Source organism: Moschus berezovskii, chromosome 3 (assembly GCF_049115385.1).
Source record: "Moschus berezovskii isolate FMDL1 chromosome 3, NW_MosBer_1.0, whole genome shotgun sequence".
NCBI lineage: Eukaryota > Metazoa > Chordata > Mammalia > Artiodactyla > Moschidae > Moschus > Moschus berezovskii.
The window spans coordinates 92,288,149-92,360,237 of record NC_142462.1 but is presented as its reverse complement, the minus strand read 5'-3'; the positions used below and the strand labels follow the sequence as shown (position 1 = coordinate 92,360,237).

General features: G+C 40.2%; 1 protein-coding gene across 5 annotated transcripts; it reads right to left on the bottom strand.

Annotated features, from left to right (window-relative positions):
* Positions 1 to 40,364: 40,364 nt before the first annotated feature.
* LOC129552092 (T-cell receptor gamma chain C region C10.5) lies at positions 40,365 to 68,224 on the bottom strand. 5 transcript variants are annotated; one of them, XM_088834641.1, is made up of 6 exons: positions 67,950 to 68,224; positions 67,524 to 67,840; positions 55,719 to 55,779; positions 48,039 to 48,368; positions 42,464 to 42,499; positions 40,365 to 40,892 (listed from the first exon to the last, which is right to left on the bottom strand). In XM_088834641.1, exons 1-6 carry the CDS (start codon positions 67,990 to 67,992, stop codon positions 40,750 to 40,752), a joined length of 930 nt encoding a protein of 309 aa, XP_088690767.1. In that variant the 5' UTR covers positions 67,993 to 68,224; the 3' UTR covers positions 40,365 to 40,749. The 5 variants fall into 5 exon arrangements, with proteins under 5 accessions (XP_088690767.1, XP_055276237.2, XP_088690769.1 ...); XM_055420262.2 differs by lacking the exon at positions 55,719 to 55,779 and adding an exon at positions 51,142 to 51,191 and having other exon boundaries at positions 67,525 to 67,840; XM_088834643.1 differs by lacking the exon at positions 55,719 to 55,779 and adding an exon at positions 51,142 to 51,191 and having other exon boundaries at positions 67,528 to 67,840.
* Between the last annotated feature and the right edge of the window lie 3,865 nt (positions 68,225 to 72,089).

The following is a 72,089-nucleotide window of genomic DNA, read 5'->3' as shown; positions in this document are numbered from 1 at the left end:
ACTATTACACCAATTAGGAAGAGAAATAAGCTCGTCAATTCAAGAACTCCTGCCTCTGAGCTACACACCATAGAACATGGGTCCCAACGAAGCCAGAATCTAGAAAGCTTTCCTAGAGTTGAAGCTGTTTGAGCATTAGGACTTGTTCTATCTGTGTCTTGTTTACCCTTTATCTCAGCAGCCAGCACAGAAAATGTCCTCAATAAATATTTGCTGAGAGAATAAGCAAATGAGGATGCCCAACCATGCAGACCCTTTTCATGGACTTTGGAGCTGAGATGGCTCATTGAGCTCACAAATTCCATGAAACTGGTCCATATCCAGGCAATGAAACCAGATATGTGACTGCAGGAATTTCTACTGATCTCAGGCTCTCTCCAAGAAGTTAAGTGGAATTTATCAATATCTATAGTCATTTACTGTATGAATTTTTATGCACTGATTTTAGGGATGAGATGAAAACCAATAATATAGGTTTTAAAGATTGTTGTGAGATAGGAGCAAAGTGCTTTATTTCAAACTCTAGAGGACAAATAATTAAGAAAAGTGTTTCTCACTTAATATGCTGTCTATAAGGAAAGGAACTTGAACCAATAACTTTTACCAACATAATGATATAGTATATTAAAAGTGTAAGAATATTGAAACAGAAATGAAACGATAAAGCATACATGGTCCTCAAAATGTTTTACTATCTAATTTTAGTCTAGTGTGTGTATGTGTGTATTTTAAAAGGAGGATTTCAGTCTACATCCAAGCAGAGAATATATTAGTTGCAAAGTAATTTAGTCTTCCTACACAATGACCAGTAGCTGCAGAATTGTTATTCTTAAGTTGAGGCCAAGAATGTGACAGTCAGATAAAATGAATATTCATTTAAAAAAAAAATCTGTCAGTCTTTTATAACCAAGGTAAAAGTAGAAAAAAAAAGTTACTTACAAGGGGGAGCTACTATGAGCTCAATCACTTTTCCAAATATTTTCTTCCTTCCTGGACTGCCACACTGATTAAAGCTCCTACAAAAATCCCAGTCTTCTCCTAAGCTTCAGGCTGTGACAGCAGTTTGTCCTGGCAATTTGGTCTTGTGGATTGTTTTGGAAGTCCTTAAACATAGGTTAGGGTTAGGGTTAGGATTAGAGGTACAGCATTTGATGTTTTACAAGTTTTCCTCACCTAAATTGACACAAATGTTTGTTTTCCTTGGAGGAGAAATCATTGAAAATACTGATAATAGATGAAAGAAATAAAAAGAGAAAAAGAGTTTGGTACCAACTGGTTAGCCACCTACTTTTCTACAGTTCCAGGAAAAGGATTCAAAGAATTAAACCTTTTTTTTTTCATTTCCAGATGTTCAACTCTGTTGAAACTGCTCAGAAAATGCATCAGATAAAGTCTCTTCTATTCTCACAATGACCAGGGCCAGTCTGTTAGAAATTTGGGAATATATTTCTGAAAGGAGGAATCTCTTCAGTAACTGAAAATGAAAATATACCATCACAAGTGTATTTGTGAAATGTGAGCAAAGTTCTCCATTTATCAGGCAACAAGATCCTTTATCATGCCAACACAAGGTGAGAAAATAAGTCCTGTGATAACTTATTTTTCCTAGGATAAAGAAAGTAATTTACAGAACTCTTTCTCCTTTGAAATAATAAATTCTTTATTGAAACTAAAACTTGAAAATAATACCCATTTCTCTGATATGTTGAAAGTAGTCTCTTGGAGGCTGTTGTGTAATCTTAAACCATTCATCCTAGATCATGGGAAAAGAAGTTGCCAGAAGCATCTGAGTGATCCTTTGAGCACAGATGAGCTGACCATCTGCCAGACCCCAGAGAGGACAGGCCCTGACTATTCCCATGTCCTCGCTAGATCCACCTGGTCCAATCTTTAGTCCAGGGACCAGTTATTGCTTCTGCCCTGAGGATGAAAGTAAGAAGACACGGTGGGAAACTGCTCATTCACAGCAGCTCACATCCCTCAACATAATAGCAGAGGAAGAGAGACCTGGATGAATATTTTGTTTAAAACATTTTTTTTGTTCTATACATCTGTGTCTCTTTTGCTGTCTCGTATACAGGGTTACCATTTGCATCTTTCTAAATTCCATATATATGCGTTAGTATATTGTATTGGTGTTTTTCTTTCTGGATTACTTCACTCTGTATAATAGGCTCTAGTTTCATCCACCTCATTAGAACTGGTTCAAATGCATTCTTTTTAATGGCTGAGTAACTCTGTGGGAGAGGGTGAGGGTGGGATGGTTTGGGAGAATGGCATTGAAACATGTATATTATCATATGTGAAATGAATTGCCAGTTCAGGGTCGATGCATGTTACAGGATGCTCGGGGCTGGTATGTGGGAATGACCCAGAGGGAGGATAAGGGGAGGAGGGAGGTGGGAGGGGGGTTCGGGAGGGGGAACTCATGTACACCCAGGGCGGATTCATGTCAGTGTATGGCAAAACCAAACAATATAATATTGTAAAATAATTAGCCTCCAATAAAAATAAAAATAAAAAAAACCATTTTTTTGTAATTAAAAATTAAGTTATTAGTGCTTTCAGTTGTCAAATACTCTTTGCACCTATGTAAATTTGAATGATACCTACTCGGTACCTCTCTGATACCTTGTGATCTGTTTTTTCTTATTCTAAGACCATGAGTTGAATTGTCAGGAACTTTAGGAGTTGTATATATTTCAAAATTTATAAAAGTTTTGAATAATAAAATGTAAAATACAAGTACGGAGTTAATCAATTTAATCGTTTATTAACTTTTAAGGAAATACAAGAACTATAAGAAGAAAGAGTATTAGATTTTAGTTAAGGACATTACAATTAAACCTGAATAAATGAAAGACATAGTTGTGAAAGAAAAACTCTAAGTCATAAAGATGCTAATCTTTCCTAAATTCATGTATATGCTTATAATTCCATTCAGAATTAACAAAATATTTTGTTTTTGTTCTATGGTATAAGCATTGGGGAGTAAGCTAGTTAAGTTATATAAATATGAAATAATTAAAAAATTATTTTTTAAGAATAACAATGAATAGACATTTGACATAGCAGACCTCATCTGCTATTGCAAATAATATGATAATGATATAGGAATATTGAGACATAAATGAAACAGAAATCTTCCAGCCAATACTCCAAGTAATACTGAAATAAAGCTACTACAAAAGCATGTTTAAATGTTGGAGAAATGATAGATTATTTTAAAACTAGACTTGAACTATTGGTTATTTGTTATGAAAACAAAAATAGCTGTCTATCAAACACCATCTGTTAGATTTATATTCAAAAGCATCTAGATGTGTGAACTAGAAATAACAAACAAGAAACTAATTGGGTCCTAGGGTAGAGAACCTTGGAATAGAAAGATGACAAGAGAACAGGAGACATACTTAATTTTTAAGAAAGAAGAATGTAGGCAATCCTTCTACAGCATTTCCAAGTCAGTATTTTTTTAAAAGAATTCATTACCAGAAGATACTGAAGATTGTAGAGAGGAGAGTGACATGATCAGCTCTGAGCTTTAGGAAGATAAAATGCAGGAAGGTGAGTTGGCCAGGGGAGCAATCCCAGGGAAGCAGACATGTTTCAGAGAAGGTCGTCATAAGCCACTGAGAGGCGTCTGAGGACCCAGGTTACTGCAGTGACAGTGAGGATGGACAGAAGGGCTGGTACAATAAATATTAACATGTTTGTCAGAATTTTTAAGGTATTCACATGGGAAAATTCAAATGATTAACAATGCTGAAAGTAAAGAAAAAGATATTTTAATATCCGATACACACTCTGTGTGGTGGAGTTTCATGGTCAAGGTTGTAGGGAGCATCCTATCCAAGTCTTTCAGTAAGATTTCAATCACCTCACAGTAAACCAGGGTAAAGAGCAATCTGGGTGCAAATATTCTAATTTTTCTTGTGCCAAGGAGATACAGGAAGTTTGAAACTTTGGGATGTTCTTCTGCAAAGACCTATTCTTTCAGTATAGAAAACGATTCCAGAAGCTGTTCCCTGTTACTGGTTCAACCATGCCAAGTGTGATAAAGGCAGACCCTCTCATTTTCTTATTTAGTGAAGTGAAATCACTCAGTTGTGTCCGACTTTTTGTGACCTCCATGGACTGTAGTCCATGGGATTCTCCAGGCCAAAAAACTGGAGTGGGTAGACTTTCCCTTCTTTGGGGGATCTTCCCAACCCAGGGATCTAACCCAAGTATCCCACATTGCAGGCGGATTCTTTACCAGCTGATCTACCAGGGACGCACTTTCTTATTCAGCTACATATTAATTTAAATCTTCTAGCTCCACTAAGACTTCTGGCACCTCCTTGGTGCTCAGCCCTTGCCGAATGCTTTTGGCAGCAGAGAGTAAGCAGAGGGTAATGGGCCTGTCCCAGCCAAGGCTGTGGTTTTGTCTTTCAACTATGTGGGCTCCAAGTGGCTCCTGGGAGGAAAGCTCATTGTGGAGGACTCCTGTCTGTCTCACTAATACCCTCTTTACTCAGGGCTGAGGCCACAGATAACAATGATAAGCACTAATGGTTATTAGTGTGTGATAGGCACAGGTCTAAGTTCTCTACATGTGTTGACCCAATAAATCTTCCAGCAATCCTATAACATGGGAACACTTATTACATCCTTTTAATAATGGAGAGTCTGAAGCTGAGAACATTGAACAAGGTTGCTGTATGTCGTGTGGGTACCTATATATATTAGAAAAAAGGGGTGTCATAGGTGGAAAGGGACAAGCTTCAACAGTTATTGAACTGCACACAGTAAGTCAATTAACACTCTATACAGCTGCTTCCAAAAATCCTTGATTCACTTTTGAATTTTTTCAATATGGTAGCCACCTACTCCATGAACTTGTCCTCTCCCAGCTTAGGCACAATGACCTCTTAGTCACACCATACACCTTAATGCTCAGGTTCTTATCACAAAGGGTTTTCCATTTCTGAGCAGCTCTCAAGTTGTTACCTGTGAGGTCAGGAGTGTGTCCAAAAGAATTTCAGTGAAGAATTTTAGCAAAGAAAGTGGTCCAACCAACCTATCAATTCAGTGCCCATGAATGAGCTGGAAGTCCTCTACTCTCTTTTCCTGCCACCTTTGGAGAATATTTCTGTCCTTCCCAGCAGGGTGAAATGGAGCGGTGCAGCACCAAACGTGATAATCAAGGGCAAGTCTTTGTGTTCCATCCTGATACTTTTCTTTGACTCGATAGAGTTGTTATGCCTATTTTTTCTCATAAAAAATTCTTAGAACTCAGATGTCAGGAAAAATTTGTTGTATATTTTCTGCAAAGAGTTCTCTACATTACCCCCACACCCAAAATTTGAATTCAAAGCAGATCAAGGAAATAAATACGCAGAACAGAATCTAAACAACATTGGAAAAATATAAATGACAATAAGTTTATGCTTCAGGCTTTCTGAAGTTGCAAAGTAGTTAAAATACATGGTCCCTGGTCCAGAGAAGCAAGTTCAAATTGGTTCCTTTACTATCCAATCCCTTCTTCTCTGCAGTCACAGAAGTGAGAAGGACCTGAAACCCTGACTTGTGGTTGTGGGATTCTCATGGAGAAGTGTGGTGACCAGGGAGAGCAGCAGCATCCAGGGTGCAACAGAACAGGAGGGATTTGGGGTTGGGGTTAAGCCCATGAGCAATATTCTAGAATGCTTTCCTGTGTCAGGCTGGGAATCAGCCCATTTCAGAGGGAGACAAGTCACTTTATCTGTTACTGCTAGTACAGCAGTTCTTATAAATCAACTTGAATAAGAATCAGTTATGGAGCTTAAGAATCCGCCTTCAATGCGGGAGACCTGTGTTGGGTCCCTGAGTTGAGAAGATCCTCTGGAGAAGGGAAAGGCTACCCACTCGAGTATTCTGACCTGGAGAATTCCATGGACTGTAAAGTCCATGGGGTCGCAAAGAGTCAGACATGACTGAGCAACTTTCACTTTCATGTGGAGTTTACTGAAGCTTCATTTCCAGCTGTCAGTCCAAGATTTGTGTTCATGGTGTTGAATGCCACCCAGAATGTGCAGTTTTACTCAAATCCAGATATTTCTGATGCAGGTGGTCCATGGACTACAGTTTAAGAAACACTGTTCTGATAGAAATTTGAAGGATCCAGTACAAAAGAGACATATACATACGAATCTGGCATTTCTGTACTTCAGTATTAATTTATCTTCTTAAGTGAAAGTGAAGTCTGTCAGTCGTGTCTGACTCTTTGTGACCCCATGGACTGTAGCCTACCATTCTCTTCTGTCCGTGGGATTTTCCAGGCAAGGGTACTGGAGTGGGTTGCCATTTCCTTCTCCAACCTAACCCAATAAGAAAGCCTCACCCCTTTCTTAATTGACCTTTCAGTTGAAATAGATACCACTCATTATCTGGTTGTTGACCCAAATTGTTTTTTCAATGAATTATTGAGAAAAATATAATCTGATAAGTCTCATTCCAGTTTAGGATTTGGTCATATCGAAGTAGGAGGTGGGGGTAGAAAGAATCTCTAGCTTTGCTTGTTTAAAACAGAACAGTTCTGGCTGTGGGTTGAACAGAAGGTGTAAGCAGACTACAACGGTTAGCCCAACTACAGAAAACACCTTTGTCCTACACTTGCCCTTTGTCGGCCATGCCCTGGTTGGTGATGTAAGGAAAATATCAGTTTGTTCAAAATATAAGTCAGATGCCAGCTTGAGGTTCAGAGAGTCCAAGTTTTCATTCCATCTTTTCTCATTCTTCATAATCCTGAATAATGAAAATGTTTCATTCCCTGCCATCTGCTCTGAATAATGATTAGATAAATGATTCACTATAGCTAATCATTTCATTCTATTCTCCTAAATATCTCCAGGAACAGATCAATCCTAGGTGCCCTGTGTGTCCTAAAAAGAAGGTGAAATAGACTCCACTAGCTGCTAGGGAAGCTGCCTGCCTGAGGCCTAAAGGTGGGGACCTATTTTTAGAAAAAATGTGGCTTCTGAGAGGAGGGGTGAGTAATAATTGAATATAAATGTTGGGGAATAGGCATTGAACTCAGGATTTCTCTTCCTTCTGAGTAAAGAGAATTGAGGGCAGTAAGTGAGGCAAGGGCTGGTCTATACTGTATACCATGGCTGTGCTTGGCCGTGACAAGCAAAATTTCCAGTGCAGTGTAAAGGAAGTCTAAACCAACGTGCTTCTCCCAGGCAGCACAGTAGTACATTCCAGAATCACTTTCTTGCAGGTTTGAGATTGCAAAAGTATAGCTCTTCTCTTTATAAACTTTGTACTTCCCTTCACTGACTCCTGATTCCAACACAACCTTTGAGTAGGAGATGTCGTAGTAAAGAAGGCGTCGGGGAGCTGTGCCCTCCTGGTACTTGTACCAATGGATATATTTGAGGGTTTGGGTAATAAGATCACAAATGATTTCAACAGACGACCCAGACCCAGTTGCCTTAGTGATTGACATCTTCTCCCCTTCCGTGTTGGAAGACACCTGAGTGACTGAAATTGGAAAAGCAAAAAATAATAAGGACGAGGAAACACCATTTCTTAATATGACCACCCCCCCAACACACATACACCGTTGCCACAAAACGCAGAACAATCCCAAAAGCAACAAAAAATAATAAGGATGAGGAAACACCATTTCTTAATATGACCACCCCACCCAACACACATACACCGTTGCCACAAAACGCAGAACAATCCCCCCAGTATTCAGGCAACACACTTACCAGGAGCCAGGAAAACCAGAAGCAGCACTGGGACCCGCATCATGCCTGGGACAGTGAGCTAGACTAGGCTCCCAGATAAGTGACAGGCAGGTCGGTCAGCGAGTATCTCTCTTAAAGACCACCAGGCCGAGCCCAGAGTGGGTGGCAGCTGTTTGAGACCTGGGGAGGAGCCCCACCTCTCTGTACCAACGCCTTTCTGGAGGGCCCCCCTGTGGCAGGCTGAGAGCAACCACCTCCTCTGCAGGAGAAGAGAAGCCTGAGCTCTGAGAGCTCAGAACTGCAAGCAGAGGGATCAGGTCAGGGGGGCAGGCAGAGAAACGTGGACAAGCTTGCCTGTGGCCTAGTGGAGTGAGCACAGCTGAATTGGGTTAAGTTCCCATCACTGTTTCAGTGTTAATGTTGATGCCATGGTCTTGTCCCGTGATTAAACGTCTTTATATTCTTTCCCTGAACTATCATTCCTTTTATACCTGTAAGCAAACTCTGAGGCAACAACTCGCAAACCTAGTAAGAATTAAATCTGCCTTATTATAAGAAATTAAGATCAGTTATGTTGGTCTACATTTGACTTTCCTTAAAAGTAGATGGATGTGTGTTTGTGTGCATGTCTTATAAATCAGTTTGATGGAGGATTTATGTTCATTCTCAAGTAAAAGGCTGCCTCATATAGTTTCCAGATTTCATTTTTAAAAAAGGAGCTTCACAGTATTTTGAATGAACTGAAACTAAAAAAAAAAAAAAAAAAAAAACAGTTTTCATTTATTTGAAATTCAGGGAAATGCAAATCAAAGCATCAATGAGGTATCACCTCATCCCTGTCAGAACGGCTATTACAAACAAGGCTGGAAATAACAAGTGTTGAAGATGTGGAGGAAAGAGAAGCCTTGTGCACTGTTGGGAATGTGAACTGGTGTGGTGCTATGGCAAACAGTATGGAGTTCCTCCATGAGTTAGAAGCGGAACTACCACATGATCCAGCAATCTCACTTCTGAGTGTTTATCCGTAGAAAACAAAAACACTAAAATATATCTAAATGCCTATGTTCATTGTTTATAACAGCCAAGACTTAGAAACAAGTTAAGTACCCCAGCCTCCCAGAGAGCCTCTGTCTGCACTTCTGTCCTGTCGCTCATTCTTAAACCAAGCATGGGTGGAGTTGATTAGATCCACACAAATGACTAGTTTCCACCCAAACCAACACCATTTTCATCACACAGAGTTGAATTTTTCTTGAATGACACAAGTGAATAATGAAAAGAAACTGATAGACATGCTGCCTTTCCATGTACCGCTCTTTATGTCCCTCCGTTGGTCCACATCTTTGTCCACAGATCTTTTCCTTTTCCTATTGCAACCCCACCATGGCTCCTTCTCTGTCTCTCTTTTTTTTTTTTCCAGATCTGACCTCTTCCCTTTCCCTCTTTCTCTTTATCTCTCCTCTGTCTTACAATTTCCTTCCTCATCTCTATTTCTGTCACTTTCTCTCTGTCTACTTGTCTGTCTCTAACACCTGTCTTTCCTTTTCTATTTCTCCATTATGACTCTTAGGGATTTTACCTCTCTGTCTCTACCTTTCTTTCCATTTCCTCCCATGCTCACCGTAGCAACTTTAATTTCTTTGTTAATCCAACATCTGCAATATCTCAGGATTGGCATCTGTTAATTTACCTTTCCATATTAAGATGCTGAGATTTTCTGCGTCCCCTGTAAGTTGAGTAATTGGGGATTGTATCCCGCACATTTTGTATATTAGGTTATGGGCTCTAGGCAGTATTTTTAAATACTATGGCAAGTGCTGAGTTTTCTGTTAGCCAAGAATTGACCTAGTTATGGAATGTAAGTTCCTACCTGCTCTTGAAGGGCAGGTCCAAATACTGCAGTTTTTGAGGACTTTGCATTGCTATTCACACTGCATCGTGTGTACCGCCGAGAGTAGTTTCAAAGTAAAATGTATAGAATATGGTTGTCATTCTATAACCACACCTTTCATAATGTAGATTTTTATAAACATTTTTCTTAGAGGTGTAAATTTGTGAATATTGAAAAATACCTCAGCGTCCCAATAACCTAAATAATGATGATTTAATTCATTTTGTTGACTGAACCAGAATATCTTTGTGTCAGACATTAACTACAAACCCTAACTTCTGCAGGCAGCAAGGGCAGCAGTCCTGGGAGGATGGTACTGTCCTTGCCTCCACTTACACGGAGACAGGTAAAACTGATGGTGAGTGACTGGTCCAGGGTCCCACAACTGACAGAGGCAGAGCCAGGACTCAGGTTCCCCATCTGGTACCAGGATCTGCTCTGGTCCTGAGCAGGATGGATGTTTCTGGAGTGTACAGGAGCTTCTGAGATGACAGACATGGTTCAGTCACAACAGTTGGGCTCCATGTGCCTCCAGGTCGGAGCACATTGTTCAGTCCCTTCAAATCGTCAAAGGAAACCTTTGTTCTCATAAATTTGAGCAAATAAATATACAGTCAATTGTAAAAGCAGTAACTCTGTTTAAATATTTAACCAAAAAAGGAAAGAGTAGATCTTAAAACTTCATCTTAGAAGAAAAAAAATAATCTGTAACTATATACAGTGAGGGATGTTGACTTAGTATGGTGACCATTTCAGTATATATACAAATATCAAATCCCTATGTTGCATGACACAGACTAATGTAACATTTTATATCAATTATATCTCCACTGAAAAATAATAAAAATTTTTTTGAAAGAAGGGAAAAGCAGTGGACTGAATGGAGTAGCTGGGAAGTTGGCATAGGGGCAAGTGAACTGGCAGAGGCAGCCACAGTCACAGCAAACAGAAGCTCTGCCCTGCATCTGTGGTTCTCAACACATTTCAACCTCTCATTTCCACAACAGTGTTCAGACATAAAGCAAAAATGTGGGCATATAAAGAATAGATCCTTTTCTAAAATGCTTTAAAACAAATTCTTGGGTGGCCTCAACCACGGTCTACACAGTGTCTATGTCATGGCTTATGTTTGGTACATGAAATTTGTTATAAAAATACAGGGTAAAAAACAGATTTTTGTCTTTTCATGTTACATTTCAAGTATATTTTGTGTTCTGTCCTTTTCTGTATGAAAAAAAAACAAACCTTTCATTGAAAGTCATCAGAAGAGAAAAAATTCTTGAAGATGGAGTTTCCTTTTAAAAAGTTGAAATGAGGACACCCACTGCTGATGTTAGTGAATGGCTAGTAGAGAGTTAATTAACTGTAATTACCTCACAAACATGGTACCATATCCACATACATTTAATCACCTGCCTGTGGCTAGTAAGATACTGTCATGGTCCACCCTATATTCAGAAAGACTAAGTCTGATCCTTTAATGTAAAGTTGGAGAAAAGGCTTGTGGTGTGTTCCTAATCAAAAGATCTCTTAATATGCTTGAGTAGCATTTCTTTGTAAGTAAAATCTCTTTTTATTTTGGTTTGCAGAATGGAATTTTTTGTTTCATGTCTCAGATTTCTTTGGTATTTTTCAACACCCTACATTTCTTTTCTGTTATTTAGCTCATGCATATTCACTATTTGTACAACTGTAAAAAATAATAAAACTAAACATATCAAAATGATTAGTTTTGTTTTTCTTGTTTTGTATTGCATATTTGGCCTAAAGTCTTGGAATCACAACAAGAAGACATGATGGATGGTGAATACATATAAAAAGTAATAGACGTTTTGTATTATGTATCATGAAATAGTAGCTTTCTTATACATGTATTCCCTGAAATAGTCTGACTACTCTTATTTTGAACCCACTCTATGAAATCATTTTCCCTTGTGTTTAGCTAATTTGAATTCAAATGAACTCAATTATATTGTGAGTTGTTTTTGTAAAACAAATATTCAATGCAATGCTTCATGGGAAGGCAGTGTGTCTGTCAATTTCCTTTCATTATTCACCATCATTCAAGTAAAATCCAACTGTACGATGGAAATGGTCTGGCTTGTGTGGAAACTGGTCATTTATGCAGATCTCATCAACTCCATACATGCTTGGTCTAAGAATGAGCCACAGGACAAAAGGGCAGTTGGAGGCTCCCTGGGAGGCTGGGGTCCAAGCAGGGGGAGTTCCTTACATGGAGAACATGGGGGAGGGCGAGCACCAGGGCCTGGCCTTGGACTGAAACCTCAGGAATTCTGTGGTATCATCACAATGAGAACGTCCTGTGTCAGGAGTGGACCCACGTCTACAGCACGACCATAGATGGGGCCTGAGCTGGACGTCAAGGTGTAACTTTAACCTGAGAAGGGACTCCACCCCCACACACTGACTGCACCAGTTAGATGAAACCAGTCCTCCGAAGAAGGCAAGGCCCGATATGTTGGCTCTCAGAGGAGAGACCAAGAGGAATGAAGGATGTGACTTGAATGTGCCCTGAGGTCAGAATGTGAGAGCTGAAGCCGTGACCTCAGCAGTGGAGCCCTGCTTCGCTCTGAGACTGGACAATGGAATCCAGGGCATCGACTCCCATCCTGGGCCTGCTGGGTGGGGAGAGGGTGGGTCACCTGCTCTTGAAGCTCATGTGTCTGTGCTGCCGCTGCTGCTAAGTCACTTCAGTCGTGTCCGACTCTGTGTGACCCCACAGATGGAAGCCCACCAGGCTCCCCTATCCCTGGAAGAGTGCAGTTCTCTGCTATTCACCCATCACATTGTCATATGATCTTTGTGCCCCAGTAAGCCTTGTTCAAGTTAACTCCGTAGTCATTTTGTCCCTTTTGGGGAATTTACATGACTTAGTATATGACACTCAATTGCACAAGTGAGAGAGCAAAGCCTTGGAACCTCTGCTCCTATGAGGAAAAAACCACTTCACATCTGTCCATGCAACTTGGTTCGGGGATCAGGTCTTGTGTCACCCTGTTTACACTGAGAAAACGAAACCAAGGAGTAACAGCCTCAGTAAGTCACAGATCATGGAAGAGCTCAGTTGGTTGGTGGAAAGTCAGGGATGATTTTAGGGCTGCAAAGAAGCCCTGTCTGCTCCTTACTTCAGGGTCCAGAACATGGAAGAGGAGCAGCATCTGAACATCCTATGTGTAAGTTTCCCAACGTATATAGGAGCTGATAGGAGGAACTTTATATGTGGGACTACATATGTGGGAACTATATAATGGGGAACCTGGACCCATAGCCTAGAGCGTTTTGATAATAATCACAATAATGCAAGTGTAGAAGGATATTTTCTTCCATTAGCTGTGACCCTTTCTTTGAAAGTGAGCAAAGTTGGCCATGGTTTAACTGTTCTCATTTCCTTGTGACACCCCAGCTACCCGTTACACAGCCTCAACCAGTAGGGGCCAGTTTGACTTTGAGCATTTTCCAAGAATCAACCATATTAAGCAGTGAGTGTAAACAAAAGAAGCCTGAGAAAATGAAACTCTATCAGCATATCAGTCCCCTCCAGCTGCCATTCAGGCTGTCACTCCCACCCCATCTGCCCTCCCCTATCCGCACCTCCCAGGCCAGGGCAGCACAGGGCAATTTGGGGCAGGAGGTTACTGAGACATTGGAAACCACTGGAGGGCCAGCAGGGCCCGGTCTGTAAAATCAGCTGCATAAAACTTTCAGTGATTTGCACGTTTCCCTCTTGCCTCCTACACTTAATACACTGCTTTTTTACAATGAAGAAATAGTTCCCGGTCTCGAAGACCAGGGCCACATATTTTGTCTAGAGAGATCTGATCAAATTCCTAACAACCAAGGAATTGATCTAAATTAGATTTCATCCACCTTGTATCTGATTGGTCTTTTGTGTTTTGGAATGGGAACCTCTATGTGGTTTTTCCACTGATTTATTTCACAGTGAAGCTGATTGTATGCAAAGAAACAATATGAAGGTTCCTTGATGCCTGAAATCTGAGCTGGTAGTGCTGGAACTGTCACCTTCTGGCTCAACCTGGCTGCACATTAAAATTACTGAAGGAGCGTTTTTAAAGTCTGATGCCAGGTCTGTGATGAAGTCTGGATCTCAGTGACTTTTCTTTTTATTTACTTACCAATCTGTTTCTCTAATCTTTTATTTACAGTTATAATAAGAGGGCCACTTATATATTGAAAAAAAAATGCAGCCTGTTTTAAGTCAGGCTGACCTGGCCCACATAGAACCCAGCACCGCTCTGTGTTTAAATTTGAGCATACTTCTTAGTCTCTCTGGTACCTTGTTTTCTTGTGAGTGAACTAGACACACTAGATAACAAAATACAGGGTCTGAGATCAGAGAGATTCATTTCTAAATGACTGTTACTGTTGTGATGAGCAGATAACTCTGCCTCTTCCATCTGTGAACTGTGAACTATAACTGTACCCTCCTTTAAGGGTTCTTAGAGAGTTCATGAGATTACCTGGTGAATAATAGCAACTTTCTGGCTTTCCTGGTAGCTCAGAGGGTAAAGCATCTGCCTGCAATGCGGGAGACCCGGGTACAATCCCTGGGTCAGGAAGATTCCTTGGAGATGGAAATGGCAACCCACTGCAGTATTCTTGCCTGGAGAATCTCATGGATGGAGGAGCCTGATAGGCTACAGTCCACGGGGTGCAAAGAGTCAGACAGGACTGAGCGAGTTCACTTTCACTTTCACTAAAAACTGAGTCCCTGTTCCATCCACATCTAACCTATCTGTGGGGAATTTGGTTAGAGATGGTTTTCAGGGCTTTTGTGTATGTATGGAATCTATTGATTTTACAGTAGAGCTATGACAGTAGAAACTAATGTTCAAGACTTGCGTGGATTAAGGAGAAGGAAATGGCAACCCACTCCAATGTTCTTGCCTGGAGAATCCCAGGGATGGGGGAGTCTGGTGGGCTTCCATCTATGGGGTCACACAGAGTCGGACACGACTGAAGTGACTTAGCAACAGCAGTAGCAGCAGCAGCCCATCTAGTCCTCACGCTCCAGGAAACAGGGCGTTGTAACTTCATTACATAGAAGAAGAGTCAATAGCATAGAGTGTTCCAATACTGCCTGAGGTCACACAGATTCTAATACAGACTCAGGGTTCAAACCCTCATCCTCAGGGGTCAGAATCTACGTGCTTAACCCCCCACCTGACACCCCTCTGGTTGGTGCAGTTTTCATGGGGTTAATGTGAGAATCAGGAGTCGATGCTTTGTGAGACACTAGTACAATCTGAGCACATGCAGTGCAAGTCATGCTGGATGTCACACTGTCACCATAGGAATGTCTCAAGCCAATGAGTCCGAATCTGGCAACTTTGAAAGAGAAGAATCCCAGCACCTTAGTTTGGCTGTGGCAACACGCTCCAGCATTCTTGTCTGGAAAATTCTGCGGAGAGAGGAGCCTGGGATGCTACAGTCCATGGGATCTGTAGCAGACCAGACATGACTGAGTCACACACACACACACACACACACACACCCATTGGAGCCAGTGGCCCCAAAGAAAGTACCATAATCATGTTACACATAGAAATGTGTTAATAACCATTATTACAGTCAATGCTGAATTTGATAGCTCAGTTGTCATGCTGTTTCTAACCTTCATTATATTTCATGAAACTAAAGTACTCAAAGAAAAATGTAAGACTTTTTGTCCCAGCGATGGTCTGTGTGGAGGAGCTGAAGGAGAAGAAGACAGGGAGCTGGCCACTGTGCGTGCTCAGGAGGTACAAGGACTCAAGGACTGGAGGAGCTGATGAGGTTGTGGGGATAGTCGTGGGAGAGGTTCCCCTAGACCAGCCCTGGACCCTGCCCCTGATTAATGGCAGAATTCCTTGATACAGAGTCAAACTGTCTGCCCAAAGATTTGAAAAACTCTTACAAAATAAAGAGAGAATAGAAAAATACCATGTGAATAGAAATAACCTAAATGCAGAAAGGAAGCCAGGCTAGATCTTCAGCAGACACTTTTTGAAAGAATAGATGATGCAGGAACATTGACTGCTTTGGGGCCCCTCTGTCATGAGCTCTTCCCGTTGTTACTGACACCTGTTCTCTTGTACATGCAGAAGGCAATGATGACAAAGTAGACTGCACTCTTGAGGAAGAGGAGGAGGTAAGTGTAATGGCAGAGGTGTTCATGAGCTGAAGCTGCAGGGTATCTAGAAGAACTCCTTTGGTTACCCGTTCTTTTGAAAGTTCAGGGAATAATGATGGGAGAAGGTCACAATTAGTTATTTCTGATGACCTGCTATAAAGTGACACCCCAGTACCACCAGTCCCCAAGGTAAACAAGGACCACCACCAGAACTACCCAGAATCCAACTCAAAGTTCAAGTTAGTCAACAACTTCTGCCAAATTCACATAGAACCTTCTCAAATATTAGCAAATAATCTGTGTTTTTAATGAAGGAGTCCAGTGGGGAAAAAAAATTCTGAAAGAGTTTAGCATTGTCTTTGCCCTCACCATGTCTCCTAATAATAACAGCAGCTAATCTTTATTAACCATGATCCAAACACCAGGCGCTTATTCTGCGAACTTTGCAAGCAAAGCTCTAATGTTACTTCATTTTATAGTAATCTATGAGATTGTTATTTTCATTCCCGTTTTAAAAATCAACTGAGGATGGAGAGAACTAATTTGTGTGATGTCACACATTTAGAAAATACCAGAAACCATATTTCATTCCCAGCAACCTGACTGTAAAGAACACATTCTTAACTGCTCTGTAACCCTGAATCTCTGTGTGCAACAAATACCTCAGATATGAAAAGGTTTAGCATGAATATCAAGTTGAATCGCTGATTTAGAGGTCGCGGAGAGTCAGACACAACTGAGTGACTGAACTGAACTGAACTGAACTGAGCCACTACATATTATGCATCAATGAGATTCCTACGAAGGATAAAACCCATGAAATCTGCTGGCGTTCACAGTGGAGTGGGGTGGAGTTTATTAAAGAGAGCATTGCATAAAATGGAAGGAAGTGCTTAACCCGAACTCTCAGACTCTTTAGGAGCTCGTGCCTCATTCACCTCTCTGTCTTGAATGTCTCTCATCGTGGCTGTGATGTTATAGAACAATGGCACTTACTCTTCTTTGAAATTTTGCAGGAAATACATGATGTCAAGAAATAATTAACATTAATTATGATGGGTCTGCCTTGGTTACTGAATGAACCACAGGCTGAGTGTGTTCTTGCGGAAATTTCCCTTTACCATACTTCATCTTCACAGATTCAGAACTCCAGAATCACTAGCATTTGATGTTGAAAGGCTATCAGGAGCTGACCTGCTCATAACTTACTCCCCTTGATCAGGTCAGGTGTTAGCGGAGTTCTAGGCCCCCTGATTCAGGGCCAGAGCCAGAGCTTCCATTTCACTTAGAACCTTCATGTAGGAGAAGGGTCCACTGACTAGTACTGATTCTGTGCTGGCTAAATGGATCCACTTTCCATATGTGTGATCTTATCTCTGAAATAACTGAGTTGGGTGTAATTACTCCCAACTGGTCAATGAGGACAATATAATGAATTTTCGCATTTTCATATAGCTAAATAAATAAAAGAACCGGGATTTAAAGTTTAATCTGTGATACTCAGAAGCCCATGCACTTACACTTCTGCCCACGAGGCTGTCTTTTCTTAGGGCCTTGGCTTTGGTATTCTTGCTCTATGTCTGTATCCTAGGGGAGGGATAGAGAATTAATTATGTGAACCATTGATTCGGGTAGTCTGGGTTGAATCCCCAGATTAGAGCTGTGTGGCTTCATTTGAAGGAACTTAATTTTAACAATTTACAAAAACTTATCTATAAAGTAGGGGCAGGGAAAAATATTGTAACACCGCAAGGTGAGTAATGAGGATTAAACAGAAAATGCATGCAAGATACAGCACATTATCTTCCACATAAGACACTTTCAGTCAGGGTCAGTTCATGTATTAGCTACTAGCACAACCAAAATTCTAGAAGCAAAGAGATATCATGTTTCCCTGGTCATTAGAAACAAAAGCCACACTGACAAATGAAATCCACTGTTTAAATTCGGAACCTATAACTACACTTTCTAATTTAGATTCATCTCACACCAAAACCAGCATTTATTGTGTAAAGATGACTCCTAGGAAATGATATTACTGTTGTTGTTGTTGTTTAGTCATTAAGTCGTGTCCAACTTTTTCAGATCCCATGGACTGTAGCCTAACAGGCTCTTCTGTCCATGGAATTCTCCAGGCAAGAATACTGGAGTGGGTCACCATTTCTTTCTCCAGGGGATCTTCCTGACCCAAGGATCGAACCCACATCTTTGGTAGGTGGATTCTTTACCATCTGAGTCACCAGGGAAGCCTCACATAGTGAATAATATAGTGCTATTCTTGTCATTATTTACACAAATACTTGGACTGTTTCATTAGTTAATCATGCTTTATCCAATAAATAGAAATTCTCTGTTTCAAACATTTTGTTCTACATTATAGAACAAAAATAAAATCTTTTCTTAATTCTGATAGGAATTATAGTCATTTTACATACATGAATTTTCTTTATGATATTGACTTTTCCTTCATGAATATGTTATGTCTCTCCATTTGTGCAGGTCCAATTTTATGCAAAATTTAAATTCAAAGTGGATCAAAGAAATAAATGTGCAGAACAAAGCCTATACAACATTGGGAAAATATAAATGACAAGAAGTTTTTGTTTCAATCTTTTTTAAATCTCCAAAATAGTGCATGGTCCCTGGTACTGAGGCCCAAGTTAAAGTCAGAGCATTTACTCTCCAATTCCTTCTTGCCTGCAGTCACAGGAGTGAGAAGGACCAGAAACTTTGACCTGTGGTTGTGGGATTCTCATGGAGAAATGTGATGACCTGGGAGAGCAGCAGCACCCAGGATGAAATGAGAAAGGAAGGACTTCTGGGCTGGGGATAAGACCATGAACACTGTTCTAGAATCCACTCCTGTGTGAGGCCAGGAACTGGCCCATTTCAGAGGGAAACATGTCACTTTATCTGTTACTACTAGCACAGCAGTTGATATAAATTGATATAAATCAACTTGAGTAAGACACAGCTATGGAACTTATTGAAAAATGCACATTTTCAGGCTTCATTCCAAGATTTGTGTTCCCTGTATTGGGTGCCATCCAGAATGGGGACTTTTATTCCAACCGAATGCTTCTCACTCAGGTGTGGTCCATGGACCACACACTAACAAACACTGTTCTGATAGAAATTTGGAGGATACTATACACAAGAGGGGCTCCCCTGTTGACTCAGTGGTGAAGAATCTGCCTGCAATGGAGAAGATACAGGAGACCCAGGTTCAATCCCTGGGTTGGAAAGACACCCTAGAGGAGGGCATGGCAACCCACTCCAGTATTCTTGCCTGGAGAATCCCATGGACAGTACAGCCTATCCCAGGCAGGCTACAGTCCATAGGATCTCACAGAGTCAGACACAACTGAAGTGACTTAGCCCACACGCATACATAAGAAACCACATACATATAAATATAGCATTTTTGTACTTCAGTATTAATTTTATGTCCTTAAACCTAGACCAATAAGAAAGTCATTTCTTATATGACTTTTCAGTTGATATAGATACCACTCATTCTTTAATTGTTCACCCGAAATGTTCTTTAACTTGAATTACTGAAAAAAAAAATCTAAGTCTCATTCCAGTTTGGGACTTGGTCATGTCAATATCAGGGGTGGGAGTGAAAAGAACTTGTTTAATACAGAACAGTTCTGGCTGTGGGCTGAACTTCAACAGAAGGTGTAAGTAGAATACTATGATTGGCATAACCATACCAATCCCCCTTTCCCTACATTTCATGCCCTGGCTGTTTATGTTAGAAAAATATATGAGAAAAATATCAATTTATCCAAAAGATAGGTCAGATACCAGCTTGGGCTTCAGGAATCCAAGTTTTCACTCCATCTTTTCTCATATTTCATAACCGTGAATAATGAAGATGCTTCATTCCTAGCCATCTTTTCTGGAAAATGATCAGATAAATGATTCAATGTAACTAAGCTTTCAATTTGTTCTCCTAAATATTCCCCTTAATAGATCAATCCGAGGTGCTCTGTCTGTCCTCAAGAGATAGTTGAATAGACTCCACCAGCTCCTAGGGAAGTTGAATATGTTGCCTACCAGCAGCTTGCCTGAGGCCTTAAGATGGAGACCTGTTTTTAGGAAAAATTTTTGACTGTTGGCTAAACAACAAACAACAGCTGCTGAGGGGAAGTGGGAGGTGGCAGTGACTGGGGCTGGGCATTGAGCTCAGGATTTCTCTTCATTCAGAGTAAAAAGAATGGGGGGCAGGAAGTGAGACAGGGGTTGGTCTATCCTGTGTATCAGGGCTGTTTTGGCAGCCACAAGCAAAATTTCCAGTGCAGTGTAAAGGAAGTCTAAATCAATGTGCTTCTCCCAGACAGCACAGTAGTACGTGCCAGAATCACTTTCTTGCAAGTTTGAGATTACAAACATGTAGCTCTTCTCTGTGCCTTTGTAACCGTGGTATTTCCCTTCACTGATTCCTGAGTCTAACACAACCTTTGAGTAGTAGACATCGTAGTAAAGAAGGCGTCGGGGTACAGTTCCCTCCTGGAATTTGTACCAGTGGATATAGTTTTGTGTAAGATCACACTCAATTACAACAGATGACCCAGCTGCCCTCATGATTGATAACTTGTCTTCTTCCATGTTGGAAGATACCTGTGTGACTGCAATGGAAAAAGCAACAAAAAGTCATGAGGAAGAAGAAAAACCATTTCTTAGTATGACCCTCCCCCTCACCATTGCCAAAAAGTACAGAAAAATCCCCAGAGCATCCAGGCACACTTACCAGGAGCCAGGAAAATCAAAAGAAGTGCTGGGACCCGCAGCATGCCTGGGACAGTGAGCTAGACCGAGTTTCCCAGCAGATGTGACAGGCAAGGGAGTCAGCGAGGATTTCTCTTAAAAACCACCAGACTGATCCCAGACAGGTGGGTGCTGACCTGGGGAGGAGCCCTGCCTCTTTGCACCAACCCCTTTCTGGAGGGCAGGCTGGGAGCAGCCACCTCCCCAACAGGAGAAGAGAAGCCTGTGCTCTGAGAGCTCAGAACTACAAGCAGAGGGATCAGATGGGGCTGCACAGTGAAACGCAGACAAAGCTTGCCTGTTGCCTGGTGGAGTGAGCAGACCTGAATCAGGCTAAGTTCCCTGCAGCTCAGTATTTCAGTGTTAATGATGCTGCCATAGTCTTTCTCTCAAGGAACCACCTTTCTATCATTTCCCTGCACTACCTTCCTTTTTACATCTGTAGGTAAACTTTGAGGCAACCACCCACAAATCCAATAAGCATTCAGTTCAGTTCAGTTCAGTTCAGTCGCTCAGTCGTGTCCGACTCTCCGCGACCCCATGAATCACAGCACGCCAGGCCTCCCTATCCATCACCAACTCCCAGAGTTCACTCAAATTCATGTCCACAGTGTCGGTGATGCCATCCAGCCATCTCATTCTCGGTCGTCCCCTTCTCCTCCCGCCCCCAATCCCTCCCAGCATCAGAGTCTTTTCCAGTGAGTCAACTCGTCTCATGAGGTGGCCAAAGTATTGCAGTTTCAGCTTCAGCATCAGTCCTTCCAATGAACACCCAGGATTGATCTCCTTTAGAATGGACTGGTTGGATCTCCTTGCGGTACAAGGGACCTTCAAGAGTCTTCTCCAACACCACAGTTCAAAAGCATCAATTCTTCAGCGATCAGCTTTCTTCACAGTCCAACTCTCACATCCATACTTGACCACAGGAAAAACCATAGCCTTGACTAGACGGACTAGCTACATTAAACTCTCCTCAAAGTTAATTGTGTGTGGGTGCTTACAAATCAATTAAATAAGAGACATGTTTTCACCATCAAGTAAAAGCTCTCCACCTAGGGTTGCTAGATTTAGTGGAGAAAAATGTCTTATATAGTACTATGTAACATTCGGTTATACTTACACTAAAAAAATATGATGTTTATCTGAAATTCAGGAAAATGGATATCAAAACAACGAGATGTCATCCCACCTCTGTCAGAACAGCTATTATCAACAAGACTCGAACTAACAAGTGTGGGTGAGAATAAGGAGAAAATAGAACCCTCGTGCACTCCTGGTGGAAATGTATATTGGCACAGTCAATATCAAAACAGTATGAAGGGTCCTAGAAAAATTGAAAATGCAACTACCATGGGATCCAGCAATTCTACTTGTGGGTATTGATCTGAAAAAAAAAAAAACACTGACTTGAAAAGGTGTCTGTACTCCCGTGTTCATTGCTGCTTTATTTACAACAGTCAAAACTTGGAAACAACCTTAGTGTCCATCAGCAAACAGATGAATGGGTAAAGTAGCTGTAGTATATGTATGCGATGGAATACTCCTCAGACATTTGCAACAATATGGGTGGAACTTAAGAGTTATGCTGAGTGAAAAAGTAAGACAGAGAAAGACAAATATCATAAATCTCTCTTACATGTGGAGAAACAGAGAACAGATCAGTGGTTACAAGAGGCAAGTGAAAAAAAAAAAAAAGAGGCAAGTGGCAGGAGATGGGAGAAACACTCGAATGGTTTGTTTAAATAAATTGAGTTTTAAAAGAAAGAAATCATTAAAAAATAGACAAAATGAAAAAAAAGAGTAAAGAACATGAATAGTTCCTGCATATACAAGGAACAATAAACCTATTGAAAGGTGTTCAGATACACTGTGTTCCACTATGAGGCATAAATCTAACAGAAATGTTTGTTCATGTCACCAGGACTCAAGGACAAGCGTGTTTGTGGTGACATTATTAAAATTTTCCCCTTCGATTTACTACTGACAAGTAGGAGATCAGACAAGGATAGTGAAACCATAGTGGAACTGAAATGATATGCATACAGATTTTCACCCACTACTTCTGTAAAAATGCTGGGATATATGTTTAAAATATGTATAACAAAATGGAAGAAGAAGTCCCCCAGGGTCATTGTTTTGGCCACTCTCTCTTGATAATTCATTTTCTAGGCTCATGACAGGCAGCTGGGGAGTGAGGAAGGGCCAGGGCTACAGCTGGTCTTCCCTGTGCCACCGGGACCAGAGGTGCAGGGGACATGAAGCAGTCTGAGAGCAGAGTGTTCCAGGCTATTGTACATGAATGAAGCAAGTGCAGGTGACCTGCAGTTCTGGAAAATCCTTTCAGGAACAGAAGCTTCATGGTTTAAAAATAAAAATGGAGAGGAACTTCATTGGCGGTCCAGTGGTTGAGACTCCATGCTTCCACTGCAGGGCGCCAGTCAGATCCCTGGTCTGGGAACTAAGATCCTACATGCCAAGCTACATGGCCAAAAATAAGTAAATAAATTCAAAAAAAAAAAATAAGAAGAAAGGAGAAAATTTCCATTAGTCTAGAGTGGAAAGAAAATTCTTCAAACACACAAAAAATAGAGAAAAAGACAGAATGTGAAAGAACTATCAACTATGATGTTGAAAAAATTACAGTATATTGGCACTAGAATATATCCATTAGACACAATGTACCCAAAGAGAGAGAGAGAGGAGAGGGGGGTGGAGGGTGAGAAATTGGAAGAAGGAAAGAAAGGAAAAGAGAAATAAGAAAACACAATTCTCTTAAGCACTTCCCCGCTCTGTCTCTTGCACTGATTCTCTCTCCCTCCTTCTCTACTCTTCTGTCTCCCTATCTCTTCATGGCTTTCTCCACCACGTGTCTGGACTGGTCTCTGTCTCTCCATCTGTGCCCACAGATTTGTATTTACTGTCACTGCTCAGCCCTCTAAGTCTCTCTCTGCCTTTCTTTCCAGCTCTGTCTCCTTCTGCTCTGCTTCTCTTCATCTGCCTCCGTCTTTCTCTCTCCTTGTCTCAATTTCTTTCTTTCGATCTCTCTGCCTGCCTACTCTACCACCTGTCTTTCCCTTCATAATTCTCCATTTATATCTCTCTCATCTGTATGACTTTCTGCCTCTATGTCTGTCTCTCCCTTTTCTTCCACGGGCATAAAAAACTACTTCAGATTCTCAGTGGTTCAAACATCTGTGATATGTCAGGATTGGCCTCTGTTGACTAGATTTTCCACAGTGTGACATCAAGATCTTCCCTGGTTCTTCACCTGTTGGGGAATTGTGGATTGTATTCTGCACATTTTCAATACAGCGCTAAGGGCTCTAGATGGTGCTTAAAAACTATGGAGAATGCTGTTGTTTTTTTTTTTTTTTTTTTTGCTCTGGTTTTTGTGCTGTTGTTAGCAGAGAATTAATTGACCCACTAAGGGACCGTAAATTCCTACCTGCCTTTGATGGGCAGTTTGAGTCAGTACAGTACTGTTCACACTGCACTGTTTGTGTCACCCAATGACCATAGGCCCTGAAAAGGAAGTGTTGGTCATTCAGTCGTGTCCGACTCTTTGTGACCCCATGGACTGTAGCCTGCCAGGCTCTTCTGTCTATGGTATTCTCCAGGCAAGAATACTGGAGTGGATTGCTGTTCTCTTCTCCAGGGGAATCTTAGTGACCCAGGGCTCAAACCCAGATCTCCTGCATTGCAGGCAGATTCTTTACCATCTGAGCCACCAGGGAAGCTGAGTATAGGCCCTAGGTGGTTGTTTACACTTAATATCAATTTGTGAAGTCTGTTTTTCCTCACATTGATGCCTATGCATATGGGTGGGGGCAGGAGGGGGGGTGATCCTAGTTGTCAAACACCAATTATATAAGATTTTTTTTCTTAATCTCCTCTCTGCAATCTCTATACCCTTTTCCAACTCACAAGAATCGTCCCTCTGGTTCTTGGACCAGATAAGTGGACTTTAGTATATTTGCTCTGCTGTGCATTTCTGCAACTGTGTCTGCCTTCTGCGCCAAGAAGGGAGATGATAGAGAGAGAACAAAAGCCACTGGGATTCTCCATGTGCTCTTGGGACCACAGGCTCCTGTGTGAGAGAGAAGGTCCCTTCCCTCAGGGTTTAGCCTCCATGTAGTCACTGTTGGTGTTGCAGACACCGGGATGTGGGTGTGGGGTGTGGGTGTGGGTGTGGGGGGTGAGGGGTGGGAAAGAATAAGAAAGGACAAGAAAAACACAAGCAAAAACAGAAAAGCAGGGCTCCTGGCCCACTGAGTGCCCCCTTCCTTCTGTCTACACCTGATGTACATACAGGTTTCAGGCTCTTTTTGAGTCCAGGCCAGGGAAGACTTGCAGTAAAGAAAAAAAACAAAGGGAAACTCACCATTTGTTCAATAACACTCACTTTATGATTTCCTTTTCCTATCTGCTTGCTACCCTTTATTTTACAGAGTCCTCACATTCAGGAGTTATAGTTGCGATCAACGAGAGAGAGGGGACCAAATGTGGTCACAGTAATATTTCCAGAATTGGAACTCACTCCTTGCGATGTGAATTTCAGCCCCTCAAACAAGAGGTGCCATTCTCCTCACTAGTTATGGAGCTCTAGTTCCAAATCTAGACCTTGCCAACTAAAGCATGTTGCTCACTAACTGGCTGTACTAGGATTGGGTCATTAACCCATTAACAACTGCAGCTACTGATGTTTAACACACCTTGAAAAAACTTCAGGATGAACACCAGGATTGAGGTAATCTGTGCTTAGGGAAGCTGGCAAATCAAGATTTTGGATAGTCAGATATTATCAGGAAAAAATTTATGTATGCAAAATTTTCACGTTCCCATGCTTAGAAATGAACTAAAATTATTAACTAAGCTCTGACTCTCAAGACTAGCAGCAACCTTCTACCCAAATGTGTGCTTGATTGCATGTACTCCTTCATTAAATATCATATATACACTGACCTCCCCCCTTACTTTTTTTTTAATTAATTTTTATTGAAGTATTGTTGATTTACAATGTTGTGTTTATTTCTGCTGTACAGCAAAGAGGGTAGTCATGTACAGATATGAGAGCTGGACCATAAAAAAGGCCGAGTGCTGAAGAATTGATGCCTTTGAACTGTGGTGTTGGAGAAGACTCTTGAGAGTCCCTTGGACTTCAAAGAGACAAAGCCAGTCAATCCTAAAGGAAATCAACCCTGAATATTCATTGGAAAGACTGATACTGAAGCTGAAGCTCCAATACTTTGGCCACCTGATATGAAGAGCTGACTCATTGGAATAGATCCTGATGCTGGGCAAGATTGAAGGCAGGAGGTGAAGGAGATGACAGAGATGGTTGGATGGCATCACTGACTCAATGGACTTGAGTTTGAGTAAACTCCAGTTATTGTCAATGGACAGGGAGGCCTGGCATGCTGCAGTCCATGGGGTCAAAAGAGTTGGATACAACAGAGGGACTGAACAACCACAACAAAAGAGGCCTAATGCACTCCTGGTGACTCTCTTGGACCCCTACCACTGTCATGAGAACATGTCCAGCTGGTTAGCTGGAGGATGAAGTCCCACCTGAAACAGAACTGATTCATTTCAGCCTAGGTCACCTTGACCAGGTCACATGATGGTAGCTGATGGATTAGCTTGAGCCTGGCTGATCAACAGCTAAATCTGACCCAGAGCAGCAGAATACCCTACCTGACCTGTGGGCTTGTGAGAATTAATTATTGTTTTAAGCTACTGTGTGCTTAGGATGTTTGTTATACATTTTATTATGTAGTTAGATAGATGATAGGTAGATAAATAATTGATAGATAAATAAATAGACATAGATATACATAGATAGAAAAACAATATATAAAAATAGAAAAGAAATAAATATTATTAATTTATTATATAAAATATATTCATATCCTGAATAAATGTGTAACTATGTAAATATAGTTTGTAACAATATGTATATAAATATGCATATCTCTAATTTTCTTTCTCCCTCTCTTTCTTTCTCTCTCTCTAGCAATATTTCTATCTCTGTATATGCATCTCAACATGTACATCATACTCTATATAACCACATATGTTCTTCTGTCTCTGTAGCTCTGTCATTGTGTCTCTCCTTCCATTTCTGATTCTCTTACTGTGTATTTCCCTCTCTCTCCATCTCAGTCTTGGGTGTTTACCTCTCCCTCTCTCCCACTCACTGTATTTATATGAAAATCTCTTTCTACTCTTATCTCTCAATATTAATATTCCTTCCTCCTCTCCCTCTCTCTGTTTCCATCTCCTTGTCCCTTTGTTTCTATACCTCTCTCTTTGTTTTTTACTTACCTCTCTTTTATTATCTCCCTCTCCTTTCATTCAGTTCAGTTCAATTCAATCAGTCGTGTCTGACTCTTTGCAATCCTATGAATCCCAGACCTCCCTGTCCATCAAAAACTCCCAGAGTTTACTCAAACTCATGTTCATTGAGTCGGTGATGATATCCAGCCATCTCATCCTATGTCGTCCCCTTCTGCTCCCGCCCCCAATCCCTCCCAGCATCAGAGTCTTTTCCAGTGAGTGAGCTCGTCGCATGAGGTGGACAAAGTACTGGAGTTTCAGCTTTAGCATCAGTCCTTCCAATGAACACCCAGGATTGATCTCATTTAGAATGGACTGGTTGGATCTCCTTGCAGTCCAAGGGACTTTCAAGAGTCTTCTCTAGCACCACAGTTCAAAAGCATCAGTTCTTCGGCATTCAGCTTTCTTCACAGTCCAACTCTCACATCCATACATGACCACTGGAAAAACCATAGCTTGACCAGACAGACCTTTGTTGGTAAAGTAATGTCTCTGCTTCTTAATATGTTATCTAGGTTGGTCATAACTTTCCTTCCAAGGAGTAAGCATCTTTTAATTTCATGTTTGCAATCACATCTGCAGTGATTTTGGAGCCCCCAAAAAATAAAATCTGACACTGTTTCCCCATCTATTTGCCACTAAGTGATGGGACCAGATGCCATGATCTTTGTTTTCTGAATGTTGAGCTTTAAGCCAACTTTTTCACTCTCCTCTTTCACTTTCATCAAGAGACTTTTTAGTTCCTCTTCACTTTCTGCCATAAGGGTGGTGTCATCTGCATATCTGAGGTCTCTGATATTTCTCCCAGCAATATTGATTTCTGCTTGTGCTTCTTCCAGCCCATGGTTTCTCATAAGGTACTCTACATATAAGTTAAATAAGCAGGGTGACAATATACAGCCTTGACATATTCCTTTTCTTATTTGGAACCAGTGTGTTGTTCCATGTCCAGTTCTTTTTTTTTTTTTTAATTCTTTTTTATTTTTTAAAAAACAATTTTAGGAATCTTTACTTAAAAACAACCTTATCTTAAAATGGAGTAACTTTGGTTTTACGAGCAGCAAGCAAAGTACAGAAGCATTACAGAAGCATTAAGTTCTACATTAGGTCACAGCGTCTAATCTGAAAACTGTTTCTTCCTGAGCTGCATATAGGTTTCTCAAGAGGCAGGTCAGGTGGTCTGGTATTCCCATCTCTTTCAGAATTTTCCACAGTTTATTGTGATCCACACAGTCAAAGCTTTGGCATAGTCAATAAAGTGCAGAAATAGATGTTTTTCTGGAACTCTCTTGCTTTTTCCATGACCCAGTGGATGTTGGCAATTTGATCTCTGGTTCCTTTGCCTTTTCTAAAACCAGCATGAACATCTGGAAGTTCATGGTTTACGTATTGCTGAAGCCTGGCTTGGAGAAATTTGAGTATGACTTTACTAGCTTGTGAGATGAGTGCAATTGTGCGGTAGTTTGAGCATTCTTTGGCATTGCCTTTCTTTGGGATTGGAGTGAAGACTGACCTTTTCCAGTCCTGTGGCCACTGCTGAGTTTTCCAAATTTGCTGGCATATTGAGTGCAGCACTTTCACAGCATCATCTTTCAGAATTTGAAATAGCTCAACTGGAATTCCATCACCTCCAGTAGCTTTGTTTGTAGTGATGCTCTCTAAGGCCCACTTGACTTCACATTCCAAGATGTCTGGCTCTAGGTGAGTGACCACACCATTGTGATTATCTTGGTCGTGAAGATCTTTTTTGTATAGTTCTTCTGTGTATTCTTGCCACCTCTTCTTAATATCTTCTGTTTCTGTTAGGTCCATACCATTTCTGTCCTTTATCGAGCCCATCTTTGCATGAAATGTTCCCTTGATGTCTAATTTTCTTGAAGAGATCTCTAGTCTTTCCTATTCTATTGTTTTCGTCTATTTCTTTGCATCGATCGCTGAGGAAGTTTCTTATATCTCCCTGCTATTCTTTGCATTCAGATGCTTTTATCTTTCCTTTTCTCCTTTGTTTTTCGCTTCTCTTCTTTTCACAGCTATTTGTAAGGCCTCCCCAGACAGCCATTTTGCTTTTTTGGATTTATTTTTCTTGGGGATGGTCTTGATCCCTGTCTCCTATACAATGGCACAAATCTCCATCCATAGTTCATCAGACACTCTGTCTGTCAGATCTAGTCCCTTAAATCTATTTCTCACTTCCACTGTATAATCATAAGGGATTTGATTTAGGTCATACCTGAATGGTCTAGTGGTTTTCCCTACTTTCTTCTATTTAAGTCTGAATTTGGCAATAAGGAGTTCATGATCTGAGTCACAGTTAGCTCCTGGTCTTGTTTTTGCTAACTGTATACAGCTTCTCCATCTTTGGCTGCAAAGAATATAATCAATCTGATTTTGGTGTTGACCATCTGGTGATGTCCATGTGTAGAGTCTTATCTTGTGTCGTTGGAAGAGGTTGTTTGCTATGACCAGTGTGTTCTCTTGGCAAAACTCTATTAGCCTTTGCCCTGCTTCATTCCGTATTCCAAGGCCAGTTCCTTTCATTAGAGATCTGTAATTCTGTGTGTACATTTCTCTTCTCACTAACTCTGTTTTCTCTATGTCACTGTCTCCCTCATTTGCTATTTTCCTCTCATTCCCACTCTGCCCTTCATCCCTCTTTCTCGAACTTCCTAATACTAATTTCTATTGCTATCAGTATCTTTAAATAGCTTCCTTTCCCTTTATTACATTTAATCTCTCTCTTCCATCCCTGCCACTCTATTTTATCATCTTTGCTGGGCTCTGTTGGCTTGTTGGATGTAGCCCAGGGCATCCGGTCAGCTCACTATGATGGGAGAATGAGTTCAAGCTTACAAGTGTAAATTTACTTCTTCGGCTTCTCCTGACAATTTTCCCTGTCACATGTGAAGACACCAGAATTATGTGGTTATGTTAGGAGAGTTGCCAAATCATTGCTTCCTTGGGGAGCATGTTACAAAATCCAGACTATTACATTTCTATTTCAGTCGTGGACACCTGGCAGTTATATGGGAAATAGTTTATAAAGAAATACTAGAATTTTATCATTACCTCTAAATGTGTGTCTTTCTTTCTATATACTTTGATGACCATTTTACACATGAAACAGGGGCTTGAGGAGGTTAAGTAACTTACTTAAGCTTGCCTAAGGAATGAAGAATTTGAACCAAGTCAGCCAGTCTCCAGAGCCTGTGCCCTAAGTAAATTGCTGGGTTGTTTGTGATTCAGTGATCAATTTCTGTCCTCTTTGGAATGTTGGATTGATGCATAATGTGATATTGTTTTACTCCCTGTGAGTGATAGTTGCTCAGTGTGTCCAACTCTTTGCAACTCCACGGACTGTAGCCCACCAGCTCCTCTGTCCATAGAGTTCTCCAGGCAAGAATATTGGAGTGGGTAGCCATTCCCTTCTCCAAGGGATCTTCCCAACCCAGGGATTGAACCTAGGTCTCCAGCATTGTGGGCAGATATTTTTTTAATGTCTGAGCCACCAGGGAAGCTACCTTGATTCTACTTAGATACTTTTGCTAACTTCTAGCCTGGAGAATCCCAGGGAAGGGGGAGCCTGGTGGGCTTCCGTCTGTGGGGTCACACAGAGTCGGACACGACTGAAGTGACTTAGCAGCAGCAACAGCAGCAGCAGCACCCTCTCCTGGCCATTTTGAATGTGTTTGGAGGTAAGGAAGTAAGATCTCTTTCACTTTGAATATCCAGTTGACACATATTTTTTTAAAAGACCACATTTTCCTCATTAAATTGACTTAGCACATTTAAAAAACAAACAAACAAACAGTTGACCATAAAGATGTTTGTTTCTGGACCCTTAGTTCTCTTGCAGTGACCAGTGCACAAGAAGAGCACTTGGAAAAACAGACTCCATCCTAGATGGAAAGGCCCCTAACATGTACTTTCGCTCATCTGAAACAAAACTAAAGGAAGCTGATTCTTGGATTTATATTTCCCACTGGAAAATGACCCCTGCACCAGACTAGTCTGTAGTGCATGCGTGCTAAGTTGCTTCAGTGGTGTCTGATTCTGTGAGGGAACTGTAAACTCAAGATCACCTAAAGTGATACTCAAATGGAGAACGCACATCTGGACGAGGATGAGAAGAATCGGAACTAGACAGTTGTCCCAAGATGCCAAACCCAACCCATGTTTTCTTAATTTCTTGGACTTCTGCACAGACTCAAGTGTTTTTCCATTTGAGAAGGAACCTGTGCAGATTTTAGATATCAATCCAATTGTTGGGCTTATGGTTAATTACCTATTTCCAGTCCTTTCGTTAACTTTGGTGTGTTTCATCCCTACAAGACACTGATTGAATTTCACTTAGGAAATTTATTTAAAATAAAGAAATCATTGTCCTGTTCAGGCCACTATTGACATTACAAGATGGGATACCCTCACATGGCTGATCAATAATACCTACTCTAACACTGACCATAAATATGAATATTCTTGAAAGGTTTCTCAAGCTCATCTAGAACAAAGAGCTGAGTCAGTCAAAAACCATTAACCTTGGGACCTCCCTGGCAGGCCAGTGGTTAGTTAAGACTCCATGCTTCCACTGTGGGGGTCGCAAGTACAAGCCCTGGTTGGGAAACTAAGATCCTGTACACCTTATGGTACAAAGGAAAAATGAAATCTTCCCACTTTATTAGGGGGATACTTTCCACAATCATGAGATGGATTAATATGGTTAATACCAGGCTATGGTCTTTTAAGCAGAAATGTCAGGAGTTATTCTAATAACGCTAGGTATTTGAGCTTTGCACCTTGTGAACAGAGGGAGGTGGGAGGGGGGTTCAAGATGGGGAACACATGTACAAATGGGGCAGATTCATGTCAATGTATGGCAAAACCAATACAATAATGTAAAGTAATTAGCCTCCAATTAAAATAAATAAATTTTAAAAAAATAAAAAAAAACTGAAGAGTGCTTTTTTCACACCAGATGAATCTCTATGACAACACATTTAATGACCCACGTGAAAAATCAGATTTCTTCTTTAAGTGACCCACTCCCCAGTCTTCATGATCCCTTAAAACACTGGTTTGGTGCTAGAAGCTCTTGGCTTAAATATTTGGTTAACTTTATTAACACAACTACCTGTATTACTTGTATTCTACCTATTTTACAAGATTGCTGCATGACAAATATGTGGTTGAGCCACTGACAAAAATGATGATGATTGTGAGTCTTGAAAGGATTGAATAAACATACAGTTCTTTATGAGGTCAATAATTGTAATAGTGTAACACAGGTACGGGAAGAAGAAACAAGAGGGAATATTTTCCTGGACCATAACAGATTAGTAAGACAGGTGATATAGAGGCTTTCCGTTCCATTCTGTTCCGTCGCTCAGTCATGTCCGACTCTTTGCGACCCCATGGACTGTAGCCTACCAGGCTTCTCTGTCCATGGGATTCTCCAGGCAAGAATACTGGAGTGGGTTACCGTTTCCTTCCCCAGGGGATCTTTCCGACCCCCCTCCCACCTCCCTCCCCATCCCATCCCTCTGATTCATCTATAGCACAGATGCCTCCTGAGATGCTGTAAGGATACTGAGGACCACTCAGTTTTGTAATATGACTTTTCTCATCATAGAGAACTCAGAATTCAGTAGGTTAATAGCCTGTCTGATCGAACCCGGATCTCCCGCATTGGAGGCAGACGCTTTAACCTCTGAGCCACCAGGGAAGCCCATAGAGGCTTTAGGCTACTGTTAATAGGGCCCATTCCAGTAATAGCACATTGATTGGCCTATCAATGAAATCCTGGCTTGACCTAGAAATCAGCATTCTTAGCACCATTGGCCAAAATGATCACGAAATACCTTCCAATCTTTCCTGCAATTTATGACCATGAGGGGGCACTGCCAACTGAAGAATGTCATTCACCTTTTGTCTCTACTAGTACTGAGTCATTAGCAACTGTAGTCCCTGACTTTTAACACACTCTGAAGAGTCCAGGGTGGAGATCAGGCAGAAGGTACTCTCTGCTCTGAGAAAGCTGTAGACAGACTTTCAGTTCAGCTCAGCTCAGCTCAGCTCAGTCGCTCAGTCGTATCCGACTCTTTGCGACCCCATGAATCACAGTACGCCAGGCCTCCCTGTCCATCACCAGCTCCCGGAGTTCATCCAAACTCATGTCCATCGAGTCGGTGATGCCATCCAGCCATCTTATTCTCTGTCGTCCCCTTCTCCTCCCACCCCCAATCCCTCCCAGCATTAGAGTCTTTTCCAGTGAGTCAACTCGTCGCATGAGGTTGCCAAAGTATTGGAGTTTCAGCTTTAGCATCAGTCCTTCCAATGAACACCCAGGATTGATCTCCTTTAGAATGGACTGGTTGGATCTCCTTGCAGTCCAAGGGACTCTCAAGAGTCTTCTCCAGCACCACAGTTCAAAAGCATCAATTCTTCGGTGATCAGCTTTCTTCACAGTCCAACTCTCACATCCACACATGACCACGGGAAAAACCATAGCCTTGACTAGACGGACCTTTGTTGGCAAAGTAATGTCTCTGCTTTTGAATATGCTATCTAGGTTGGCCATAACTTTCCTTCCAAGGAGTAAGCGTCTTTTTAATTTCATGGCTGCAATCACTATCTGCAGTGATTTTGGAGCCCCCCAAAAATGAAATCTGACACTGTTTCCATTGTTTCTCCATCTATTTCCCATGAAGTGATGGGACCAGATACCATGATCTTTGTTTTCTGAACGTTGAGCTCCAAGCCAACCTTTTCACTGTCCTCTTTAACTTTCATCAAGAGGCTTTTCAGTTCCTCTTCACTTTCTGCCATAAGGGTGGTGTCATCTGCATATCTGAGGTTATTGATATTTCTCCCAGCAATCTTGATTCCAGCTTGTGCTTCTTCCAGCCCAGCGTTCCTCATGATGTACTCTGCATATAAGTTAAATAAGCAGGGTGACAATATACAGCCTTGATGTACTCCTTTTCCTATTTGGAATCTTTTCCTATTTGCTGTGAAAGTGATGCACTCAATATGCCAGCAGATTTGGAAAACTCAGCAGTGGCCACAGGACTGGAAAAGGTCAGTTTCATTCCAATCCCAAAGAAAGGCAATGTCAAAGAATGCTCAAACTACCACACAATTTCACTCTTCTCACAGGCTAGGCTACAGTCCATGGGGTCACAAAGAGTCGGACATGACTGAGCAACTTCACTTACTCACTCACTCACACGCTAGTAAAGTAATGCTCAAAATTTTCCAAGCTTGGTTTCAGCAATACGTGAACCGTGAACTTCCAGATGTTCAAGCTGGTTTTAAAAGAAGCAGAGAAACCAGAGATCAAATTGCCAACATCCGCTGGATCATGGAAAAAGCAAGGGAGTTCCAGAAAAACATCTATTTCTGCTTTATTGACTATGCCAGAGCCTTTGACTCTGTGGATCAAATAAACTGTGGAAAATTCTTCAAGAGATGGGAATACCAGACCACCTGACCCGCCTCTTGAGAAACCTATATGCAGGTCAGGAAGCAACAGTTAGAACTGGATATGGAACAACAGACTGGTTCCAAATAGGAAAAGGAGTATGTCAAGACTGTATATTGTCACCCTGCTTATTTAACTTATTTGCAGAGTACATCATGAGACAGACTTTAAAATAGTTTAATATTTTCAGGAAAAAAATCTTGAACTGAAATTCTTATATCATCAAATATTTAATAAAGCTCTAAAGCCAATAACTAAGATTTGATTCTCATGACTAGCAGTAACCTTCTACCTTCTACTTGATTACATGTACCCTTTCACCAAAATTATATATATACTGACTTCCCTGGTGGATCAGATGGTAAAGAATCTGCCTGCAATGCAGGAGACACAGGTTTGATCCATGGGTCAGGAAGATCCCCCGGAAAAGGAAATAGTAACCCACTCCAGTATTATTGCCTGGAGAATTCCATGGACAGAGAAACCTGGTGGGTTACAGTCAACAGGGTCACAAAGAGTTGGACATGACTGAGCAACTAACACTTCCACATTTTTCATTCCCCCCAACCCTAACCACTTTAGAACAGTTTCTCAGAGCTACTGAGAGTCAATGTCCCAGGCTGTGGTCCTCAGTAAGACACTGAGCAAACTCAACTCACAGTTCCTATCTTGTGTGGGCTTTTTTTTTCAGTTGACAACCATAAGAGGCCTTAATGCACTTCTGCTGGATTTCCTGGTTGCCCATCATTGTCATGAGAACAAGTTAGTGTGTGACTTGAATGTGCCCTGGGGTCAGACTATGAGAGCTTAAAGCCTTGTTCTCAGCCATAGAGCTGAGCTTCCCTCTGGGACTGGATGGATAGAGTCTCGGACCTGGACCCTCATCCTGGACCTGCTGAGGGGGGTGGGTGGACACCTGCTTTTCATGTTGACTTTGCTGAGCAGCCCTATGCTCATTCACTCATCACACTGTCATCTGACTTTCTGTCCTCTAGCAAGCCTTGTTCAGGTTGACTCTGAAGTCATTTTCACTTATGTGACTCTATATATGACACTTCATTGCACAGGTGAAGCCAGGGCCTCCTTATTACTGTTCTTTGAGGAACAAAGCAGACTGCTGTTGCCCATACCTGCAGCCTGCCCGTGTCACTGGGTTCAGGAATCAGGTGTGTCACCCCATCTACACTGGGAAAATGAGACCAAGAAGTACCAGCCTCAGTAAGTCACAGATCATGGAAGAGCCCAGGTGGTTGGTGGAACATCCGGGATGATCTTGGTTTTTCCTCCAGAACAGTGTCCTGAGCATGCTGTTGCTGCTGCTAAGTCACTTCAGTCGTGTCCGACTCTGTGTGACCCCATAGACGAAAGCCCACCAGGCTCCCCTGTCCCTGGGATTCTCCAGGCAAGAACACTGCCATTTCCTTCTCCAATGTGTGAAAGTGAAAAGTGAAAGTGAAGTCGCTCAGTCGTGTCCGACCCCTAGCGACCCCATGGACTGCAGCCCACCAGGCTCCTCCATCCATGGGATTTTCCAGGCAAGAGTACTGGAGTGGCTTGCCAATCCTGGGTGTAAGGTTTCCAACTAACTGAAGAGTTGATTGGGGGAACTCTGTCCGTAAAAACTGGGGAACTGGACCCACAGCCCAGGGTACGTTTGATAACAATCACATGCCTGTGTAGAGGACTTTTCTTGCATTAGCTGTGACCCTTTGTCAGTGAGCAAAGTCGGCTGTGGTTTAACTGTTCTCATTTCCTTGTGACACCCCAGCTACCCCTTACACAGCCTCAACCAGTAGAGGCCAGTTTGACTTTGAGCGTTTTCCACGAATCAACCACATTTGACAGAGCACGTAAACATAAAAACCCTGAGAAAATGAAACCCCATCAGCCACACCAGCGCTCTCCTGCTGCCACTCACGCTGTCACCCCATCCCCATGGCCCTCCCCTCTCTGCACCTCCCAGGCCAGGGCAGCCCAGGGCGAGTTGGGGCAGGAAGTTGCTGAGAAGTTGGAAACCACAGGAAACACTGCCCAGCAGGACCCTTGCTATGTAATCAGCTGCAAAAACTCAGTGATTTGCAAGTTTCCCTTCTTGCCTTCTGTGCTTTCTCAATGCAGAAATAGTTCCAAATCTGTAAGAACAGGGTGATGTATTTGGGCTGAAGAAGCTTAATCAAATTCATGAAAATCAAGGAGTTGATCTAAGTTAGATTTCATCTTTCTTGTATCTGGTTGCTCTTATTTTCTTTCCCAAAGGGAATTTCTACTTCCTTTCTCAAAGAACCTGCTTAGCAGATACTAAAGCTGATGAAAAACAAACAAAAACAGAAATTTCCAATTTTAAATGATACATTGGCCTATGTCTGACATGCAAAAGGTTTTACTTTAAAAGGTGTCGCTCAAGAAAATAGAAAAATATTTGATCTTTTTCCCACCCATGTATCATGCATCATACATCTTATGCCTGTGCCTATAGAAATACAAGACATACAATTAAATGAACATCATACTTGTTAGTATTATTACTCCATAGAAAAAGTGATCAAAGGACATGAATAAATATTGCACAGAAAAATAAATATAGTTTTTGCCTATATGAAAAGACTTTGGTCCTCGCTTGTCAAAGAAAAGCGAATTTAAACTACGATGAGATGTTGTTTTTCACCAGGGTGAGCAAAATCCTGACCTTTGACATCACTCTCCCGACATTTAGCTACTTTGTGGTGCAAATGCAGACCTGGCCTGTGTGCATCCTGGCACTGCTCCCTGCTCAACCTTGGATGTTTTTCCCAGTCTCTCTGGGACCTAATCTTTCCATCAGTGAAATAAGCATTATACTTGAAGCAAACAAACTGCCTACAGAATTCCTGATGCTTACTAAGTAGTCAGTACATGCTGCCATTCAAAAAAATAGAGAGAGAGAGAGAGTAAAAAAAGAAAATGAGCCTAACAGAACGTACAGAGATCATACACTTAGACAAGTTTACATGGCTAGAAGAAATGTGGAATTTCTAGCCTTTTGACTGAATGAGCTCATCTTGGTGTGGTCCCTCTGGTTATCTCTTATTACTCATGATTTCTAGTTGACAGTTATATAGGACTTTGGTTTTTTAAAAGGGGGAAATCAAGTATTACTTAACTGCCTCTTGTTTGATTGACAGAAAGTTTGCAAAGCATGAAGTCAAAGAGAGAAAGAATTCTAAAACAGTAGAGAATGCATAATGGGAAAACTTTGAGAATTATTGTCTGAAGTTTCCCTTTTTATTGTTGAGAAGTGTATGGACCACTCTAGCTCTATAAAATCTATTGGGCCTGAGTGTATTGATACGGAATTACGTAAATGTTTGCTTAGCTTTTCTATTGCTCACCTGTGGATGTAGCCTGTTGCTTTAATATTAATTTTATTGAGCCAAGTCTCTTGAACTTTAGTTGCAGAAATCCTATTAGTAGGTGGGAGGTTGGTATTTAACCTCTTCTCAACCTAGCAGCAAGGAGAGGAAATATGGACAGGAGAGGAGGCTGTTGTCTTCATCACCTCTTAGCCTGATAACAAAATTTCCCTGTTTTAATTGAAAGTAAAAGTAATTTGTTTCTACTTTAACAGCAACTAGATCAATCCTGGGTGTTCATTGGAAGGAAACTGCAATACTTTGGTCACCTCATGCGACGAGTTGACTCACTGGAAAAGACTCTGATGCTGGGAAAGGTTGGGGGCTGGAGGAGAAGGGGACGACAGAGAATGAGATGGCTGGATGGCATCACCGACTCTGTGGACATGAGTTTGAGTGAACTCCGGGAGTTGGTGATGGACAGGGAGGCCTGGCGTGCTGTGATTCATGGGATCGAGGAGAGTTAGACACGACTGAGCGACTGAAATGAACTGAACTGAACTGTAGAACAGAGCTCCAGTAACCAAACTGCTGGTGTTTAAATCCCAGTTCTGTTTCTTATTAGCTGTTTTCCTCTGCAGACACGCCTTGCCTTTTCTCTGCCTCAGTTTCCCCAATTATAGAAAAGATAAAAATGCGTATCTCATAGGCTTCTCATGAGAATTGAATAAAGGTACCTAGGGCTCAGATGGTAAAGCATCTGTCTACAATGCGGTTGACCTGGGTTCGATCCCTGGGTCAGGAAGATTCCCTGGAGAAAGAAATGGCAACCCACTCCAGTACTATTGCCTAGAAAATCCTATGGACGAAGGAGCCTGGTGCCCATGGGGTCACAAAGAGTTGGACACAACTGAGCGACTTCACTTTCACTTTCACAGACCAGCCCCAGAAAGCACTATTCCAGTATTTGCTATTACTGCTTCATTAAGACTTTAGTCATTAAATTTATAATTGCTCTGGAAATTTAAAATTATTTATTTATTTATTTATTTATTTTTTACATTTTGCCTTTTTTTTGGTAATTAATTTATTTTTTATTGGAGGCAAATTATTTTACAATATTATATTGGTGGGTTTTGTCATACATTTAGCTTGAACGCTTTCTTCAAAAGATGGATAAACTAGGCAACATGACATGGTCAAGGAGGCGTGACACAGCTGGTTAAAATAGACCAAGTAGCCAAGGTGCTAACTATGGAGTGTGAGGTGGAAACTCTGGTCCAATGTTCCTCCCCCCAAACCATGTGGCAGTCATGCTGTGATGAAAAAGGACTGGACCAAAAAGATGCATACCTTCCTCCCACCTCAGAAATGTGCCTGGATACACAAGAGGCTTCTGCAGGGAGATTCTGAGGATCTCAGGGCCCATTGAGTCTAAGGGAGGAGCTGGGGTGTCAGGATGCTCAGAGTACCATCCACTGTCCTGCTCTGCCCAAGACTCTCAGTCCAATTGCTACACTCCACCCAAAAAGCGGTTACTAATCTAGATACACTCCCAGAGTAAGGCAGGATTTCCATAGTGTTGATAACAAGGGGAGTAGCTATGGTGATTCCAGAGACTATACATGAGGAGAAGGCAGACACACCCACAAGTCCTTAAGAAAATTCTCAGTGACTCCTTGAAGAATGTCTTTAGTAAAGAAGCAGTGCGAGTCTTGTTTTCTTTTGATTTGCTTTGTTTTGTTTTCCTAGTTGAAAGTGAGTGTTAGGGAAGCTAAAACAAACAAGGTAACGAAATATAGGATCTGAGAACAAAGAGACCTGGATTTAAATGAGTATTACTAACAAAATAATGGTGAAGAACAGATAACTTTATTTCTCTTATCTGTAAAGTGTGGACTATAGCTATACCTTCCTCCAAGGGCTCTTAGAGGATTAATGGGATTACCTGGTGAATAATAGAAAATGAGTCCCTCTTCCATCCACATCCAACTTGTCTGCAGGGAAATGAGATTAGAGATGATTTGTGATGATCCTGTGTATGTGTAGAATCTACCAATACCGTTTGTACAGTAGAGCTGCCAACACTAGATGCTAATGTTGAGGACTTGCATGAACTGAACATCGTTAACTCATGTTCTTCATGCTCACAGAGACAGGGCTCTGTAACTTCATTACCCAGAAGAGGAAATGAAGGCGCAGTGTTCAAATTGCTGCCTGAGGTCACACAGATGCTAATAGAGACTCGGGGTTCAAACCCAGGCCCTCGGGGGTTAGGGGATCAGAGTCTGTTTGCTTCACCCTCCACCCAATGCCCCTCTGGTGCTGGAGCAGTTCTCATGGGTTGATGTGAGGATCAGGAAGCAGTGCTTGTGAGACACTAGTACAATCTGAACATGCACAGTACAAGGCATGATGGGTGTCACCCTGTCACCATCAGAACATCCCAAACCAAGAGTCTGAATCTGGTGACTTTGAAAGAGAAGGAGCCCAGTACTTTCATTTGGCTATGGGTCCTCTTGGGGCCAGTTCCCCAAAGGAAGAACCATAACCACCATTTCAGGGAAAGACTTAGAAATGTGTTGTTGATCATTATTACAACCAGAGCTGAATTTAATAGCTCAGTTGTCATGCTGTTTCTTAGCTTGGTTAGATTTCATAAAATTAAAGTACACACAGACAAAAATGGCTATTGATTTCTCTTTTTAATTATTATGCCTATTATTAAAACAACAAGTACAGAATTCAAGTAGCTAAGCTGGCAGTCCCAGAATGGGTGGCAGGGAGGGTCAGGGCGATGGACTGGAAGGAGGCGCTGAGGGAAGAGATGGGGAGCTGCTCGCTGTGTGCAGGTACAGGACTTGGAGGCTGGAGGAGCTGATGAGGTTGTAGGGACAGGGTGAGGAGAGGTTCCCCTGGACCAGCCCTGGGCACTTTCCCTGAACAATGGCAGAATTCCTCGTTACAGAGGAAAACCGCCCAGTGATTTGAAAAACCAGTACACAATAATAGAAAAATATACCCATTATGTAGATAATGAAAGAGAGTTGACCGTTTTAGGGCACCATCTATCAGAAAATCTTCCCATCGCTGAAGATGCCTGTTCTCCTAAACACACAGAAGGCGATGATGGAGAAGTAGATCACGCTCTTGAGCAGGAGGAGGAGGTAGGTATAATAGGCAGAGGTGCTCGCAAACTGCACCTGCAGGGTATCTAAGAGAAGTTCTTTGATTAGTTAGGCCTCGTCTTTCAAAAGGATAAAAAAAAGTGACGGGGAAACATGTCATAGTTAGAAGAGTCTGAGCCATTATATGTTGTGCATCAGTGAGCTTCCTCTAATGGGTACAAACCAGGGAAATCTGTTGGTGTTTACAGTGGGAGGTGAGTGATGACTAGTAAAGAGAACATTGTACAAAATGGAATAAACTGTTTAATCCAAACTCTCTGAAACTTCAGGAACTCATGCTTCAGTCACCTGTATTTTCTTTAACATCCGTCATTGTGGCTAAGATGTCATAGAATAATTGTACTTATTCTCTTCTGAAATCTTGCAAGATATATAAGATGCCAAGAAAAACCAACAACAATGATGATGGGTCTGACTTGCTTCCTCAATAGATCATCAGGTCTCTTCCTATGAACATTTCCCTTTTCCACACTTCATCTCATAGAGTCAGAACTCCAGAATCACTAGCACTTGATGTGGAAAGGATCTCAGGAAGCAATGTGTTCATAACTCACTGCCCTCAGTCAGGTCAGGCGTTAGCTGAGTTCCTGGCCCCCTGATACTGGGAATGGAGGAGGGATCAGCAGAGCCAGAACTTCTAAATTCACCTAGAACCTTCATGTAGAGAGAAGGGGCCATCCACTAGTACTGATTTCTGTGCTAGCTAAATGGACACCCTATGGGGGTGCATTCCACCTATGTGACCTTATCTCCCAATTAACTGAGTTGAGTGCAATCGTACCCTATTGGCAGTTAAGGAAACTACTGTCCAGAAGATATAAGTAATTTACCCATATTCATGCAATAACAAAACAACTGGTGTTAAAGTCCATCTGTGATACTCGGAAGCCCATGCACTTATACACATACCCGCCCTTGCCCTGCACCCTGCAGTGGTCCATTCTATCTCAAGACCTTGGCTTTGGGATTCCTGCTCTATGCCTGTATCTTAGGGGTGGAATAGAGAACTGAGTAAGTGTGTGAGCCATTGATTCAGATGGGCTGGGCTGAATCCCCAAATCGAGCAGTGCGACTTCGTACAAGGGACTTTATTACTTTCAGCTCTTTGCCCTCATCTGTAAAGTGAGGAGAAAATACTGTACCACCTCAGGGAAGTCTTAGGAGGAGCAAACATAATATTAAGGCAAGACATGGCACAGCACCTTGTATATATAAAGCTCTCAGTGTCAGCTCATATATTAGCTACTAGCAATCACCAAAGACAAAAAAAAAAAAAAAACTTACAAGAAGCTTGATATTACATTTCTCCAGTTATTAGAAATACAAGCCACACAAACAAAGGAAATCCACTGCTGAAATAATTCAGAGTCTATCACTGCACCCTCTAATTCAGAGTCATCTCACCAACATTTATAGTGTTAAGATGACTCCGAGGAAATGATGATAGATTTACTTAAAACATCACTCAGTCCATTTCTGCAATTTCCAGACATTCTGGTTTTTCCACCTTAAATCAAAGAAGTTCAGTAGTTAAATTTTTCCAGAGGAAAAAAAATGTGGTAGCGTGACATAAAGGCAAACACAGACAAAAACTTACCACTTTCTTTTTTCATGCAGGCATGTGTAGCGACCGCTACAAAATAAAAGCAAGTATTAGTGAATTGTTTATATCCATTATTTGACAGTGTGTGTCTCTGCATGTGTCTGTATCTAGAAAGACAAGCTGATAGAATCTGCCAAGAGAGGAGAAAATTATTAAAAATAAGAGCCCTACAAATTTAAGAACAGATGGTCTGATTTGACGTAATTCAGTAGACCTAACTCATATGTGGTTTTCTGTAAGTGACAATGTTGAAGTTCATGAAGGGGACATTTTTCTTCTCCTTTGTTATAATCAGAAGGTAATATTAATATCTAAGGACATCTTCCCTGGTGGCTCAGACAGTAAAGAATCTGCTTGCAACTCAGAAGACCTGATTTTAAACCCTGGGTTGGGAAGATCCCCTGGAGAAGGAAATGGCAACACATGTCCAGTATTCTTGGCAACACACTCCAGTATCCTGGAGAATTCAATGGACAAAGGAACCTGGTGGGCTACCGTCTATGGGGTCACAAAGAGTCAGATGTGACTGAAGGACTAACACTTTCACTTTCAAGACCATCTTATTTTCCTTCTGTATTCATAGCTTCTAACACAGTGTCTGCCCCAAAGTAAGTGTTCAAGAAATACTGTCAAAAAGACAAATCATCAGAAAAAGTAACTTTTCTGCAGTCTTGATGCTGGGAAGGATTGGGGGCGGGATGAGAAGGGGACGACAGAGAATGAGATGGCTGGATGGCATCACTGACTCTATGGACATGAGTTTGAGTGAACTCCTGGAGTTGGTGATGGACAGGGAGGCCTGGCGTGCTGTGATTCATGGGGTCGCAAAGAGTCGGACACGACTGAGCTACTGAACTGAACTGAAGCACCCACCACTTACGTGAAGGGATGGTCCCAAAAGGAATGCATCCAATCCTAGAATCCACAACAGAATAACACATTTGAAGGAGTTTGGCTTAGGTAAATTTCACACCTAGTCAAAAAAACCCAGCCAAAACTTTCTAAGTCACACATACTCCAGTACTCCCAACTCACAGACATGATTTTCTGCTGTCGTGGAATTTATGGATATTAGGATAACAATATAATGCCTGGAAGATTCCCTGGATAAGAGAATGGCTACCCACTCCATTATTCTTGCTTGGGAAATCCCATGGACAGAGCAGCCTGGTGGGTTACAGTCAGTGGGGTCACAAATGGTCAGACACAACTGAGCGACTAACTAACTAATTAATAACTAGTGAGTGATTATTACTGTGCCAGACGTTTAATGAAATACTTCACATGCATTATCTCCTTTAACTTCCCAATGGCACTGTGGTGAGTTAGATTGGGGAGGGATTCCATGTCACAAAAGGGTAATAAAGATTAGAGGATAAGTCATATCAGTGATGACAGAAAGTCAAATGTTGGTTGTGGGGGATTAAATGAGATAAACCATGTGAAAGGTACTTGTAAAAATAATCCATCGAAATACAGAGAAATTAATCTCTAAAGAGACCACATAATTTCACCATGTGAGTCACTCGGTGATGGACTTTAAAAACACCTTCTTTTCCAGAGTTCTTAATTATTCTTAACAAATGAAATATTTATCACAGGAGCTCAGCATTTCAGTGCAATTCTTTCCAGGATGGTGAGAGAAACCAAATCACATTACTTGTTCTTGACAATATAAAATTTAATGTGAGAGTTGTATTTATCTAAAGTGAAAAAAGGCAAATATTCATACAAAGACAAATTTTACTTAAAACATAATAAACTGTTGGATGGAGAGAAGCAGAGACACAGAGGTTGTTCAGGTTTATCCTTTTTATCCTAGCTGAATTTTGTCCACATGATATGGTTCTGGTGTGCTGTTTTACACCCTTGAGATCTTTTTTTTGGTTCACTCTAAAAAATGCATTTGGGATACAGTGTCCCCATTTTTCAGAAGTTCGCTTTTTAACCACTTTGCTTTTACAAAAGATCTACGTAAGTACCTGTTTTTGCAAAGGAATCTGAAGAGGATTTTCAGTTTTATGAAAAAAGGCTAGAAGTAAAAGCAGCATTAAAAAAAAAAAAAAAGTAGTATTTAGTGTTTGTTTTGTAGCCAGCCATGGTAGAGGCAGTGGGCACCCCCAGCAGCAAAGACAGAATTGCCAAGGAACTGCACTCAGCATCTCAGCATCACATTGCCATAGCTCTGAACTGTGTCCATAAGCATCTGTGCTTTACTTTCTTTCTTTTATATATATATAGTTTTTATTTATTTATTTATTTTGGCTGGACTGGGTCTTCGTTCCTGCGGGGGCTACTCTCTAGTTGCGATGTGCAGGATTCTCCTGTGGAGTGAGGGCTCCGGAGCACATGGACTCAGCAGTTGTGGCTCCCGGGCTCTAGAGCACAGACTCAATAGTTGCAGCGCTCGGGTTTAGTCGCTCCGTGGCATGTGGGACCTTCCCCAAACAGGGATTGAACCCATGTCTCCTGCACTGGTAGGCAGATTCCTTACCGCTGAAACACCAGGGAAGCCCTGTGCCTTATTTTTTATTTACTTTTTGTGCATTTGTTAGCCAGATGTGTCTTCAGATGAATGCTTCTTCACTTTATGCCTTTCAGCTTAGGATAGATTTCATAGGAACAGTCTACTTTTGGGTAGAAGCTAAACCTGTATAGACATTGGGGTATATCCCAAGAATGAAAATGCTAATACACTCATGTTAGACGTTAAAATATACTTAAGAACTGGCTTTAATAAGTCTTTAAAAACTCTTTCTTTTCCTTACAGTGAATTTGTTATAATATTAATAAAGATCACTTATCACCATGCATTGATTAAAAACAATAATATAAAATTTTTTCCTCATAAAATCATGAGTATCCTAATTCTCTTTCTCAGTCATCGTTGGTCAAAAACTTGGATCAGATTAGTTTTTAAGTGCCTTCAAGATCACATCATTGATTTGTGCTTCCATATTTATTTTTATTTTTTATTAAGACAACAAAAACAACAACAAACAGAAACTTCTAAGAAACAATGTTAGGAATTCAGTGTAGAATGACTTTGATGAAATGCCCTTATTAGCTACGTTGCTCTGAGAAGGCCATGGGAGGCATTTATTTCAGAAATTAAGTGCCAAGTAAAATATATTATGAACTGGAACACCTCTCCTTTATGGTCATCATCACCTGGAACTTATTATTCCTATTTTCCCCTGAATATTCCGTTCCGTTCCCTCGCTCAGTCGTGTCCGACTCTATGCGACCCCATGGACTGTAGCCTACCAGGCTTCTCCGTCCATGGGATTCTCCAGGCAAGAATACTGGAGTGGGTTACCGTTTCCTTCTCCAGGGGATCTTCCCGACCCAGGGATCGAACCCGGGTCTCCCGCATTGGAGGCAGACGCTTTAATCTCTGAGCCACCAGGGAAGCCCCTGAATATTAGGAAAATCAAAACCTAGTAGGGCATTTAAGCCAAAGGTTATAGTAAACTTACTTTGTATATTTGCTTCCCCTCTGTTTCTTAGGTGTAGAAACAGAAATATGGGGTTGTTTCTGTAATCGTACTCTAGTTAGTTTTAGAAAAGGATATAAATAAATACAAAGAATATATGAATAAATACAACAGTATTATGTTTGGGAAAGCAAGCATTTTCTTGGATGTTACTTCATTTGCTCTTCATCACGGCCCCAGGACAAATCCAAGGCAACCACGCGAATGTAATTTGATCATTGGACAAACTAAGGATCTGAGAAGGTAGACTTACTTCAGAAATTCAGACTGCTACACCAAAGTCTCCGTGCAGTTTTTTTTATACTTGGCTCCCACTGCTTAAAAAAGCTTCCTAACCACAGAGAGAAGTATAAAATGATTCCTTCTTATGGGCGCTCTGGGGCCTTTGGTCTGTTAGGCAAATACTCAGGACATTAAGTTCCAAGTCCAGGGAGTTACAGGACTACTTACAGGGCCAAGGCACATCCAGCCCTCTGCTTGCATTGTGTGGACATGTCCAGCATCTTCATCAAAGGGACTCCTTTGGGACATTATGCCCAAACCACGAGTAACTCTGAGTGATTAGGGAATCAGTATATTCTCTTTTGGAGAAGGAAATGGCAACCCACTCCAGTATTCTTGCCTAGAAAATTCCATGGACAGAGGAGCCTGGTGGGCTGCCATCTATGGGGTCGCACAGAGTCAGACACGACTAAAGCGACTTAGCAGCAGCATCTGCGCATTCTCTTTATACACATTGTGGCTCACAGGGTAAAGAATCTGCCTTCAATGCAGGATTGATCCCTGGGTTGGGAAGATCCCCTAGACAGGGGAATGACTACCCACTCCAGTATTCTTGCCTGGAGAATTCCATGGACAGAGGAACCTGGCGGCCTTCAGTCCACAGGATCACCAAGTCAGACTTGACTGAGTGATATTCTCTATACTGTAGTGCATCTTTCTGGGAAAGTAATTCGCCCAAATGTGTTCATTCACACATCGCTCCAGGACTGGCACATGCTAGGGCTGCAATGAAAGTTTGTGAGAGGCATTTTCCAATGAAATACATTCATTATGTAGAATGGGAGTAAGTCTGTACACTTTAGCCTCACTCCTACTTTAACTGGGCTTCCCTGATGGTTCAGATGGTAAAGAATCTGTCTGCAATGCAGGACACCTGGGTTCGATCCCTGGATCAGGAAGATCCCCTATGGCAACCCACTCCAGTATGCTTGCCTGGAGTATTCCATGGACAGGGGAGCTTGGCTGGCTATAGTCCTTGGGGTCACAAAGAGTCGGACACGACTGAGCAACTAACACACACCTTTAATTACAAAATTTTAGCTTAAGGTAGTAGGTAAAACACAAATCTCAAAAACCCAAGACCATAATAATTCTGCAGCAGTAATTATTCTACTTTTTGTTGAGCTACAATTCGAATTCCTCATAAAAACACAATTTTGTCATTTAATAGCTCATTATTTCTGGGTTACATCTTGAGCAAAGCAAGACTGAAGTAAGAGTGACTTTACTTGCTGAGTAGAACTTTTCTGAAAGGTATATAGTTGTTCTTATTTCTGATCAAGTAAGATCATCAAAACTGGAATATCTTTCAGTGTGTTTATTGCATGCTAATTGATAGGTACTTTGATGTATATTGTTTCATTTAATCTACACAACAACACTAAAATATATCATTGATGATCAAACTGATCTGAGAAAGGTTTAGTAAATTTTTTTTCTTTTTTATGTTTCAAAGTGAAAGTCACTAAGTCATGTCTGACTCTTTGTGACCCCATGGACTATAAAGTCCATGGGATTCTCCAGGCCACAATACTGGAGTGGGTAGCCATTCCCTTCTCCAAGGGATCTTTCCAACCCAGGAATTGAACCCAGGTCTCCCACATTGCAGGCAGATTCTTTACCAGATTAGCCAACTAATACAATTTAGTAGGACATTTAGGCTATCATTAAAGGTAACAACATTTAAAATGATTTATATTTGTTTTCATTAATGCTTGATTGAAAAGGTAGGGTATTTCCTTTGGGAAAAAAAGTATTCTTGGAGGTTATGTTTCTTTATAATCTCATACCTTTGTTAACTGAAGAAAAAAGAATCTCTTGATCACGTCCTCCTTTGTTATTCTCATGTTTGACGATACATACATGTTCTTTATCCATTGCCTTTTCAGTCAAGGTCAGCCAGCTGAATTTCATGTATGTGTCATTAGTCTTGATGATATTTCCCTGATGGGATTCCAGAATAGTATTGCCCTTCTTTTCTTTCCATTGCACCTTAATAGCATCAGGGAAAAAATTCTGAAGAAGGCAAAGATGTGTTCCAGCCCTATGGAGTTTTACTTCCTCAACTGAAGGAAAAAATATAGTGGGCTTGGGAAACAAGTCTCCATCAAGCCTTCTATCTGTGGGGGGAAATGGAAGAGAATTGAAAAGAATTATTAGAGAAACATACATGTCATGAAGTTTGAAACAACTTAGCTTAGAGTGAAAAGAAGAAAAGCTGCCAGTGAATTAACTCTCATCATGGCTTTTCATCCACAGTAGATGATGAGGTACCTATTATTGTTTTATTTCAATGGGAAGAGATGTTCAAAAAGTTATATCACTTGCCCAAAGTCACAGTTTTTCAGAAGCAGAGGCTCACCCACACCTTGGCTTTGGTTCCTTTTCCACCTGCTAAGTTGGACTGTGACTTAAAAATGCCCTGTATCAATGCTTGTGACATTCATAAACAAATTAATTTTCTTAAATCTCTTTTGTTCTATCATATGAAGACTATTTTAAAAGGGATGGGAGTAGGTGATGGGGCTAGGGGAGGAGATGAGGTAACTTTGATGGTTTCTCTACAGGTAAGAATCTTTAGTTGCTTCTAAACTTCTTCCATTTCCTATATCAGGTTTTATAACTTATGGTCTCTTTGACCAATTAATACATTCTCACATTCTGCAAAGATGTTGAACCTTATTCTTCATTTAACTTATTCTGGGATATATCATACTGATTTTGATCCCTAAATAAATAAATGTTAGGAGAGGTTATCATTTTAAAGTATACATTCACTTGTATTCATGGGAATCTATGTCCACATGTACTATGTCCACATGTAAAAGTTGAACTTTTAGCTTCAAATGTGGGTCCTATGCTCAGTTCTGAAGTGAAGTTCTCCTTGCTAACTGATAACTTTATACAGCTTCTCAATGTCACATCAGAACCACTCTAGACTTTTGAGTGGGGCAATATTAAAGTTTCACCTCTAAATTATTTACAGTGCCTTGAATTTAGAAGCAAAACAACAATATTTTCAGTATTTCTATTAAAATAAATTATTTTCAGAAATGTTTTTATGTTTATTTATCTTGCCAAGCAATGCAGTTATAGAATTTTGTTTTGCTTTAGAAAATATTCGTCAAGAATACATTTTATTTTGGAATTTCATTCAAAGTTGAAGCATAACTAAGAACACACCATATTTTGACTTTCAGTGTCTCCCCTCAAATTTAAATCTACCTTGGGCTGCTAAACTGTTTATGAACTAAAATATTTCTTTGTTTACTACTGCTGAATAAAGTGTATATAGGATTAGTGTCACATTAAAAGTGATGGCTCCCAAGTTTTCTTGCAGACATAAAGTCAAGGTATGCAAAAAAAAATCACAGTTTGCAAAAGGTGTCACTTGGATGCTGGAATGTTCTTGATTATATGCTTACTGTTAATATATTAATTGAAATTATAAGGCTTAGAACACTTTCCAATTTGATCTTCAACTGAACATGAATGCTTTGCTGATATTATCTTTTGGCTAACTTGCATTTTAATAATCTAAGGGATAATTTCTTAAGAAAAGAAGCGCTGGATTTCTCCTTTGAGAAGAAATGGAAAAATATTCCTGATAATTTCTGCCTGTGTAGCAAAGGTCTTGATTTCTATGCTAAATCAGTAAGCAAGCAATCTTAATTTTTTACTCATGTTGTAAATACAATTAGCTCACAGTGTGCTTAATTTTATACATTTCAGTGTTAGCACAAATAATATTTGATTGATTGTAATAAGACACTAAATATTTTTCCATCTGTATATGTAATTTGTTGATCTTGATTTACGTGTTCTATTTTTTCTTGTCATATTTTTAATCAGATAAATAATTACAGTTCATTTATATTTAAATAGGAATTTCAAATTTATGACATTTCTAACTACATCTATTTGACTTTATACCTTGACCATTCTCCATAAAAATTTAATTTTTTTCTGATAACTATAAGCATGAAGCCCAAATGTATGGGCTATAAATTGAGGCAATAAATTTTGGTGTAGATATCATATCAATTAAGAAAGTGATTAAGATTTATTTTATGTGCATAAAGTGTTCATAGTCTACATTTATGAACAAAAATAAAAAATGAACACATTTTGATTTCATTTTTCTTGTTAAATGAAAACAATATTCCCTAAAGAGAAAAAGAATACATCTAAATTCAATCTTTTGTGTGAGTGGACGATAAGAAAAGTCTTCATTTAAGCAATTAGAAATAACTGTATTTGCTGGAGAACATCTGTTCTGTCAATGCTATATAGGCTGCAAATAGCTGCATCCTGGATACAATTCTCTTTGAATAGGTTGTAGTCACACTATCCAGTACCCATGATAAGTAAGTCAATGTGCAAAGTACTATATTCACACTTTCTCATTCAATTCCAATAAAACCCCTGCTGGATACATACTGTTATCTCATTTACGAATTAGGAAACTGAAGCCAGAGAATCATCTCCAAGTTTATATAAGCAGTAAGTGACGGATCCAGAGCTCCAGCTCAGCCAAAGCTTACACTCCTTAGAAACATCCTTTCATCATCAGAAAAGGAAATGTGTCAACTCACAAAACTTACCTGTAATAATAAACTTTGGCCTTGGGCCAAACATCTTCATAATTACATTGATATCAGTACTTTGTACAAGTCCACATGTTCACAAAGCTAATTCCTATCACAATATGTACACAGTGTTGTCTGTGCTATCCTTTACTATGCAGATTCGTTTAAAAATCCGTTCTAAGATTTCTACATCTAAACATCATCAAAGTCCTGTTTTCTCTAAACATTCTTAACTATTACTCCAATTTAATTTTTTCTTCTCTTCTCTAGAAACTTGAAAAATTTGCATTCCTCTGATACCTACCTGTGACTACAAGTTTTGTCCCATCGCCGAAGATTTTTACGTAATAACTCCACAGTGATTCAACCCATATCAAAAACTGTAGACTAATTTAGTATCTCTGATTTCTTCAAATCCTAATGTAACTATGACAGTCTGCTATTCAAGTGCATGTTTAGAGTCTGAACAAAATTTTTAATGAAATGTGTGGGCAAAAGGCATTATTTCTAAACTGTTTTTGTATTGACATAATTTTTAACTCTTAGGTGTAATTCAAATAAGAAATTAAATATTACACTTGAATATTTGACTTTGTATATATCCCTATAAGCTTGTATGTTCAAGTTGCAAAAAACTCATATTTAAAAAATACATTTTTTATTTCAAACATTTCTACTGCAAGATGAGAGAGCACCTTATATTCTAATATTTGAAATTACGCTTATTACATTTAGCCACTTTTAAAGCAGTTAATAATTAGTCATAGAATCTGAGAATTTTTAAGTACTATTTGTTCTAAACTGACCTAAGATGAGATGGTAATTAATGCATTAATATATACTCCTGATTTCATAAAAAATTCCAATGAGTAATATTTTGAATTCTAGAGAAGGAACTGACTTTTTAATCACCTACCATGTCCCAACATTTATGATAGATAATTTTCATCTTTAATTTCATTTCATCCTCAGAACATCAACTTGAGATGGTTGTTACATAGATGGAATAAATCAGTAGAAATATATCAAATTGTTAACACCGATGTGTCTATATAAAAATTTAATTTTTTCTTTGTTTCTGTATTTTTCAATTTTTCCCCATTATGAGCATGTATTGTCTTTGTAATATTTTAAAGCAATAACCAATGAATTAAAATGTATTTGCTAAAGGATCATCATACATAAGTGACAGACTCAGAATCAAAAGCTATGTTTTTCCCTCACTACACGTTACTAAAAATCATTTTCCAGGACCCTCATGAGTTATAACTGGTTCACCTTTATTTAACTGGATCACTATAATTTACATTGAATAGAGTCAGTTTCAAAAAGCAGACCAGAATGTTGCTTTCCAATTTACAAACTCATTTGTTCTTATGATCACAACTACTAAAGAAATCAAAATACATCATTTTTCTCACTTTTCAATGCTTTATCAACTTTGCGAAAATTTTTTAAAACTTTCATTTCCATGGATCTCGTAGGATAAGAACATCCTCAAGAGATGTTCCCCATCATCCAGGCAAAATTTTATCTTTATGGCAAATGAAGAGGGAGCAAATTTACTGGACTGAATTTAAGGGGAAAAAAACCCATCTTGACATTCTTGAATATGGTCGCAAAGTTAAATATCTTGTAACTTGATATTAATCATTCTCTGACTAAATAAGTTGAACAATATTAGTCCAAAATTTTCTTTAGTTTTTTTCGGAATTAAATTAAAGATTATCTAAGAGCTTTGAAATTTTCCAAGACTAAATGAATCCAATGTATCCATCACTGAGGGACTCACACTTGGTCTAACTGGCTAACTCTTGTCAGTATCCTCTCTACTAGGTCAGGAAAAGAACACACTCCAAGGACCTGAATGGAGTCACTGACCTCTCCAGACATTCCCCGTGCCTAATTCGTTATCAAACAGGGAGTAAATCCAAGAATTCTGAGCCGGCTGCTGCTGCTGCTGCTGCTAAGTCGCTTCAGTCGTGTCCGACTCTGTGCGACCCCACAGACGGCAGCCCACCAGGCTCTGCCGTCCCTGGGATTCTCCAGGCAAGAACACTGGAGTGGGTTGCCATTTCCTTCTCCAAGGAAAGTGAAAAGTGAAAGTGAAGTCGCTCAGTCGTGTCCGACTGTTCACGACCCCATGTACTGCAGCCTACCAGATTCCTCGGTCCATGGGAATTTCCAGGCAAGAGTACTGGAGTGGGGTGCCATTGCCTTCTCCATCTGAGCCAGCACCAACATTCAAACCTTCAGTGCCTGTATTGACTACCTCCTATCCCTACCTCAATACAGAATTTAAAGAAACTTCACCTCTAACAATAAGTTGTGTTCCGGAACCAAACACCCTGATGCTCTGGCCACCTGTTTGCACTACCTAAAAAGCCTTTATAGAAAACTCCCTCTGTGCCTGCTCTCAAATTGTGCCCGTATATTTTCAATATTTGTAGAAATATATAAAAATTGAACCTGCTAACATTAAATAAAGATGGAACTCAAGCAAAAGCACATTAGGTACAAATGATCAAGAACTGAAAAACTGAACCTGCTCTTACTGGGCAGCTTGGGTTTGTGTGGTCCCATCTTATCTCACATACATTGGAGGGTATGATTTCATCTTTTCTCACCATTTTGCCTAAATCTTCTAAATATCCTCCCTTTAAAGTGTTTTCAAGCATAAAATTAGTTCATGCTTAGAGTATACAGTAATGTTTCTTTAATTTCCAAAGTTGAACAATAATAGGAATAATATTTTGAGTATTTCATAGATGTATATTTGTTACATTTTATAGGTATTTTGTGATATATATGTTTAAAGAGGAAAGTATCTGGATTAGTTCTAAAGTAACTTCTATCCAGAATCTAATTCTCATCTAGTAGACAAAATGAGTTGTTACAGACTATGAATTTTTAATGATGATCTCTTAAGCTATTCCTTTGCTGAAAGACTACTCCCTTCTATCTAAAAGTAACCTTGTGGTTTCAAGAGCATTGAAATAAAATCCTCCACTGCTCATCAGAGAATTTTATTCAGCCTTGTATTTCTACTAGAGTATTTGGTACCACATTTTCTGCACTATTTTAAAATTTTTATTTTATTTTGGAGTATAGTTGATTAACAATGTTGTGTTAGTTTCAAGTGTACTGCAAAGTGATTCTGTTATACATATACATGTATTTATTCTTTTTCAAGTTTTTTTCTCATATAAGTTGTTATAGAATACTGTGCTATACAGTAGGTACTTGTTAGTTACCTGTTTTAAATATAACAGTTTATATTTGATATTTTTCATTTCCATAATTACTGGAAAGGAGCTCTAAGTTATGCAATTTAGCAGATTTGATGCCATACAAAAAGAAATTTGAGTTGAATGGTGTCAAAATGACTTATTCTATAAAGATAACCTGAAAATCAAATTTTGAGTATTTAATAAATTTATATTCAATATGACTTACATGATCTTTTCTGGGAGGAAAGAGGTCATTTCATTTCCTGATCAAAAGCAGAAGCATTGTTTTCATACACGAGTAATAATACAAATTATGAATTATTGTAATTAGTAGTCAATTACAGAATCCTTTTAAAAGCTCAGAATACAAAGGATTAAATATTCAGAATATAAACACAGGATGCTTCTCATATCACTTAATGATCCAGACCATGCACTTAGGAATAGACTATCAGATTCCAAACTTCACCACAGTAACTAGTCATGTACTTTATTTAGGCAAGTGCCTCAACTTCTCTCAACCTCAGTTTCCTTATCTATGAAATGGGAATATGAGAATTTCTGTTGAGGAAAGAGATAAGGCTACTTATCATGGTGTTTGGCCTTCAGTAAATAGTAGCTGATATAATTATTCTCTTTAAAAAGATGGTCTGCAGCCATTTCATTAAAATCTTCCAACAAAGTACATGGATTTTATATTGCTTGGCTGTGTCCAATATGGATTTTATATGCAATAACCATTTTATCCATTAAGAAAGGAAACAAGCTCATCAGTTCAAGAGCTTGTTGAAGCAAGCCATAGGACCTCTCTAGCAGCCATAGAACATAGAACATTGGGCTCAATCATGTTGGAATCTATAATGATTTTCTGCTTGTCAAGAAACTCTTTGAGTGCTGAAACTTGTTCTGCTTGTGTCTTGTTCACCTTTTTATCACCAGCATCCAACACAGAAACAGTCCTCAATAAACGTTTGCTGAGAGAATAAGCAAATAAGGATGTCCAACCATGCAGACTCTTTTCATCGACTTTGGAGCTGAGATGGCACATTGAGCTTACAAATTCCATGAAACTGGTCCATATGCAGGCAATGTAACAAGAGATGTGACTGCATAAATTTCAGCTGATCTCAGCCTCCCTCTAAGAATTTAGAGTAATAAAAAGTGGGATTTATCTATCATCATTTACTATATTTTTTTCCACTGCTGTTAAGGATGAGCTGAAAACCAAAAATGTCATTTTTCAAGTTATTGGGAGAAAGAAATACTGTGTTTACTACAGAGAAGAGATAAATTAGCAAAGTGTTTCTCACTTAAAAGTCCATTTATTAGAAAAGAATTTTGAACCAGTAACTTATACCAACAGATTACAGACATAGTCCTCAAAATACTTTAATTTCTACCCTGAGTCTATTCTTTGTTGGATAAAAAGTTGAATTTCTAAAAGTAGAATTCCAACTTCTTACAAGCAAGGTAGTGAATAAGTCATTTACAGGACAGTTTTGTTTCTATATACAATGACTAGTAGTTGCAAAATTCCTGTTCATATGCTGAGGCCAAGAATGTGGCAGTCAAATAGGGGGAATCTTAAATTGTTTTTTTCTAAAAAGCAACTATTTTCACTCTTAAGTTGAAGTAGGAAAAAGTTACTTACCAGGCGGTATTACTACGAGCTTAGTTCCTTCACCAAATACCTTGATCCAGGCTGAACTGTCACAATGATTGGAACTTCTACAAAAATCTCAGCCTTCTCTTTGCTTCACCATGTGATTATAAGTTCAAAACACTTTGTGGTGGCAATTTGATCTTCTGACTTTTGAAAGTCCTTGAACAAAGGTTTCATGGCATCCAATATGTATAGATTTTCCTCAAATCAATTGACCCAAATGTCTTTCATTTTCCTCTGAGTCATAAACATTAAAAAGCACTGATAGATAATGGAAAGGGTAAAAACAGAAAAAGAAGAGTTTGGCATCAACCAACTGCTTTTCTAAATTTCCAGGAAAAGTATTCAGCAAATCAGGGCTTTCTTTTTATTTTCAGGTGTTCAGCTTTGTTGAAACTGTTCAGAGATGTCATCAAAGAACGTCTCTTCTGTTCTCACAAATCCCAGGGCTGCTTCATTAGTGATTCAGGAATGTATTTCTGAAAGGCGGAAACACTTAGGTAACTGAAAATGCAAATATACCAACATAAATACAGTGAACAATGTGAACCAAGTTTTTCTTTTTTCATAAAACCACTTTCACTATTGGGTCACGTGATTTTTACAAAGTCAGTGTCAAATGAGAAAATTATTTCTGTGATGACTTATTATTTTTCCTAGGATAAAAGAAGAAATTTGTAGAACTCTGTCTCTTGGAAATAATAAGCTATTTATTTAAATTAAACCGTAAAAACTAAATCTAGTTCTCTGGATAAGTTGAAAGAAGTCTTGGGATGTTGCTCTGTAATGTTATGTCACTTATCTTGGATTGGGGGAAAAGAAATTGCCAGAAGCAGCTGAGGGCTCCTCTGAGCACAGATGAGCTGTCCATCTCCAGGATTCAGACAGAACAGGTCCTGAGCACCCCCATGTCCACCTGAGATCCACCTGGTCCTGGTCTAATCCCCTGTGAGCAATCAGTGCCTCTGTCCTGAGGATGAACGTAACAGGAGATCATGGTGGGCAACTGTCCATTCACAGCAGCTCACAGACCCCAACACAATGGGAGAGGATGGGAGACCTTGATGAAAATCATGTTTACAAAGGGTTTTTAACTGAAAATTCCAAGGTATTATTACTTGGAGTTGTCAAATACCCTTTCCATCTTTTGTAGGTAAGAATGATACCTGCCCACTCAATTTCTTTCTGATCCTTTTCCTCTGTTGTCCCTTATTCCAAGAAAATGAGCAGAATTATAAAGTATTTTTAGGAGGTGTCTGTATTTCAAGATCCACGAAGGTATTAAAATGCAAAAGAGTAAATAAAGAGTTATAAAATCCTTTATTAAATTAGAACTATATGAGGAGTATAATATCTTAATGAAGAAAGTAAAAGTATTAGTTGCTCAGTCATGTCCGACTCTTTGTGACTCCACGGACTGTAGCCCACCAGGATCCTCTGTCCATAGAATTCTCCAGGCAAGAATACTGAAATGGATTAGCCATTCCCTTCTCCAGGAATCTTCCTGAGCATCTTCCTGACCCAGGGATCGAACCTGGGTCTCCCACACTGCAGGCAGATTCTTTACCATCTGAGCCATCAAGGAAGCACAATATCTTACTAAAGAGCATAAAATAAAACATGAACAAACAGAGAAACTAGTCATATTTGTAAAGGAGAAGCTCAAGACCATAAAGAAGCTAATCTTTCCTAAAAGCATGCATATAAGTTGACTGCAATTCCAGTCAGAATTACAGTAACATTTTATTTTTTGGTCTTTGCTGTGAAGTGTGGGGGTGGACTAGATAAGTTGATTTCAAATTCTAGTGGGAAGAATAAATACAAGATAACTGAAAAATATTCTTAAAAACAATGGCAAAGACACATTGCACATAGTAGATTTTATCACTTATTACAAAGCTACTAACTAAAATATATTTTATTTTTCAATAATAAAGAAATATATTATTTTAAAACCAATTTTGGACTATTGACTACTATGTTGGGAAAAACAAAAATAGCTCTCTACCTCATACCATATAAATGGGGTTCCAAGTAGATCAGTATCAATATTTAAATGAAAAAGACTCTAGAGATGTGAACTAGAAAGAAGCAGGAGACTAATTGCGTCTGTTGTGTGGGGAGTTTGAAAAGGGAAGAGGCGTAGGAGACACCTTTACATAATACTTAATGTTTCAAAAGGAGGAACTTGGAGAATATTCACTTTTTACAGTATTTTTCAAATAAGCATTTTTTTGAAAGAATAAATGGTGGTGACTTAGTGAAGACTTTAGTGACATGATCAGATCTGTGCTTTAGGAACATAATGTAAGAGCAGAAAGATGGGTGGCTCAGTGGACCAGTCCTGAGGAAGCAGACATGTTTTAGAGACGATTGCCATGAGCCACTGAGAGGCGTCTGTGGACCCAGTTACTAAGTGACAGTGGGGATGGACGGAAGGGCTGGTGTGATAAATATTAACAGGTTCATCAGGTTTCTAAGGAATTCAAATGGGAGAAATCAAATTAACGTGAAGGAGGTTGAAAGTGAAGGAAAAGATGTTTTAAAATCAGGAAGATAGAGCTCCAATTCTAACCCCACCACTCCTGGTGACATGTCCTTGGGTACATCTCAGAGTGTCAGTTTCTTCATCTTTAAAAGGGAGGTGTTAATATTTATTTCTCAGTACTTCTGTAAAGTTCACATGAGATAATGTGTCTAGAAGAGATGAGGCAATATTCAGGAACAGAGAATTCACATTCTCACAAAAAATAGAAAAATCTTGGCACTGAGTACAACAATCAATAATTCTGCTTTTAACCCTGCTTCATGTAACACACACATACACACAACTCACATTCTGAGGTGACCAACTAAGGCAACTAAAATCCTGCTTTAGTATGAGGAGTGAATAGAGAAATATACAAATAACAGACAAGTCAAGTGAAGTAAAGTACTAGTTTCAAAACGACCCCTTGAAGTTTTGCATCGTTTTTTCAAGTATGATTGATGATTTCATAGTTGACCAAATTTATCAAATTTGGCAGATCACCAAAAGTTATGAATCTCATATTATGATCATTGTTAGGATTAAGTGGTTATTTCTGTCCTGGGCTTACTGATTACCCTGCACATGTCAGTTGGAAAATAAGAGTTTCTATAGTTGGACTAAGTCATAAAGAGAGAGAAATAGCAGTTCTCTGCCTTGGATCTGAGAATTTGGGTTTGGGGCTTTGTCTTGACAGCCAATTCTATTCTCAAACAGCACATCAGAGATTCTGGCCTGGTTTGTGGTTTCCTTTCTACCAGAAGGATCCAACTTCCCAGGGTCTCCTGCCTCCTCATTTCAGATCTAATTCCATGGGAAACACCTAAAGAAATGTCAGGTTCCTTCATTGCTTTTTTCTCAAGACCAAAGAAAGCCAAAGATGTGGAAGGTCAAGAAAACACCATCTGTTTTTTACAAAATATTCTTGCATGGTATTACAGGACACAGAAACATATGTTCTGGTTGGGGAAGAAACAATGCAAGTTTTGCAGACTGGGGTGAAGGAATGGATTGGAATTAATTTTATTCTGGCAACTTATCAGAAATCCAAGTAGAGAGGTATTTAACTGTATTGTAAGTGTATAGATTTTGTTGTTATTGCTCTTCTTTATGTAATTTTCAAGTCTGGCTGGTAAGAAATGCAAAAAGCAGATCAGGGCTACCAAACTTGGAACCAAGTGCATGACCATCAAGTCAGAATTAGTCCCAAGATTCAGACTGAAGAGCAGGAAATTTAGGACTTGGTTGGGTAGGTCCTTCTGTAAGTAATGTTTGCAAATGTATTCAAGAGGAAAGCAATCTCCACATTTTATGTGTATGCCAGTAAAACTATTCTAATCATTGAGAATTTCAGAACAGATGGGAAGCTACTGAAATGAAGGGGAGTAAGTAGCCATAGGGAAATAGAAGAGAGGTAGAGCAGAGAGTCTTGACCTTGATCCTTTCTCAAGAGTGTGGCAGTCACATAATTTACCTACAAATGAGACCTGATTGGGTCCTGGGGGCATCACATATAAAGGCAAGCCATTCTTGTCACAGCTCCCTTTGAGAGAAATGCGATTGTACTAAAACAAGCTCAATGTTAAACACAAGACAGGCAGGAAAAGGCAATGCACTGAGAGTCTGAAAAGCAGATGTGCCCTACCTCTGTGGTTAACTCGTTTTGCAAAAGCCACTCGTAATCTCTGAGCCTCAGCTTTCTTATCTGAAGTGTGGGCATTGGACTAAATTTGTCCTGAAGGCCCTTCTTGTTTGAAAAACTATGAACCCATGATTAAGAGCCTGTTGTGGTTGCTCAAGGTGTGGTGGGGGCAGGGGCAGATGAGGGTTAGTAATAGAGAAGGTTTTCTTCCACGCTCCTTCTGACTCTGTAATACCGTGAGATCCCAGCAGGCACAGTAATAGGTGGCTTCATCGGACTTGACAACATTATTGATTATCAGGTAAAAGATTCCATTCTTTTTGTTAACCATCTCCAAGCGGGAATTAGGTTTGTCCAGCTTATAACTGTAAGCTGAGCCATAAAGGATTCGTTCCAGGGGTTCCCCTTCTTTCTCTTGATACCAGTGCACAATGGCATTCTCCAGGGGAACCCCTGACAGCTTGCAACTTATGTGCACTGTTCTGTCTGGTCTTCGGGTAGAGGAGAGTTGATGCTGAGAAATTTTCATTTTGATGTCTCCATCTGAAAAGCAAGGGAGGTAATCAGAGGCACTTAAAAAGGCTGACACTGGACACAAAAACAATGGAAACAAAGGGGAGAAGATAGAAGTCAACCTACAAACCCAAGCCAAAGACATAAGGAAAATCCACGTGGTTGGCATTGCCGGTAATTGGTAAGAATAAGGTGTGAATCAGGACAGGATAGGAGATGAAGTGGCAGCCCTTGTTCTATGGAGGCAGGGATGTGGGAGGAAGCTTTGCTTTAGAACCAATGAAAGTCTTTCTCAGATCTGTCACAGTGTTATTTTTAATTATCTTATTGGTATAAAAGAGCTTTCAGACTCCCAACAACCTCATCAAAAAACACTTATGTTATAATAATGTACAGTTGGGACTTCCCTGGAGGTCCAGTGGTTAAGACTCCAGGCTCCCAATGCAGGGCCCCTGAGTTCAGTTCCTGGTCAGGAACTGCATACCACAACTAAGACCTAATGCAGCCAAATAATTTTTTTTTAATATGATAACAATGTTATTAACACCTTGGAAGCAATTCTTTTCCACTTTTCCTTGATGTGTTGCTTCAAATACACATATCCTTGGGCTCCTTTTCATTCTTTGAGTTATAGATTTTTTTCACCATATTTTGTGAGAGTATGAATAATGAGGTATGGCTATCATAAGAATTAGAAAGATATTATCATTAGTGTAGATAGTAACACATGAATATGAATATGCCGGAGGCTGTACATTATATAGATCATTCATTTGCAGAAAGTTCACAAAGTCGGGTAAATGCCAACAATTATTGTAGTTATTGCTTAGGATACTGTGATGTTACTATAGGCCATTTCTTCATTCTGCTGTGAATGAAGAAAAGTGTTGCAGGAAACAAAATCCCCTTGTTTTGTTACCCTTCAATCTTTTCCTATTTACAATTCTTAGTTTTTCAGCATGAAAGCTATGCTTTACTGTGGTTTGGAGGACAATGTAAGATGTGATTTTTTAAATCCTGAGTTCCTATTTTAGCTGTGATGACTCTGAATTGATCTAGTCTAGGCAGGTTAGGACACTGTGATTTGTTGAACACTGTGCTGAAACATTCCTGTGTGAACCTCACTCAGTCTTCAGCAACCTACGTGGTTGTTAGCATCATGCCTGCTGAAAATTGGGAAAACATGGACCTAGAGATTTCCACACAGAGTGAGGTAAGTCAGACACAGAAAGACAAATATAATTTGATATTGCCTGTATATGAAATCTTAAAAAAGGAGGTATAAAGGAACCTAGTTACAAAACAGAAGTAGAGTCAAGGGATGTAGAAAACAAACTTATGGTTACCAGGGGATAAGAAGGGAAGGAATAAATTGGGAGATTTGGATTGACATACACACAGTACTATACATAAAATAAATAACTAATAAAAATTTACTGTCTAGCACAAGGAACTATCCTCAACACTCTGTAATGGCCTATATGGGAAAAGAATCTAAAAAAAGTGGATATATGTATATGTGTAACTGATTCACTTTACTGTACAGCAGAAACTAATATAACAAAGTAAATCAACTGGACCCCAAATAAAAATTTAAAAGAAATAAAAACCTTGTCTTTTCTACCACTCACTCATTCCTTCTTTCTCTCTTTCTTTCCAAGCCAACACATCACATTGAGCACTGGTTTATGGCTTCCTTCCCAAGAGGTTCCCATACATGATGAAGCTGTGACCATTTGGGGTAATTAAAAAAGCCAGTCTATGACCAAGAGTTTAGGATGGAGGATAAAGTGATCTAACTGAAAAAAGCCTCACGGATCATATCCTGGACTAGTTGCTCAGACACTGCTCAGGGCGCATGTGCAGGAAAAGAGCCCTTTATAGAAGGCAGAAAGCGGGGGCAGCGTGGGGCGGCGCGGTGGGGGGAGGAGGGTTAGGGGGCTGTTGGGCAGACGCGTTGGCGTGAGGGCAGTTTTAGTTCAATGATAGCGGATCTCTTATGCAATGTGTGTCCCACCCAGCAGGCCCAATAGTAGAGCCCTGAATCCTCTTCGGTAGCCTGAGGCTACCAGTGAGTAACTCGGCCATTTTCTTGCTTCGTATCTTTCCTCACTAATCTCTTGTTCGTGAACAACATTCTCACTGGAGGAAATATACAGAATTCGTTTTAGAGGCTGCTCTGGTTTCTGTCGGTACCAGTGCATGTATACATTCTTCTTTAACTTACCTATTTTTATTTGGCATTCAAGAAATGCCCTATTTCCTTTTTTCTTGGTAATGGATGTTATGCGTTGTGTTAGTGGAATGTCTCCACTTGTGTCTGAAAGAAAAAACTAGAGGAAAAATTAATAAAAATTTGATGTTCATTAAGGTAGTCTGCATGTATTCTCTACTCATGAAAAGCCTGGGGACTGATGTTTACATTTTCTTCCGGAAGAATTCAAGGTATTGGTGAAATTTTCCAGCCTAGCTCGAAAGATCATGTGACCAGCATCCACCTGAAAGGGGTGATGTGACTGTCCATGATCTATCCCCTTCCTTGGGTAAAGCCACTCACATGTCCAGAGGGAGGCCACCACCAAGACCTGGGGCAGGAGCAGCATGCTGCTCAGGAGACGTGATTAAATAATGGGAAGATTGCAGAGCAAACCAGCAGGCTGATTTAGTAGGAGGAAGTGGTGTTCAGAACACACAGCTAGGATCCAGGCTACAGGGACAGGGGCTGGTGGTAATTCTCAAACATCCTGTGGAAATAGGTCTGCTATTACATCAGCAGATTTCTTTCAATCACCCTGTGATTTTCACCAACCAGTGACGTTAGTGTAAAGAAACAATTTTATGGTTAAAGGACTAAAGTCCTTTATTGATCTAACAGAGGAAGACGAGGGAGGAGAGGCCAAAGTCCACACTTGACAGGCTCATGGGAACTTGAAACATCTTTGATGGTTACTATACTGCGTTGGGCAATCACAAATGTAGGGACAGCTTACTAGTTGTGTATGACCCTGCCCTATACTTTCTATAACCCAAGTGAAGAAGATTTATTTCAGATTCTTATTTTTGAATATGACCATTAAATGGGATCCTTAGAAGATGCTGTGTCCTTGGAGTGCCTCAATATGCCTTAAAAGCAAAAGCCATTGTTATTTTCTATTATAAAATGAGTGCAACCTCAGTATGGATCATAAAGAAACACAAACAGAAGAGAAGACTATGGCTTTTTGTCCCATAGAGACAACTAGGAGGTAACTGCATTCTCTTACAAATTAATGTCTATTCCTTTTAAAATTTTGTTTCACATAGGTATGATGATGTATATACAATGTTCTGCTCTGTCTTTATTATTTAATAGGATACCATGAACATTTTTATTTTCTGTAAGTTCTTCCTTGTAGGGTTCTGACTCTTAGCAAGGTTCTTTGGTTGACCACCATGTTGACTCTCAGATAAGTTAGGGTTCCACAGACTCTATTCATTTTACATGGAAGTCCACAAAACAGGAGAGCAGAATAGAAAATTCATTACTTAATTCATCACTCAGTTTTGAAATCCTTTTATGCTCCCTTTGGTCACCTAGTAGCTTGCCAAAACATGCTTTATCATCTGTCTTCCTTTTCAAGCTTCATTTCCTTATTGCTCCACTTGTTTGCCTGCATCTCCCAAATAAATTCAGTTCAGTTCAGTTCAGTCATTCAGTCATGTCTGACTCTTTGTGACCCCATGGACCGCAACATGCCAGGCCTCTCTGTCCATCACCAACTCCCGGAGTTCACTCAAACTCATGTCCATCGAGTCAGTGATGCCATCCAACCATCTCATCCTCTGTCGTCCCCTTCTCCTCCCACCTTCAATCTTTCCCAGCATCAGTGTCTTTTCAAATGAGTCAGTTCTTCGTATCAGGTGGCCAAAGTATTGAAGTTTCAGCTTCAGCATCAGTCCTTCCAATGAATATTCAGGACTGATTTCCTTTAGGATGGACTGGTTGGATCTCCTTGCAGTCCAAGGGACTCTCAAGAGTCTTCTCCAACACCACAGTTCAAGTGCACCAATTCTTCGGTGCTCAGTTTTCTTTTTAGTCCAACTCTCACATCCATACATGACTACTGGAAAAACCATAGCTTTGACTAGATGGACCTTTGTTGGCAAAGTAATGTCTCTGCTTTTAATACACTGTCTAGGTTGGTCATAACTTTTCTTCCAAGGAATAAACATCTTTTAATTTCATGGCTGCATTAACCAGGTTGTTTAGAGCATCCACTCTGAGGATACGAATAAATGTTCCTCCCCTCCTATGCTAGCACTCATTTGAAGATGAGATTTCCTTTCCAGACACCAAGTTCAAGCTGAGTCACCATGCACACGCTAATCTGTCTATTTGAAATCTTGAAGAAGAGCACCCTTGTCGTGTTGAATGTCTGTTTTCTGTTCTGAGAGAAATAAAAATGTCATTAAGGCATCCCAAATGGTGCCGGGTGCCATTGTGGATGTGGTTTCAGACATGTTCCTGCATTACTGAGAACTTGAATTTTCTGAAGGGTATCAAACTCAGGGACACCACTAGTCCTTTTAAAAACTGTTACAGCTGCCAGCTGCAACCTTACAGTCTCGGGGTCACCTTTTACATCTTCCTGGCTCCAGTCTTACTTAGTAACACAACAAATTATGGTTAATAAATCTGTGTCACCTGGGCTGTTGCCTTCAGTTTAGTTCAAGTAAAAAAAATTTTCTATTCTTCTTATAGATTGTTTATGGAGAAGGAAATGGCAACCCACTCCAGTGTTCTTGCCTGGAGAATCCCAGGGACAGGGGAGCCTGGTGGGCTTCCGTCTGTGGGGTCACACAGAGTCGGACACGACTGAAGTGACTTAGCAGCAGCAGCAGCAGCAGATTGTTTATGGATTATTTGCATCAACAGGCTGTTGTGCCTCTTTACTAAAGGCTGCAGCTCCCATCAGGTGACCTCTCAATACCAGTACCCTCCCAGTCATGTAGCAGTTCCATGTCCCTTCAGGTCTAAAGGGAGAGTGGCTTCGTGCTGTCCTGGCAAAGCTGAAGGGTGGGGACAGAAACTATATGGCATGCAAAACTGAAAATATTTCCTTCACAGAAAATGTCTGACAACTCCTATTTTGGAACAATTAAAAATAACGTTTACATTTCTTTATTATACTCGTAGTACATATAATTTCTTCCTGTAAATTCAAATTTTGACCTATACTGTATGTTTTATGCCTAAATAGCTTACTTTAATATCTCTCATAGAGTAGGTTGGCTGGCAACAGATTCCCTCAATTTTGTTTTGTCTGAGAATTCTTCATTTCTCCTGTACTTTTGAAGTATATTTTTGCTGAGATGTCCATTTTCTCTTCCATCACTTTAAAGATTTTATTCCATTATCTTTTTGAGACTTCCCTTGTGGTCCAGTGCTAAGACTCATGCTCCCAATGCAGGGAGCCCAGGTTTGATCCCTTGTCAGGGAACTAGATCCTACATATCACAACTAGATCCTAAGACCCAGCACAGCCAAATAAATATTTTAATAAATTTTAATTCATTGTTTTCTTTTTTTTAATATATTTTAATTGGAGGCTAATTACTTTACATTATTGTATTGGTTTTGCCATACATTGGCATGACTCCGCCCCGGGTGTACATGTGTTCCCCATCTTGAACACCCCTCCCACCTCCCTCCCCATCCCATCCCTCTGGTTCATCTCAGTACACCAGCATCCTGTATCATGCATCGAACCTGGACTGGCGATTCTTTTCACATATGATAATATACATATTTCAATGCCATTCTCCCAAATCATCCCGCCCTTGCCCTCTCCCATATTTGCATGCTTAATGAAGTTCAGTTCAGTTCACTTCAGTTCAGTTCAGTTGCTCAGTCGTGTCCGACTCTCTGTGACCCCATGAATCACAGCACACCAGGCCTCCCTGTCTATCACCAACTCCCGGAGTTCACTCAAACTCATGTCCACAGAGGTGGTGATGCCATCCAGCCATCTCATACTCTGTCGTCCCCTTCTCCCCCAACCTTAATGAAGTTAGTCTACTATTTTTTTCCCACCCAGCTATAGGCCTCCAACTCCATTCATTTAATTGTGACCACAAAGGAAATCGCATCGCCGCGCTTCTGTTTCATCCGTTACGAAATGTGACTCATGGCAGCACCGATGTCAGTGGATTATCTCAAACCTGAGAACAATTTACCTGATTAGAACAGTGTCAGAAAGAGTAACAACTGGGTGAATGGCCGCTGTGGGGCTCTGCAGGTTCACTGCCGAATCCTGGGGAAAGGTCCTGACTGGAGTGTCCGCCTTGTTCTGGGATCATCTAATGGCCCCGGGGGGTCAGAGGCCTGTGTAAAAGGAACTGTGATGGTCAGGCTGTAACACACCCCATTCACGGAAGAAAGGGAAAGGGCCTCATCTCGCATTCACCCCAGTCTGCAGGGAGTAACGAGACTCTGAACTTCTTCAGGATGGCCTGAGAGAGTTGAAGGGACATGGGATTTAGGGTCTAAAAAGTCATTTTATCCCACTACATCTTAAATTACTAGTATTGATATGGAAAACGTGAACATTACATTGCATTCGTGTTGTGATGCTGATATAAGATGCAATGAAGAATTCTCAGACAAAACAAAATTGAGGGAATCCATCAACGCATATATATGGAATTTAGAAAAATGGTAACCTGAACCCTGTATAAGAGACTGCAAAAGAGACATAGGCATTTAGAACAGTCTTTGGGACTCTGTGGAAGAGGGTGAAGGTGGAATGATTGGGGAGAATGGAATTGTAGCATGTATATTATCATAAGTGACCAGTCCAGGTTCGACGCATAAATTTTCCTCTGTTCAAAAAAAAAAAAAATATCAATATTTCTGGCATAGGGTGATTTCCTCTTTGAGAGTGAGCCATGTAACTTGCAAATAATCTCTGGATAGTTAAAAAAAAATCATACAAGACTTGCTTTCCTAAGTGGGAGGCTTGGGCAGGGCTCCCAGCTCAGCAACCCCTGTGGCTGCCTGTGTTGAGGATGTGGTGAGCACAGACCTGGTGATGGTTCTTGTGTGTGTTATCCAAGAAACTCCCACACTGTGGGCAGACGACCAGCCGGCACAGTAGTACGTAGCCTCATCTTCTTTCTCTAAGAAACTTATTTTCAAGGTAGAAGTGGAAGAGAGAGCATCTTTTTTGGCCTCAAGCTTGTTTTTCTTCCCTCCTAAGTGATTTAGCGCAGAGGCTGCTGAGACATATAGTAGCTGTTCTAAACCCTGATCTGGTTTTTGCCGGTACCAGTGGATGTAATCTTTGCTAAAGTCCTTAGAGAACACCTTACAAGACATAATTACACTCTTTTCTCTTGTTCCAGTAACTGATACTTCAGGTTGCTCCAAAGTTAATTGCCCAAGGCCAACTGCAAGCAAAGAAGAGAAATCCCCATAAACAAAAGACATGTGAAGAGGCAACAGGAAAGACCTTCTTAGTCTCTCCTATAGACTCAAATGACTGAGAGGGCAACTCACAAGACCAGAGGGAGGAGAAGAGGACCGCTTCCAGGAGTGCCATCTCGTCACCAGACTGACTCCCAGGGAGGAGGTAAAAAAGGCAAGGTCTGTTGGAAGGAAGTCTCAGGCCAGGGGCAGGGGAGTGGGCCTGGATCTTGTGTCCCAGAGGAAGAGGTGGATCTGGTGGTATGGTTGTCTGAAGTTCTTCATAATCTGCAACAGATATGAGCAGCTGTGGTTTCACGGGGGTTTCCTGCCCCTAAGTCCTGGGCAGATGGTTTAAGAGAAGGTTCATGATCTGGACAAACAACCCAGAGATTAATTAAAAGATATACTTGAGGGTGGGGCTACTCTCATAGCTGCTCAGCTCATCTCCCTAAAATTTCATACCGTAGTAATGTTGCTGCAGAAACAGGAAGACAATAGGGGTCCCAGAAGGAGAAGAGAGAGAGAAATGATCTGAGAAAATGTTTGAAGAAATAATAGCTGAAAACTTCCCTAACGTGGGAAAGAAAATGGTCAACCAAGTTCAGGAAGCACAGAGAGTCACAGACAGGATAAACCCAAGGGGGAACACCACAAGATCCATAGTAATCAAACTGACAAAAATTAAAGACAGAGATAAAATAGTAAAAGCGACAAGGGAGAAATGACAAATAACATACATGGGAACTTCCATAAGGTTATCAGCTTATTTCTCAACAGAAACTCTACAAGGCAGAAGGGAAAGGAGGGGATATTAAAAATGATGAAAGGAAAGAACTGAGAATATTCTACCCAGCAAGACTCTCCTTCAGATTTGATGGAGAAACCAAAAGTTTTCCAGACATGCAAAAGTTAAGAGAATTCAGCACCACCAAACCAGCTTTACAACAAATATTAAAGGAATTTCTCTAGGCAGGAAACACAAGAGAAGGAAAAGACTTACATAAAATAAAGCCAAAACAATTAAGAAAATGGCAATAGGATCATACATATCAATAATTACCTTAAATGTAAATGGATTAAATGCACCAACCAAAAGACATAAATTGGCTGGGTGAAAAAAAAAAGAAACAGGAAGACATCCCTGCTGTGTTCTTTCCCTATGTCTGTCTTTCTGTAAGTGGTTGGTGATCCAGGACTTGTGTATAAAACCTGACCTTTATTTTTCTGTAATGCTACAGAAAACCATCAGACGTTAGAACATCTTCTTGACATGATTTAATATGCTTCAGACACAAGCACTGGAATATTTTTGAGTTTTTTTTTTTAATTAACTGAGATGTCACCATGCAAATTACCATCCAGAGAAATCACACTTTGTTTACAATCTGGGTGCCTTCAGAAAGGGACTACATTGCAATTGCTTGTGGATCTTTGAAACAGAGCAGTCTGTGAAAATTAGCTTCTCCTCAACCTGGACCTGAGAACAGTTTCATGAGCATTATGTCACATGCAGAAGTATTTTAAAAGCAATGTTCTATTGAATATGCAGTGATAACCTTTAAAATTAATATGGCGTCTAATATGTATTGAGGACTTTCTATTCATCAGGTATGGTTTTAAATGTTCTCATATTATTTTATTTAATCTTCTTCACTATCCTGGGAGGTAGCTGTTATGAATATCTCCATTTGACAAAGGAGAACAGTGGCAAACAGACTCATTTAAAGACATGGAGCTGGTAAATGTGGTAACTCCCATAAGCAACCATCGTTTATTAAAGGAAATGGGTAAAATAAGATGCAAAGAGGACAAAAAAGGCACAGACCATTTGCTTTGAAAATTTCTCTGCATTTTTATGGCTAGAGATTGGATTGATGGGTATTATTTATATAAATATACATTTAAGTGGAATTTGCGTTTTTAGCTTTATATTCTTGTTTGGTTGTCTTATGATTGTAAGCAGCGCAGCTTTTTAAACGTAATTTTACTTATTTATTTATTTTTGGCTATGCTTCATCTTCATTGCTGCTTGGGCTTTTCTCTAGTTGCTGAGAGCGGGGACTAATCTCTAGTTGTGGAATTCTCATTATGGTGGCTTCTTTTGTTGCAGACCACCGGCTCTAGGGAGCATGGGCTTCAGTAGTTGTGGCTCTCAGGCTCTAGAGCACAGGCTCAGTAGCTGTGGCACACAGGCTTAGTTGCTCCATGGCATGTGGGATCTTCCTAGATCAGCAATGGAACCCTGCAGTGGCAGGTGGATTCTTCACCTCCTAGGCACCAGGGAAGCCCCAGCAACATAGTTTTAAATAATCTATGTGATATTATTTTTAATTATTAATAGTTCTTTTTAATGACTAAAGAAAATTAAACATTTTCCAATACCACTTACCCCATCTGAATGGGCTGACTTATTTAAGCTTCTTTTGCCTCACTTTCCACAGGTGCACCTTGCCTGCATGTATATCTTTTACTTTTTTATTTAAAATTTTCTAACTTTAAATTTGTTTATTTATTTATATTTTTGGCCACACAGGCCCTGTAGTTGCCCCACAGCGTGTGAAATCTCAGATGCCTGACCAAGAATCAACCCCGTGTCCCCTGCATTGGAAGGTGGATTCTTAACTACTGAAAACTTTGTTCTCAACAGCTGCATAGTTTTCTATCCTTTGAACACAATGTAAATCTTTCCCTGTTATTCGCCGTTTATCCTGACATGTAAGAAGCTGCTGGAGACTTCTCCTCTAAGATCTGATGCAGAGGGCCCTACTATGGACGTCCCATTACTGCTTTATGGGGTGTTTTTAATTACTCAGTGAGCCATCATGTGAAGAAGGGAGCAGAAGTAGGTTGACCAGCTTGTCTTTGAGTTCCTGTCTCAAAAGGGCTTATGTTCTCAGACCATTTGTTTCTCTCAGGTCTGGGTCTCTACCTTAGCTTGTGTTCAAAGTTTAGGTAAACACCAATGCTCTATTTAGTTTCAAGAAATCAACTGCAGCCTGCACTGAGTGTATCTGACGGATAGAAATTAACTGGACAGGCAATCACAAACGATTACCTGCATCAGAGATAGAAGGAGAAAGGCTGACAGGCTGATTCTATGTCAGTCTTTCCTGTGAGTCCCTCCTTTTTTTCTTTCAAAGGCCTCCCTGAATTAGAAATGGAACTGGAGTCGTAAGTAGAGGGGTTCATGGGGATGACTATGTTGCCGTGACCTTGGAAATTATCAAATAAATAACAGAATACTCATGGCATAGATGCAAAGTGATATCCACGGGGTGCCTGGCATGTGCTATATAAGAAATGTGGATTGCAAAGTAGTCCTCCTTTGTTTCACAATGATTTGAGAGGTGGCATCACAAAACAATGGAATTTTTATTGTTTTCAAATACTTTGGAAAATAAATTGATAACTTATTGGCATTTCATGTATCCTTTGAAGACTGCTAATGATTCAAATGCTGCTCACAAGATTCAGCATAAAATAGTAAATTATGCCAGTGAATGTTCCACAAAGGTGAGTTTTGTTTTCTCCATAGAGGTAGGAACGACACATAGCACATCTTTTTATCCCCTTAGAATGAGGAGGACAGACTCCAGAGCTACACACCCTGGATCCAACCCTATTCTGCCAAGCACCAGCTGTGTGACTTGAACAAGTTCCTGAGACACATAGGGTCTCATTTTCCTCATGGGTCAGCGGGCTTTATAATAATAACAGAAATCTCACGGGTTGTCATGAGGGTTAAGGGGCTTCATATATATGTGCAAAAAATTGAGAACACTAATAAAGGATTCTCTCACACACAAAATTATTAGCTGTTCTTCTCTTGGACCGTCTTCTCTCTTTCTTTATAGGCAGATATAAGGTGGCTTTCTTCCTACTCACAAAATGGAGGGTTTATCTGTTGGCTACAGTGGCTCAGCCCTCTACTCTGATGACATCATGCTGGCACATCCCTGCCTGTGAAGTGAGGAACCATCTTCCTCCTCCCACAGAAAAAGACACTTGCTTCATCCCAAATTTACCTCAAGTATTCTGTTTGTTATATAGAATTATGATCTTAAATTTTCAGGATAGCCTTGCAGTCCAGTTAAAAAAGCACAGACTTCTTATCTCTGGCCAATCATTTTAACTGTCTAAGCTTTCATTTCTTTATCTGTAAAATGGGCAGATAATGATCACCATGCAGGAGAGCTGTGATAATTATGTGTGGTAATATATATGTACCAT

Excerpts from the sequence above, each read along its gene's own strand:
- LOC129552092 (XM_088834641.1), bottom strand. The coding sequence starts at position 67,992 with ATGGCACTCCTGGAAGCGGTCCTCTTCTCCTCCCTCTGGTCTT. Across the intron at positions 55,780-67,523 it reads GTGCCGGCTGGTCGTCTGCC|GACAGTTCAGCCTGGATCAA; the intron begins CACAGTGTGGGA and ends TCCAATCATTGT. Across the intron at positions 42,500-48,038 it reads TTTTTCTTCAGTTAACAAAG|CGGTCGCTACACATGCCTGC; the intron begins GTATGAGATTAT and ends TTTATTTTGTAG.